This window comes from Phaseolus vulgaris, chromosome 1 (genome assembly GCF_051622355.1).
Source record: "Phaseolus vulgaris cultivar YP4 chromosome 1, ASM5162235v1, whole genome shotgun sequence".
Taxonomy (NCBI): domain Eukaryota; kingdom Viridiplantae; phylum Streptophyta; class Magnoliopsida; order Fabales; family Fabaceae; genus Phaseolus; species Phaseolus vulgaris.
Genome location: NC_143498.1, coordinates 21954894 through 22026982, shown reverse-complemented (window position 1 = coordinate 22026982; position 72089 = coordinate 21954894). Strand labels below are relative to the sequence as shown.

The 72089-nt window shown below is 34.8% G+C and overlaps 5 protein-coding genes across 6 annotated transcripts; 3 read left to right on the top strand and 2 right to left on the bottom strand.

The window, feature by feature from the left end:
• Positions 1-14925: 14925 nt before the first annotated feature.
• On the top strand, positions 14926-15515 carry LOC137813710 (calcium-binding protein CML38). Its single transcript, XM_068616098.2, has one exon. It carries the CDS (start codon positions 15019-15021, stop codon positions 15439-15441), a length of 423 nt encoding a protein of 140 aa, XP_068472199.1. The 5' UTR covers positions 14926-15018; the 3' UTR covers positions 15442-15515.
• A 15261-nt stretch (positions 15516-30776) lies between these two features.
• LYK2 (Protein kinase superfamily protein) lies at positions 30777-33326 on the bottom strand. Its single transcript, XM_068616097.2, has one exon. The coding sequence runs from the start codon at positions 33053-33055 to the stop codon at positions 30980-30982; it is 2076 nt and encodes a 691-aa protein (XP_068472198.1). The 5' UTR covers positions 33056-33326; the 3' UTR covers positions 30777-30979.
• A 6822-nt stretch (positions 33327-40148) lies between these two features.
• On the bottom strand, positions 40149-49516 carry LOC137813708 (Aldolase-type TIM barrel family protein). 2 transcript variants are annotated; one of them, XM_068616096.2, is made up of 8 exons: positions 49260-49516; positions 48883-48887; positions 47378-47440; positions 47169-47275; positions 46961-47058; positions 46680-46772; positions 46524-46565; positions 40149-40529 (listed from the first exon to the last, which is right to left on the bottom strand). In XM_068616096.2, the coding sequence occupies exons 1-8, from the start codon at positions 49374-49376 to the stop codon at positions 40365-40367; spliced, it is 690 nt and encodes a 229-aa protein (XP_068472197.1). In that variant the 5' UTR covers positions 49377-49516; the 3' UTR covers positions 40149-40364. The 2 variants fall into 2 exon arrangements, with proteins under 2 accessions (XP_068472197.1, XP_090157102.1); XM_090300976.1 differs by lacking the exons at positions 48883-48887; positions 49260-49516 and having other exon boundaries at positions 47147-47275.
• Positions 49517-51782: 2266 nt separating this feature from the next.
• On the top strand, positions 51783-54388 carry LOC150029562 (uncharacterized). Its single transcript, XM_090295923.1, has 2 exons — positions 51783-52355; positions 54158-54388. Exons 1-2 carry the CDS (start codon positions 51783-51785, stop codon positions 54386-54388), a joined length of 804 nt encoding a protein of 267 aa, XP_090152049.1.
• Positions 54389-62449: 8061 nt separating this feature from the next.
• LOC150029561 (uncharacterized) lies at positions 62450-63631 on the top strand. The gene is made up of 2 exons (XM_090295922.1): positions 62450-62701; positions 62786-63631. The coding sequence occupies exons 1-2, from the start codon at positions 62450-62452 to the stop codon at positions 63629-63631; spliced, it is 1098 nt and encodes a 365-aa protein (XP_090152048.1).
• Positions 63632-72089: the final 8458 nt, after the last annotated feature.

The following is a 72089-nucleotide window of genomic DNA, read 5'->3' as shown; positions in this document are numbered from 1 at the left end:
TATGATGACAAAAACTATAAGTACATAAAGGATATTAGACACATGGGCTATTGTTCTTTTGCAGGTATCCTTTCTTCATTAATTTGTCTCATCCTCTCTCCCACTTGAGTTTGGAACTCTTTTGTCTCTTAAGGGTTGTTTTACAAGTTTATCTATTTAGCAAAAATGATCCTACAATGAGGTCAATATGGTGTCGAATTCCTCTTAGACGTGTTAGTCCTCTAGGTACCCCATTTGAAAGCACATCCTTAAACTCTTGCAAAAGATAGTTGTGGAAAATAGGAAAAATTGTTAGAATGGATGACTTTAAACTAGAGGAGGGGTGAATTGTTTAAAGAGGATTTTCGTAAACTTTTTAAAACAAGAATGAATTTATCTCAGGAAATAATTGATTCGAAATTCAGTTTACCAAAAATAGCAAACAAAAACAGCAGAACCAGAAAAACAATCGGTTGTTTCACATAAACAATCGGTTGTTTATACCAGCAAACAACAAACAAAACTGAATTTAAAGAGTTAAGGATAAAGAGATTGCACACAGATGTTTATACTGGTTCACTCCAAATCCAGAGCTACATCCAGTCTTCTCAGAAACCCTGAGGAAATCCACTAAGCAATCATAACTTGATCACTTACACAACAACCAAGAGAATGACCTTGAACACCTCAAGACACACACTCTTCTTGGCCAACACACCAACACCAAGATTGCTGATCTTGATCCCCTCAAGAACACACAGCCAATCTCAGCAAACACAGAAATGAAACTTGTTTCACAGAGTACAAGGATTACACTTGTTATAGAAGATAATCTGAAATCAATACAAGCAGAATCCTATTCCACAAACTTTGATCAATCACAAACTTTTAGCAATCTCAGCTCTTTGAAAAACTCAAAAACTCTTTTTAAAATCAGATTCAGATTCTTACTCTATATCGTTTTTCTGAATTTATTCAAAGATATAGTTTGTTATCAAATCTTAACAAACTCTTAAATTGCATTAAAAGATTGGTCAAAGCATTTAATGACTGGAGCGTAAGCAGTTAAAAACATTTAAAGCTCAGTCAAAGATAAAACAATTTTTCTGTTATGGTCCCAAAACAAACAATCGGTTGTTTCTTCTAATCAATCGATTGTTTTGGTTCTTAACAGTTCAACCATTTTAAAAACAGTTTTCAATTTTTTTTTCTCAAAACATGTAAGTATAAACAATCGGTTGTTTTAACTTAGTTTGAAAACATTTTACTTTCACAAAGATTGAGATGCTTATGCTTTAGATTTGATCAAGGGGTGGATTACAATACTCAAAGTTCCCCAGAACTATACTAAACCAGCACAACAACACCAAGCACAGCCAAGGCTTCGACATCCTTCAAAGGGTTTGGATTCTTCAAAGCTTGAACACCACTTGGTTCAACAATCTCCCCCTATTTGATGAAGACAAATCCCTGATGCTTGTGTTGTACCTGATTGAATCTGAAGCAGTTCCTACAAGATACAGTTTTGAACAGAGCATAGAACTTCTGATATTTGGTTAGCACAGATAAACAGTAATAAACTTCAGAGCTAAATATCAGAAAATATTACTCATCCAAACTGTTTTAACAACTAAAAGCATAAACTTAAAAACAACATATATCTCCCCCTATTTGTCTTCACAAATAGACAAAGAGAAGAGATAAAACAAGATATTGTTTTGATTACATCAGAATTAAAGCAGCAACAGCAGAAAGAAAAGATTTAAAAACCAGATATAAGCACATAAAAAAATCGATTGTTTCGATACACCAATCGGTTGTTTTTCCTTCATTCTTCATCATCAGCAAACTGAATATCAAAGATTTGGTTCTGGACAACTTCAATATGTTCATCTAGAGTCATGAATCGTGCATCCATGTTGTCAAACCTGGTGTCAATCCTCTGGAAATTACTAACACAGAGATCATGAAGGCTCCTTTGATTTTCAGCGAAGCTATCAAGCCTATTCACCACGAGTCTTTCAAAATGAGACATGGTTTGCATCCTTTCTTCTTGATTTCCAGCACCAGCACTAGGTCCAGCATCTTGATAATCTTCAGGTAAATCTTCATGTTGAACATCCATATCAGCAGGTTCATCTTGTTCAAGATCAGCAGCACCACTAGAAGAGGCACCAAGGTCACCATCTTTGCTTATCCATTTTCCACCTACTTTGGTAAAACCCATTTTGTTGAGTGATCCATTGTTCAACTCTTGAGTTGACTTGACCAACTCAGATGTTTCATCTTCAAGGTTCACTTCAAAATAGAGTAGAAATTTAGATATTAAAACAGCATATGGATAATGATAGTCACTTAACCTCATAGTTTTTTGCATGTGCTCTTTGATGATGTGAATCCAATTGATTCTGATTTTCTTCATGATGCAGAAGATATATACCAGATCTTCTTCAGTAAGAACAGAATGATTACTCCCCCTTGGAGTTAGAATCCAAGTCACAATGAGAGCAAGCAATCTCTCATCAAGCTTTAGACCTCCAACCGAGCATGTTCTTACTTGAGCATGTTGATTCTTCAAGCAACTCTTGTAGTATTGGATTTTGTTAAAATCCTCCACTACTCCAAGGTTTCCCTTGTTGATTCTAAGACCAGAGAACTTGAGACCAACAACAGCAGTCCATACTTCATGAGTTATCTCCATTTCTACACCTTTCACATGAGAAACTAGATTGTTTCCCTCAAACTTTAGGTTTGTGTAGAACACCCTCACCAAATCTGGATATATGTTTCCCTTCATCTCAAGGAACTTTCTGAGAGATTGATCCTTGAGCAGCCTTCTCACATAATCAAGCTTTTGACTTTTCAGCCAATCAAAGCATACAACCTTGGGGTTGTTTATCTTTTTGATACTTGTTTCATACCTATATCTCTCAATAAGATCATTGTCTCCAGAAAAACCAGCCTTCTAGCCTTCCTCCAGACCTTACAGCCCTGGATTTGACTCTTTTTGAGGTGGGAGGAGTTGATTCCTTGATGGCAGAGAAGAAAACAGAGAAGAGCTCTCTTCACAGATTTTTGCAAGAGATGTTGCAATTGGTTGTTCTTGTGGAAGAGATCAGCTGCACTAGTTTTTATAACAAAAAATCAATTAGCATTCAATTTTATTTAGTGGGTACCAGATTTTTTAGAGAGAGAGGACTTGACTCTGGTCTGCACAGTAAACGTCAGAAAAAGCTGAAAATCACATGGTCTTCACATGTGATCTTTGACTAGTCATTAAGGATCTTGAATTCCCAAGATTTTTGGAATATTTTTCTTTATGACAGTTGTAACTCCTCTCTGAACGTGATCAGCTTTCAACACAGATTCTTTGACCAAGATTCTCTCTTTGAATTGATCTGCAATGGATATAAATTCAAAATAGCAATTAAAACAATTTCTTCATAGTGCTGTCAGACCCAAAACAATCGGTTGTTTTTCTGCAGCAGTTAAAACTGTTTTTGAATTTTAACCATGAGCAGAAAGAGTTCAAAGCAGATGATACTAAGCGTATTAAAAATATTTTTAACCATGAGAGAGGACTTTTACAACACAAATTAAGAACAAATAAAGGAAAGTCTTATCCTTATGTTAAATCTTCCATGAGCCATGTACTTTATGATCAAGAAGCCTCTTTTCACTGTTGAGGCCTTTTGCATAACATTGATTCAGCTTCAATGACTGCCTTTTTCTTCAAGAACTTGATCAGATGACTCAGTCCCTCCTTTTTCTTTAGTTTTCTTGCATAAAAAGATTTCAAGCAACAAGATTTGGTCCCCTTACAAATTTGGGTCCTTTTGGCTTTTCTTTGCAGTTAGAAACTTCACATCCCTTAGGAATCCACTTCATAAAACCTCTTGCAGCTAAATATTTTCTTATTTTGTAGAACCTAACAGAGTGGCCTTTCTTCATGCAGTAAAAGCATGTAACAACCGGTTGTTTCGTCTTAACAATCAGTTGTTTTTCTGGCTTTCTTGAAAAACTTTTTGAAAACTTATCTTGTTTGTTTTGTGGATTAAAGCCTAAACTAGCCCTTCCAAAAACACAGTTTTGAGATGCCAAGACATTCTCAAAGTTAGATTTTCCTTTCAAAAGCTTATCCACAGTACTTACAAGATAGTGCACTTTCTTTTCAAGGTTTTCACAATTTTCACAAATAAGAGTATCACACTTGCAAGAAGAGTTTTTGAAATGTATTTCTAATTTTTCAAAATCACTTTTTGCTTTTTCCAGATCTTCTTCAAGTGATTTAACTCTCTTTTCAAGCCAACTGTTAAGATCTTTCAATCGGTTGTTTGAAAGAACCAATCTATTAGCTTCATCATGTGTTTCTTGAAAAGCTTCAAGTAATTCACTGTAATTTTGTTCATTTAAGGAAGCACATGAACTTACCTCACTTGAGCTGCAAGATTCATCATCATTTTCAGCAACCAAGCAGATGTTTGCTTTCTCATCTTCACTTGATGAAGAACTTGATGATGATATCTCATTTTCATCCCAAGCTATGTAGGCCCTTTTTGTCTTGCCTTTCTTTTCCTTATAATTGGGTTTTTTCTCCTTGGTTTTGTTTGGACAATCTGCCTTTATATGACCATGCTCACCACAACCAAAATAAGTATAGTTATTGGAATTAAAATCATTGGATTTCTTGTTTCCATACCTATCTTTGTTGTTGTCTTTGTTGCGGTTTCTCTTTAGGAATTTGCTGAACTTTCTTGACAGCAAGCTAAGGTTTTCCTCATCACTGGAATCGTGTTTCCCTTTGTGCTTGGATACTTTTAAGGCTATGCTCCTTGTGTGCTTATCTTCACTCTCTTGAACATTGAGTCTTTTCATCTCTAACTCATGTTCCCTAAGCTTTCCAAACAAAGAAGCAACACTTAATGATGTTAGATCTTTAGATTCGGAAATAGCAGTTACCTTTGGTTGCCATGCTCTATCAAGACATTTCAAGATCTTGATATTCAGCTCTTCTTTATCAAAGGTCTTGTCAAGGCTCATAAGGTGATTGATGATGTGCGTGAATCTTTTTTGCACCTAAGCAATTGTTTCTCCTTTAAGCATTCTAAACATCTCATACTCTTGGATTAGAGCATGCTTTCTAGCTCTCTTCACCTCATTTGTTCCTTCATGAGTGACTTCCAAGGTGTCCCACATTTCTTTTGATGATTTGCATTGCGAGACCCTGAAAAACTCATCATAATTTAAAGCAGAGGTTATAATATTTTTGGCAATGCAATCGAATTTGGCCTTTTTGCTTTCTACATCAGTCCATTGAGACCATGGTTTCTCAATGATAGATCCATCTTTTTCAAACTTTGGGACAAAAGGACAATTTTCAATTGCATCCCAAATTCCTTTGTCAAGTGATTCCATAAATATTTTCATTCTTACTTTCCAAAATTGGTAGTTCAAACCACAAAATAGAGGTGGTCTGTTAATTGAAGCACCTTCCCCAAAAGGTAGTCTATCAGCCATTAAAAAAGTTTTTTTATTTATTTTTAGGATCAACTTGAATAACTTTCAAGAACCAAGCTCTTGATGCCAATTGTTAGAATGGATGGCTTTAAACTAGATGGGAGTGAATTGTTTAAAGATGATTTTCGTAAACTTTTAAAACAAGAATGAATTTATCTCAAGAAACAATTAATTCGAAATTAAGTTTACCAAAAACAACAAACAAAAACAGCAGAACCAGAAAAACAATCGGTTGTTTATACCAGCAAACAACAAACAAAACTGAAATTAAAGAGTTAAGGATAGAGAGATTGCACACAGATGTTTATACTGGTTCACTCCAAATCCAGAGCTACATCCAGTCTTCTCAGAAACCCTGAGGAAATCCACTAAGCAATCACAACTTGATCACAAACAACAACCAAGAGAATGACCTTGAACACCTCAAGACACACACTCTTCTTGGCCAACACACCAACACCAAGATTGCTGATCTTGATCCCCTCAAGAACACACAGCCAATCTCAGTAAACACAGAAACGAAACTTGTTTCACAGAGTACAAGGATTACACTTGCTACAAAAGATAATTTGAAATCAATACAAGCAAAATCCTATTCCACAAACTTTGATCAATCACAAACTTTTAGCAATCTCAGCTCTTTGAAAAACTCAAAAACTCTTTTTAAAATCAGATTCAGATTCTTACTCTATATCGTTTTTTTGAATTTATTCAAAGATATAGTTTGTTATCAAATCTTAACAAACTCTTAAATTGCATTAAAAGATTGGTCAAAGCATTTAATGACTGGAGCGTAAGTAGTTAAAAACATTTAAATCTCAGTCAAAGATAAAACAGTTTTTCTGTTATGGTCCCAAAACAAACAATCGGTTGTTTCTTCGAATCAATCGATTGTTTTGGTTCTTAACAGTTCAACCATTTTAAAAACAGTTTTCAATCTTTTTCTCAAAACATCTAAGTATAAACAATCGGTTGTTTCGACAAAACAATCGGTTGTTTTAACTTAGTTTGAAAACATTTTACTTTCACAAAGATTGAGATGCTTATGCTTTAGATTTGATCAAGGGGTGCATTACAATACTCAAACTACCCCAGAACTATACTAAACCAGCACAGCAACACCAAGCACAACCAAGGCTTCAACATCCTTCAAAGGGTTTGGATTCTTCAATGCTTGAACACCACTTGGTTCAACAAAAAAAAAAAAAAGAAATGGTTGATTTTTGTTTTTAATTTCTCTTTAAAAAATTGCGGAGATATTGTTAGACGATGAATACTCAGATGATGATTTTGCGTTAAAAGAGATCAATTAATGGATTTTGTGTCTGATGGAGTGCAACAAACATAGTTTTATAGCTTCACTGATTTACTTGTTGAAAGCATTTTAGATATGTATTCTCACAAGTACTCTCCTTCCAAGTTAGTGCACATAAGATAAAAGGCAATGTAACAAGGTAAGGAGGAAAAAGAATACATAAGGTACTTTTATATTGGTTCATATGACCACGCAGACTACATCTAGTTCTCAATCAACAAACTAAGTTCCAAAAAGATGATTAATGCTACAAAGTACAATATGACTATTTTTTATGCTCATAATCACTCCTAGATCCCCTTTGAGTATTGTTTGGACTCATAGCCACTCCTGACTAACCATTTGAGTGTTCTTTCAACTCTTAGCCACTACTGGTTGACCCTATTCAAGCATTCTTTCAAATAATTCACTTTTATCTCAACCAAGTGTTCTTTGCACAAGACACTCTTTGGCTTAACAAAGTATTCTTTTCCAACAATCACTCCTAGCTAAACCAAGTATAATTTCCACAAGCTACTTTTAGGTAGGATAAAAAGAATATTCGATGGTGATTCACAAATCACATAATTGTTCACTAGAGATATTTTATCATCTATTGATGTATACATGATCTATGCTCTCTCCTCTAGTTTGCTAAGTGAACATGGATAATATTTTCTATGAAGCTTTATATGGGTGATGAGCATAATTTCATTCACACTTTAAAGCTTTAATCATAGAATCTTGGATTGTAATCATGAATAACTCCATTGTTTTAATTGAGATTCATCTATATGGGTTTATTTTGGCCATAAATGTTACTTCTATTAATCTTGTGTTTTAATCGCAGTAGACAATATAATATTTCTCAGAGAAAACGATCTGACTAGGCGATCTGATAGAACTGCGAGTGGGCCGACTCACACGAAAGTCCAAGTTGCTTCTTTGAATCAAAACAAGAAACAAAATCTAAGATAAAGAATTAGAGAATTAAATCTGCAAATATCTCAGAAAAATAATTAGAAGAAAATCTTCTATAGGGATATTCTATTGAATTTTTGAAATTGAAAATTCTCTATCAAACGCACCAAAAATAGAGCAAATATCCTTAGAAGATATTGTTCAAGAAAATCTTCTTCAAATATCTCTTGCGGAAACGCTGAGTTTAATTATAATGAATGTGTAAATCTAAAGAAATTTTGGAAACAAAATATTTTGAAGAAAAGTGAGAACAAGATCTGGAACTTATCAAAAAAGAAAATATTTGCTTAATAATTTGAAATAGAGAAATGAAACATTTGATATCTGTAAAATAATGTCTCGAGGCAGATTTTGAATTCATTGTTGTGCAAAAAATGAAGATTATAAAAGAGACTTAAAGACGATGAATAGGGGTGGCATTTTTGGGCATCATGTTTTATAGTCGCACAACACACTATAACCTCAGTTTTACCTTTTTGTATATTTCTTGTTTTTTCCTCTGCATGGAAGACTAAAATCATTTGGGTTGATTCCCTTGTGATTTACCATTGAATTATGAGGTTCTATTCAATAAAGTTTTGTTCTTCAATTTTCTGTAGTTGATTATGCTTTACTTTTTATCATTTTGAAATCGAGTGGAATTGTTTTTGAACACTTGTTGAGAATTTAGTTATTTTCTTTAATTATATTTCTTGGTTAGTTCGCTTAGTTTGAGAGGTTGAAGATAAACATATCATGAGTATACACTTGGAACTAGTGAGATACTACTAAATACATCAATAGACACGTGTTTGGCTGATAAGATTCTAGTGAATTTGATGGATGTTTGCTTGATTAAGTTTGACATCTGTGTGAGAATTAAAGGATGATAATCTTAGAAAAACCAATGAGGAATTTGTGGTGAAATAAACTTGGGATTCAACTCGTGTTCTCTACTATTTTTAATCATCTTTTATATTTCCTATTGAACAATCACAAATCCTCTTTACTTTATTGTTATTGCTAATTTTTATTGCAAGCAGATAGGTTCTTAACATCGTTTCACTGAATTCGTTATTGGATTTGTTGGGAGATGACTTAGGTCATCTGACCACAATTATACTATCATCTCTTTGCATTAGACGGTTTATTACTTTGTTAGATGATCTACAATGGGATCATTTTAATTTGACTACTAAACGACAACTTTCAATCAACGTAGAAAATTGAGCAGAGTTCCAACATTATAAAAGGTGTTCTCTCTCTTTCTTCTTCTTCTTGAAAGACTTTATATAGATTTCGAAGAAAGTAACCGTTGTATAACCGTTTTTGGCAATTTGAGAAGCTTTAGCTCTTATAAATATATTTCTTGCGTATAATGAGCTTGATGCATTAAATGCACTCTATGCAACATTAAATGTTCTTTTCTTCCTTTACATAACATCCAATAGTTGGATGCACTTATCTCTTCTTTGGTAAGCTTTCCTTTAGTTGATTTTATCTAAAGTGCAAAGTCATACGAAGCAGATAGTCTTTCCACAGTTGACAATGCTAACATCAAGGAGTTGTTGAAGAAAAACACTTTTAGGTCTTCATCCAAGAGATCATTTTATGTGACTTGTGTTTGTAAATGAATCTCTTTGGTAGATGGAAGTAACAAATATTATATGCGACATAAAATTTGCAAATATATACGTTTTTATGTAGTATGATGTTAGCTTAAATCTATGTTTGATCATGTTCATGCTTTATCAGACATAAGTTAAGACTGTACAATATTGGATTGTCTGTCAAACAAAACATTTGTGTCTTACATGATCTGTTGTTAACTTAAATTATCGTGTTACAAACAAAACATGTCATTTTTAGCACTTCACCAAAATATAGGGTGTTAGACTTTTGATCTAACAATAATCAATATTAGAATTAATTTGATTAGAATGGTTAACATTCAAACTGCATTTTGTGAAAAAGATGCAGTTAGGGTTTGAGAATTATCTTCTAGGAGATAAGGGTTTGAGAATTATCTTCTTGTTATTGTGAAAAAAATGTGATTTTGTTAGTGAACCATCATGGATGGCTTTGGTGTCAAACTGTCATGAACTCCCTAAAAGATTGTGAGTTGCTTCCATTGGAACCACACCACACAAGACTTTGTCATTATATTATTTTATGGATAGGTTCACATTTACTAAGCCATTGAGGTTTGTATGGCCATCGGTGGGGATTTGTCTCCAAATTGAGTTTGGCAAATAGTCTTGAGTTAACTACATTGGTTCAACTTCCACCATCAACTATGAGTGAACATATTTGCCCTTGAATGGAACATCAAAATATGGAAAATATTTTCTCCTTGTGTTTGATCCAAATCTTCCATTTTACTTCATAAGCCTTTTAATCACCAAAAATTCACCCTCCAATGCATCCAACTTCTATTGGATAAGAAGTCTACCTCTTCCTCTTCATTTTATTCTTCACTTGAAGGTTCATTGTCTATTTCTCCATTTTTTAACACAACCATTTTCATCTGAAATTTTGAACCATAATGTCCACTTCTTGATGGATTTCCTTGTAGGAGACACGTGCTTCAATTGCTGGAATTGATGGAATTAGGAGAAATAATGAAGAAGATGAAGTATTTTAGAGAAAAAAGTGGAGGAGAGGTGTTTCTTGAAAGAGGCTCGACAACCTACGAAAGAATCTAGGAAGGAGCCCAAATTTAAAAGGCTATATCCTAGGGAGAACTTCAAGAACAAATGGGGAAATTTTTTAGCATAATAGCTTTGTTGGATTAAGTGCTTACCACTAGGTAAAAAATTATAGTTAATAGTCATGACACAACTCTTTCTACTTAAGAGTGTAGGAGCCCAAGTGTCACTATTCGATTGTGACTTGACCTACATGACCTACACCCTATGAGATAATTAATGTACCCTACAACAATCTCCCCTTTAACAATTGTCCCACTAAGAATCAAACTCTTTGATTGTAACTTAGCCCACCTGGCCTACACGCTACGAGATAATTGGAAACCTCTACAAAAATCTTCCCCTAACAACTGCCCAATTGGGAATCAAACTTGTGACCTTAGCTTTGATACCAATTATTAGATCGAGAGCTTACCACTAAGACAAAAGCTATAGTTGATAGTCATGGCTTAACTCTTTCTACTTAAGAGTTAGCAACCTAAGCGCCACAATTCAAATGTGACTTGGCCCACCTAGCCTACGCGTCATAGGACAATTGATGCACCCTACAAAAAACCACGTGTTCCAAAGTTAAAATTACGAAAGGTAAATACCTCCCTTTATAGGAGGGAATGTTTGACCCTTTGAGAAAAAAATGATGGAGAATTCAAATTTATGAATCCCTCATATGATCCTAAAAGAGTAGCAGAATGAGTGGGTCAAGCGACACTTATCCAGTCATGCTTTCAACACTTGCACACATGTGCAAAATGTGGAAAGTATGTGTGCCCTCCCTAACATAATTGGCCTAGGGTTTCTTTTGGGCTTGAATGAGCCCAATTGAAACCCTAGCAAGACTCCTCTAATCTTAATCTACCACAAGACCCAAATACAAGATCAAATATCCTAAACTACTTGGCCAAATTACAAGCCTTTTATTCCTTATGTGTACATTTTATTACACACTTAACATGTTGATAATAGCTTGGGCGTACTAAGGTTAATGGAGGATTATAACTCTAAACCCTAAACCCTAAATCAGAAACCCTAAATCCTAAATCCTAAATCATAAACCCTAAACCCTAAACTACTACCTTAAACAAAAAAAATTGCATAAAAACCAAACTTTTGTATATTTCTTGTTATGAAAATCTGGTAATCCCAAAAGGTGTAACCTTCTGAAGCCCTTGCAGAGAAGATAAAAGAGGATGAACGTGTAGAAATATATGGGATTGGTTCTTAACCTCTAGCCTCCTTCGGATGCCTCCGGAAATGGTTTCCTGCCTTGAAAGAGCCACCCTAGAACGTGCTCTCACCTGATATAAATCTCCTCCGAACAGGTTCCACCTTCTTCTCCGCAACAACATTGATTGCGGGAAGAGGTTCTGCTCACGAAGTGGGGGTGCTATTTTTTCCTTCTATAAATATGCGTTTTCTCCTTTGCTCCAAGCATAAACATAACTCACTCACTATCTTTTCCTCTTCTCACCTTTTATTTTTCTTTCTCTATCGTTTTCCAAGAAGTTCTTGTTGTATCTTGAAGGACTTGCGTGATAAACCGCGAATAAGTCTTTACGGACCATGATCATCCATACCTTAAAAAACACAATATTGTTCGTGTTTTTAAAATTTATTTACTACATTGCCATCACACCACACCTTTTCTTTTATATATATATATATATATATATATATATATATATCCCCCTTTTTCTATTTTTTTAATTGAACAATCTAATATGAATAATACCGCATGAACCATACCGCGTAAACAGTGCAGATAATATCAACTACTTGAACCTTGATTTGAATACCGTATGATAGATTCTAGGAGAATGAAAACTAAAAAGAATTGGGAATTTATTGGATACAAATTGTAATCAATTAACAATTAGAAATTGGAAATAACATAAAACAAAGAAGTCTAGATAATGAAAGTGCCACAAAGAAAGTTTTATAAGTATAAAGATGATCGACACAATAATTTATAAATTCTTTATAAGATTACAAGATACAAGAATCCTAACAAAGATATTCTCAATGTTATTTTAGCAAAATAATTACCTCTTACTCTGAATTCCAAAAATAACTATATACAAATTTAATTATAAATCTTACATCCTTTTTGTAAATAATAAAACAAAAAATACAATTATTAAATTTTTAACAAAACTTAATTTATCATAATAATTAAGTTAACACATTCTAACTAGTTTTAGGTTCCAATTTTAATTTTAAGCAAAATATTAATAACTTTCGACCACTACAAGAAAAAAAGGTTTTAATAGAGGTTATTTAGTGGAGGTTAATATAACCTTAGGAATTGATTTAATTAATGGAGGTTTTTTCTAAAACCTCAACAAAATAACGGAGGTTTTTTAACCTTAGCTAAATTCCAAAGGTTTATTCTAAAACCTCAGTAAAATAACAGAGGTTTTTTTAACCTTTATTAATTTCCAAAGGTTTATTTTAAAACCTCCGCAAAATAATGAAGGTTTTCTTAACCTTCGTTAATTTTCAAAGGTTTATTTTAAAACCTCCACAAAATAACGAAGGTTTTTTTAACCTTTGTTAATTTACAAAGGTTTATTTTAAAACCTCCATAAAATAACAAAGATTTTTTTAACCTTCGTTAATTTCCAAAGGTTTATTTTAAAACCTTCGTTAAATTCTAAATATTTATTCTAAAATCTCATCAAAATAATAGAGTTTTTTAATTTTTTTTAAGTGTCAAAAATTTATTGTAAAACATCAATAAAATATATTTTCTCAATTCTTAATAAATAGATATAATTAAATTTTTTAGTGAGTTTAGCCTAAACTGGTATACATATTTAAATATGCTTTGAACTTAGGTCTTAGAGGTTGATTCATTAATTGAAGTTAGAAGGCACTTCATTAATTGAAATTATTATTCAATTCTTAAAGATTGTTTTTATGAATTTCAATAAGTAAAAATAAGTTGTGTGTGAAGTGACATTAACTTATCACATATATACATCATCATAATTTATTTTTTGGTTACATTTGCAGTATCAAATTTTGAAGAATCATACACTGGAAACTATTCATTATATATTAATAATAATATTAATAATAATATTAATAATAATATTAATAATAATATTAATAATAATATTAATAATAATATTAATAATAATATTAATAATAATATTAATAATAATATTAATAATAATATTAATAATAATATTAATAATAATATTAATAATAATATTAATAATAATATTAATAATAATATTAATAATAATATTAATAATAATATTAATAATAATATTAATAATAATATTAATAATAATATTAATAATAATATTAATAATAATATTAATAATAATATTAATAATAATATTAATAATAATATTAATAATAATATTAATAATAATATTAATAATAATATTAATAATAATATTAATAATAATAAGTAAAATAAAATTGATAATATGACCAAAGAACTTCTCTGGTCTAGTGGTTAACCCTTCCTTGGTTATTGGAAGGACTTGGGTTCAAATCTTGGTTGATGTGCTTTATTTGCAATATTAATTGTGGGTGCTTGGTTCTTATTTTACGGAGGTTGTGAAACCTATGGTATTTAATGGAGCTTATGAAAGCCTTTTCCTGGTTTTTAAAAAAACCTGGGCCAGGGATGGTTTGTCGTGCCTCCTAGCTAAGTTTGTTCTAAATCAACAATTCTAACACTTTCGAAACAATTATTTAATCTATTATACTCTAAACACTTCATCCTACCATATATGAAACAATGAAACGCAACTTTTTCTTAAATCTTGTTTCCATTTTTATCTAAATTGCATCATTTTCTAAGAAATGTAATATCGTCTTTCTTTTTCATGAATAGTTCAAATCGCATTAAATTCCTGGAGCCTGGAAAGTTCCACTAAAGTGGGAGAACTTAGACCTCAACCCGGATACGAAAAATATAAATATTTTTCTTCCACTAATTTTCGCGTTTTTCTTTTCTCGTCAAAATAGCACTAAGATTGATTATTAATTAATACTGTTAAAAATGACTACAATAATCAATCAAATGCGAATTTTTTTTCTCCTACCACGCACATCTCTAGCCAGAAATAAATTGTATAAAAATTGAAAGAAAAATACTTTTTAATAAATAAAAATAAACGTATATATAGATAAAATAAGTTAAAGTTAATTTTTTGAAACATAAATATAATTTTACATGATGTAAGTTGTAAGTAAATTGATTTTTATTTTGTGAGACCGAAGCTTCCTATAGAGTGGGGTATGTGTGGTGGAGCAATCTTAGGCGGCTCCCAATGTCTGACGCTACGAGAAAATATTGTGTTGGGAATATGTACATATTTAAATCGCCCACAATCTTCCAACGTTGTTTGGTCGCACAAGTTACATAACGTGGTCAATTCACGCCACGCGGCATTAGGCACTATAATATAACCTCTCTCATTTCATCATTCTTAAGCAACTTCGTTTTAATTCGTTGCATGCTTCTTTTCTTGGTTCACAATCTTATGACATCTATTTTGGTTGCTACGTTACATGTTATTGCACCTATATACATAATTCTAAATGGACAAGCTAAGGCAATATGAACGTGTATTCAAGCAGTTTGACGAGAATGGTGACGGCAAGATATCGGCGTGGGAGCTGCAACAATGCGTGGAGGCCATGGGTGAGGAGTTGTCTGCTGCGGATGCGGCGGCGACTGTGACTGCGATGGACGCTGACGGGGATGGGATGGTGGGGTTTGATGATTTTGTGAGGTTTGTGGAGGGAGGGAAAGAGGAAGAGAAAGAGAATGACCTAAAAGAGGCTTTTAAGATGTATGAGATGGAAGAGAGTGGTTGCATCACACCCAGAAGTCTTAAAATGATGCTTAGTAGGTTGGGTGAATCTACGAGTATAGATGAGTGTGAAGTTATGATAGCTAGATTTGATCTTGATGGAGATGGGGTGCTCACTTTCGATGAATTTAAGGTCATGATGTTGTAACCTGTATGCTTGTTACACTATATTCTTTTATTTACTATAGCTATTGATTGCTTTATTATTTTAAACATTCTTCATTTATGTGTTATTTTAAATATCTACGATGATTAGAAGAAGTTACTTTTGATATGTAGGATTAAACACAACGCGAATTTGTGTCATTATGATTATATCCTATCGTTTTTTTGAATTACAATAGCTTGTATCATTTTCTATCATGCAAAATACGGATACTAAACAACGCATTATATTATTCGTAAAGTACATATTATTACTATAAAAAATGTCTTGTGATTTTTACAAATCCTTATACAATAATTTTAGAGTCGTAGTCTATGCGAACATCGTCTATGGTTTTGAATTTTAAACGATGATCAACAACTGTAGTCTATTTATACTATTTCTTAAACCATCACCTATAGTGTACATGAAATACAAAAACAAAAAGAGGTTCAAACAAGGGTATAAACGATGATTCTAGTCAAAACCATCACCCCTTAGTTTGACCCTTTTGAGTTTCCATAAAGCCTCCAAAGATTACGGTTATAGCCAAAATTGTAATCTATGAACCACTATAGCCACTATAGAGTCACGTTTCCTTTTATCTGCATATCATTTGAGATTCTTAGCATCATTTGGGTTCGCAAACAAAATGCTTAATTCTTCGAATGATCAAAAGATGCCACACAACCTTCATTAGAGGGGTCCATCCTTTGTCATCTCTTCAATATTATCTTCATCTTTTTGTTTCAAGTTGTAACGTGATAACCCACACCTCAGACAATTTTTCAACAATTAAAACTCCTTCTTGTATATGTAATCATGAGGATATTCATGTGTCCTTTTATACTCCATACCCATCGGAAAAAGAATCTTTTTGGCCTCATAATTATGATTAGGTAAAGTATTTTCCTCTAGAAGCATTTCCTTCAACAACAGAAGTAATTCTATGAAGCTTTTATCAGTTCATCCATTTATTGTCTTCAAATTCATAAATCTTAACATTGTCGACAACCATGTGAAGTTAGTTGATCCAGATACAATTGAGTGTCTAAATTGCTTGACATCCTTCCATATCCATGCACTTCTTCAAAAGATTCAGCTCCAACATCACGAATCATGTTCTCTAATCGATCATCAATCCACTGCATCATTCATGGTAGACTCAACATATTCTTGGGATAAAAACACATTTGGTTAATGTAATAATTGACCATGTCATATCCAAGTTGTTAAGATCCTAGAAACACATTACGTTGCACAAATTGTATCCAAGGTGGTCCTTGATAAATTTTACTTCATCGCCACTACTCGCATTACGTTGCCCAAATTGTATAAATTCTTCTAGTCCTCTTTCGTACTCAACACTTATGCAGATTGAATTAATCCAATAATGATCCATATATGTTTTGTAATGGTGATTGAAGTGTTGACTAATGCATGTCTTATCCAATTCGAGAAGATTCACTTTTCTTATAATTCAATAGTACACACACTTTAATGAACATTCTATATATTTCATGAAATTTCGACAACATTTCACATTGGTTTTGAGGTAGAACAATATGAAAGTGGTGACACAAAATCTGCACAATCAAATATACACCCGAAGAACAACACAAAATGCAATTAACCAAAATTATGTAAAATATGACATATAAATTACAAGTTATGTACTACTAAACTAATAAAAAGTGATTGTTCTTCCCAAACTGTCCACCTAGACAATTCAAGACTTAATACAACTACTGTTGTTTTTTCCGATTGACTTTCTCGCCGATTGACTCTGATGATAAGCTCTAGCTCTGTCTATCTCTTCACGAACCCATCCTATCTCTTGCTGCTCTAGAACGCAGCTCCGTTGAAACAGAGGGGATCCTACCTATTGATTGCACTTCGATGATCAAGTCAGTATAGGGCTTATAAGAGTTTAAGAAGTAGTAAGTTTCAGTCTTAGAAACAACGTACCTTTACCTGGGGTCTCAAGCCCCTTTTATAGTTTACCTCTTGTAACAACTTTCCATCACGAGAATCTAATCTCAACTGAAAGCATACTCAACAGGAAAATATTTTGTTCAGGGGCACACTCTCTTGGTACTGCAACAGAACGAAATCTTTCCTCTAGGGAGTGCATAAATAAAAATAGAATAACCACCAGGGCACCAACTCATGTACCAACATCAGGGGTCCATTCTGCTTTCGTAGGAACCCTCTCCATGGGGCTACGCTACTTTTCATTATACATGCAACCTTACCTCTACGTGCCCTAAAACACATGTGCTTAGGTTTTAAAAGAAAAACACTTACTTGGCCTATACCTCATACGCACTGAGCGCACCCTAGGTCCACAATTACCCTTCTCTAGTCGCTTAGGTCTTACGTGCGAAGGATTACCTTAATTATACAAAAAAATGGACTTACTCATACAATTGGGGTCCAATTACATGGCCTGCTATTCTGGCCTAAGAGCCGAGCTGACTTGCCTGCGCCATGCACCGAGATCTGACCACCAAGAACTGAACTCTGAGCGTTCTGGTCGAGTACACAAGCCCCCCAGGCTCGAACTGAGCTTGCTTCAGCAAAGAGACTACTCACGTGCACTGGTGGCTTACGTGTCAGTCTCACAATGGGTAGAGTGGCACAATGCACGAAGCATTTCTGAGGTGACATTTCACCATACTTAACTTGGAGCGTACACGTGGCCTCTTCATCAACGGTGGAAAGGCACTGTCACTTTCTTTTCCCTCATTTGCTTAAGTTATCGTTCGAAAACCCTTGCCTCTTATTGTTTCATTTCTTTTACTCTCATAAAGTTTTCGCGCCTCTCTCAAACTCCTTGCACCTCCTCCCCAACTTGGGAAACCTCCTCGCCTTCAATCGCTTCGTCAACCAAGGTATTTTCTTTTACCCGAACCATTACCCTGTTGCTCGTATGATAGCCTGTTTGGAATATCTATTGCGATCATACTGTCTGAACTGATTCTGCTTGATTTGATCTTTTCTGCTTGTGCTCGTCTTGTTTTTGCTTTGAATCTGAAATACAACTTTGAGTGTGGTTTTCTTGCCTGAATGTGTGCCTGAATGTGTGTATGAATTTGCTTGTTGTTTGCATTTCTAGATACTCTGTATGATGGATTACCACGCTATGTACCCTTGGGCACCAGAGAACCTCTTAGAAGAAGTCTCGATATACACTTCTCACGAACAAATAGTGACTTATGTGAAAAGCGAACGCCCAAAAAAGTGTATTTTTGGTAGGGAGCATGATAGAGCCCTTAGGTGATTTCCATGTAGAGAGGACAAGCCAGTTTATTGTGATGAGTCCTCAGACCCTTATGGTCTATTTTGTTATTTTTATGCCACTGTATTTAAAAGGTTCTCCTTTGCTTACCCTTGTTTAACTTTCAAAAAGAGCTTATCACCGAAATCAATGTCGCCCCAGCCTAGCTACATCCAAATAGTTGGCATTCGTTCGGGGTTTCTCCATTCTTTTTGCACAGTTTGACTTTTTGCTATCTATGGAAGTTTTCTTGTATTTCTTTGAGGCCAAGCGTTTAGGCCGCCAGCTATGGGTTTCATTCAACGAAGTGGCTGGGAGGGCATTGTTATCACTTTTCCAGCAATCTTATAAAGGTTTCAAGGGTAAATTTCTGAAGATACACTGCAACAAGAGGGACCCAACTCTTCTAGATGGGTTTCTCTTATACTGGACCAAGAAACCAACCTTCCAAGGTGCTCGGTGCCTGGACAGCATGCCACAGCGGGACCAGGAAGTGTGCTATTTCTTTTCCAGCCTAAAGGTGGGTTTTGATATGGCCACCCTTATAAGCCTAGAGTTCTCCCCAGGGGGACTAAAAACGTACATTGCTATCTTTCGTTCTCTTGCTCTTATTGATGCTTACTTGATTGTTGTTGCTGAATTTTTTCCATGTCTTTGTTACTGACAACATGATGGCCCTGATCAACAAGAAGGATTTGGCAGAAAGGGCTAAGAAGATGAGAGCAGCCGCTTAGGCGCCGTCAGCTCAGGATCTCAATCTCAAGGTCGTTGTCAACGTAGCCCCAACCCCTACTGATGACACCTACTCCGGGTGGTTTTCAAAACGGAGGCGAAAGACCACAACTGAACCTTTTGAGCTATCTGTCTCAGACGAACGTTCTCCCTCTCAGCAGGCTCCTCCACCAAGCCCATATCGGCCTCGTGACATGGTAGTGGTGCGGGAAGGCGAAGGCACAAGTGTCCAGGAAGAGGGGTTGTGGGACCCTTGCTTGGACGCTCCTTCCTTCCTCGAGAAGGTCCTTCTTCCCAACAAAGCCAAGGAAAACCTGATTGACATAAAGGAGGATCGCTTGGTGGAGGAGGCCGTGAGGCAGCTGGGGCAAGCACTTGCTACGAGTTGCTTAGCCATTTCCAAACTGAGAGGGTGGAAGGGGTCAGCTGAGAATAAGTCCCTCGAGGTCATTGAGCTCCTTCAGCAAGTTGGAGACCTCTAGCAAAAGACGACGAAGCTTCAGGAGGAACTCAAACAATCACAACTTGAAGTTAAGGCTCTCCTGACTAAAAAGTCCAAGGAGGCCTTAGACTTATGTGATAAGAATGCGATGCTTCTGGCTGAGGTGGATAAGCTTAAGAAGGAACTGGCTTGAAAGGATGAAGAGCTGGTTAAGGAAAGAGAAGCCCTCACCAACGATGCTACCAACTCATACTTGGCGGGCTTTGAAGACGTTGTCGCCTAGGCCTCAAGAATCTATCCTGGGATGGACTTTTCCCAACTTGGCCCAGGCAAGACAATGGTGGATGGGCAACTCGTAGAAGAGTAGTGTCCCTTATGTAACCTGTCTTAATGTTTTTAAGGACACATATGTATTATGCTAGCATTTTGTTTTGCTTATTTAACTCTTTTAGGAAAACTTCGACTAGTATGTTAACAATGCATATCTCATTACTTGTCTTGATGAAACTCGACTATTATAGACCTACCACCTAACAATAATGTAACCAACTGCAAAAATAACAATAAACGCAATGCACCAACTTAGTATGGGAAATCACAATGCTCTGGTACAACTAACCTGTGGATGACTCATACCTCCCGACCGCAAAGGACGTTTTAGCTCATTTGAGTGTTAACTGATCACTTGAGCAAGGATTAGGTCTCTCGATCTTGTTGAACAGGACCTGCATGCTTAGAAGAGCCACCCGCTTTCTGAGCACAATCTTCCCCAGCATTAAGGATGACTTGAGTATCTGACTTGGGTGTTAATCTCCACATCAAGTCTACTCTTTATTGATTTTCTTTTTCTTAGAGTATCTGACTTGGGTGTCGGCTTACACACCTGGTCAACTCTTAAACAATTACCTTCGCAGTGTGTTACTACTCCACTGAGTTAATCTCATTTTTCATCTATAGAGCGCCCGATCTTGGGTGGTTTCACCAACGCCGAGGTGGGTCGTATTACCTGCCCATAGATGAACAATTTTTCCGCAGAACGCCTACTCAAACATCTTGAGGTCGTTTTATCTATCATTAGCCAAACAATCTTAGTTACAGCTAAACGTGGTTCAGGGCACCCGAACTCAGAATCTTACTAAGATAGAGTCGTCCCCTCTGAATCATCGTGAACTTTAGAACACCTAGACTTCGAATCTTACCAAGAAAAGGTCGTCCTATCTAAAAACAATCTGCACAGAACGCTTGCTCGGGTATTCCACCAAGACAGGTCGCTTTACCTGACCTCAAACAATCACAACTTCAGAGCGTCTGGACTCGGGATCTTACCAAGTCAACTCTTTCACTTAGAGTATCTGATTTGGGTGTTGGCTTACGCACCAAGTCAACTCTTCGATGCTGAGGAAGGTCGACTTACCTGCCATCAGCCGCCAAACAGTCTCAAGCCAATTCTGGGTGCTTGGACTCAGAATCTTACTGAGAAGAGGTTGCCCCATCTGAATTATACAGGCTTCGAGACGCCTAAACTTGGAATCTTACCAAGGAAATAATTTCTTTCACCTTAGAGTATCTGACTTGGGTGTTGGCTTACACACCGAGCCAACTCTTTCCAATGGCTTAATAAGAAGGGTTGATGGAGATCAAGCTCAAGAGGACATGGAGGCCAATCAACAAGGTCAAGAAGAGGTAGAGGCTCAAATGGAGGACGCCCATGGAGGTCAAAGCCCACCTCAAAGGCTTACAAGAAGCATGTTCAAAGCTTTAGGAGCTAGGGAACGTTTATTTACTCTTTTTGTAATTTCTTTGGTTGAAGGTGCTTAGAGGGAAACATTAGAAACCTCTATTGTTAAAGCATCTTTTAGTCTTTAGTTAAAGTCTTAGGAAGGGGGGTGCGTTAGTAGATAGGTGTAGGAGTAAATAAGGAGGTGCCAAAGTGAAGGAAGAGGTCACACCTTCCTCATGCTTGGTTTAGGCGCCGGTTCTAGTAGCTTTTAGGAGGGAATTTTGAATTCTTTTAGTTTGATTTTCAGCACCTCTAGGCTATAAATATAGGTGCTGCCCTTGTACATTTCAGATTTGAATTTTAATTAGAGAAACTATACTCAAATTTTGAGAGAGCATTGGAGAGCTTTGTGCCTTCTTCTCTAGTTTTATCTTGATGGTTCCATGGTTACCTCAAGTGGCGGCTTGCACACTCATCTAGGAGTCTCCATCCTTCTAGTGGCGTGATCATCCAACCATACATCCATCTTCATGAGCTTTCTCCTCTCCTTCCTTCCTTCTCTTTTGTTATTCATGTTTGAAGCTTGTGTTCTTGTGTTTTGGTTCGGCTATTTTCTTTTTCCAGTAGCTGTTCTTCTTCTTCTTTGTTTTTGGTTCGGTGCCCTTTAATTTCCCGCACTTCTATTCAGTTTTCTTGTCTTTTAATTCATTTTGTTCGGTTCATTGTTGTTCCTATTCAATTCTATTCGGTGCTTTTGCTCTTTCTCTCTTTTTGTTGGTTCAATTTGACAATATGTGGAACTTCCATATAAGTTTGGATTTGGTGCTAGTTTTGGTGAGTTCTTGACTTAGAACATTGATCCAATTCTAAGAAAAAGTGCCTAACTATTGTCCAACTCAAGTTGATTCCTAAGAATGTCAAGAATCATTCTCTTCTTTGCTATTGGAATCACATCATGGGTGAAATCATGGTTAATAAACATGTCCTCATAACTTTTGCTATTGGAAAGTATAAAGATGAGGTTTTATGTGATGTTGTGTCAATGAAAGCAACACATATTCTATTGGGAAGGCCTTGGCATTATGATAGACAAGTTCTACATGATGGCCTCACCAACAAAATGACTTTTAGCTTCCAAGGGCACAAGGTTATCTTAAAACCCCCCTCTCCCAAAGAGGTTCATGAGGACCAATTAAAAAATGAAAACAAAAAAAGAAAATGAAAAAGAGAAAGAAAGAAAAGATAAACAGAGTCACAAAATATCATCTTCCACAACTAAATCAATCTTGTTGACTCGTGCCATGCTACCAACTGCACTTCCAAGGTGTCCTTCTTCTTTGTCTTTTTCATTACCAAAGGTTTCTACCTACTCACCATCTTTGTTAAAGAATTTTAGAAATGATTTTCAAACACCAACTAAAGGTTTCATCTTCTAAGAGGATTTTTTTCAAAAAAATTGTCATTCCCAAACATTCTTTCCAAATATGGTTTGTATTTAGAACCCCATCTTTTGTACTCCCCAAGCTTCAAGAACATAAGTCAAGTTCACATCCCACTCCTTGCACTATCTTATATGTGAGCAAACCGACTATGTTATCTGCAGGAGTTCTAAATTCGAGGTCGAATTCTCTCGAACTTGGGGGGCATGATACAAACCAAGTAGCTATGAACATGAACAAGGAAACAGAAGACAAAGCACATGGTGAGCAGTCATCTCAACAAACAATTCAAGACCCCACCTAGGATCTCATGGACCCAACCAGAGGAGATGGGCATAAACCAGAGCACCAATTGTTCTTTCTTTTGGTCTTCTTAAAAGATAGAATATGTTGTAAATAATTTGGGCTCACTTTAGGGGTCCAAATAGAAAAGATAGGCTAGAATAAGGTACCTTTAGCATAATAGAGGGTGTAGTTAGCCTTTTAGCTTGTTCCTAGCCCTTTAGGAACGGATTTTGACATAGTTTCTAGAAGGACAAGCCTAGGGTGCAGGTTTGACCTAGTCAAACCCTAAGGCTTTCCTTTTTTAGTGTTTCTCATCCTACCCTTCATGCTTGTTTTCCAAGGCTCTTTCACCTATAAATAGGAGGCCTACCTCATTGTATTTTACATGTTGAATTTGAATGAAGTAAAGAAACTCTGCACAAATTGTGTGAGCTCTTAGTGAGGCTTATGTCCTCTTAGGTTTGAGGTCTTATCTTGAGTGATTTGGGAAGCTCTCAAGTGGCGGCCAACACACTCATCTTGGAGCACATCACACTCCAAGTGACGTGACATTTCTCACCCACCATCATAAGTTTTCTCATTCCATTTTCCTTCCATTTTATGTGTTTGTCTCTTTAGTTTCTATTCTTTGTTGCTCTTGGGTTTCGCTCATAATCATGAGTATGGTGCATCATTTGGGAGGCCATGACCACCATTGATGTTAACCTAGTGCCCATTTTCAATTCCGCAATTGCATCTCATCCTCACCATATCTTGTTTTTCATCTTTGCCTTTGTGAAGTGAACATTCACATTTACTTAACAACTTGGTTAAGTTCGTGTCTAGTGGGAATATTCCTTAGGTCCTCACCATTAATTGTTAAAATCCTAATCTTAAGTAAACGTGTCATCATAAATGAAAACATCTAAAATCAACTCACATCAGGTTTTCAGGTTTTTCTAGTTTTCTGGTTATGCAGAAACTTGCTCCTTGGTGTGCTATGTGATTCAGTTTTTTATCCATTCTCTAATTCTATTTGTGAAGACAAATAGGGGGAGAATTGGTGGTTTGTGTGTTGTAATTCTGAACATTTATGGTGTGTTTAAAACTACTCTGGAGTGTTGCTGCTATAGCTTTGATTCACCATAGTTCTGCTACCACACACACTGGTTTACACAGTATTTTTTTTTCTTCCTATGAAGTGTCGATATGTGTGTGTCTTGATAAATCTGGTTTATTCTGCTGCTACTAGTAATGAACTTGCTAGTGCCCATGAAGCTGGTCCAAGTGATGTGAACATGGAAGAATGAATCACATCCATGTCTCTGTTTGAAAGGCTTGTGGTGAAGAGGTTGGACAACTTTGCACATGATCAAAGAACACATCATGATTTTTATGTGACAAGGTTTCAAAGCCTGGATGAGTATATTGAAGTTGTGCAGAATAAGTTATTTGAGCTGCAATATGGCCAAGAAGATTGAAGAAAATTTTAAGCTTTCTTCTATTTATGGTTTATCATCTGAACAATTTTTTTTCTCTCTTTTTAATGTTGTTTGTATCCCTTCTTTGAGTCTATTTGTGAAGACAAATAGGGGGAGAAGTTTATGGTTTGTAATGTGGTTTGTATTGTGCTAATATCTGCTATATATCCTGCTTTAAAACTGGTTTATATGGATTAGGTAGCTGTTGCTTTACTTTGATTAAAACTATTGCATAAACTCTAATTTGCACATTGCTTTCACTAGTTTTCACACTGATTTTGTTGATTTTCCTTATGGGAATCACTAAGCAAAAAATGGTTATGTGGTGCTAATGATATCTGGAAATGATTACCTCTAGTACATGCACATTTTGTGTTTTGCAGGTAATTGTCAAATTCAAACGGAACATCCCAAGCAAACCAGGGATTTGTCTTCATCAAATATGGGGAGATTATTGAACTTAAAGCTTTGATGTCTCCAAATCCATGAAGATTTCTTGAAGACAAGGTTTCTGCTTGTGGGAATGGGTTTTGGGTAGATTAGAATTTTTCAATTCACTCTTAGCTTAATCCAAAACTGAATCAATCAAGTTCTTTCAAAAAGAAAAGTGTTTTTCATAGTGAAAAACAACCTGATGATTTATCGTTTCTATCGGTTGTTTTACACTTGGTGGTTTTGAAAAGGATTTGAAAAGGCTAAAATTGGCCAACCACACAGTCCAGGCCAACTCAATCAGTTGAATCGAGCTTTCAATCGATTGTTTTTTAAAAATCTTAACAAAATTGGTTAAGTCTGGTAAATTTGTTTTCCATGATTCTAAATTATTTTAGCCCCTGATTAAAACTCTTAAACGACTATTTTTTAGACTATACAACTGGTGTTTACATCTATGATAATAAGATAGATTAGATTACCAAAAAGATTAAAAGTTTTTCAAGATTGCAAGATTGCTTTAGGCTTTACTTTGGTTAAGAGTGGAATAGGAACTGTTGTAATCCTTTTGTATCAGGTGTGATCATTCCTGTTCTTACTTGTACTTCATTTATATTTGTTAAACTTTGTAAGATAATGGTGTCTACATTCAGAGGGTGTTCTAACTTGTAGTGTTTGTGTTTCAAAGAGGGTGAGTTTTCTTGAAGGGTTCAAGATCACCTCTTGTTTCAAAGAGGGTGAGTTTTCTTGAAGGGTTCAAGATCACCTCTTTGGTATTTGTGTTGTGTATTATGTGATTGATTACCTAGCGGAATACCCAGGGGTTTCTGGGGACTGGATGTAGCTCAGGTTAAGAGTGAACCAGTATAAACATTGTGTGTGAATTTCTCTATCCCTCACTGCTTTAAAACTGTTTGATATGTGTTTTTGTAAATTGCTGATAAAAACAATCGGTTGATTCGCATAAACAACTAATTGATTTTTTGGAATCAATTTAAAACAGTTTTGTTTCTTGGCTGATCTGATTGCTTCTTCTGTGATTTTGTATTAATCTTCATTTTTGTCCAGTATTTTCGAAAATCTTTCATTAAACAATTCACACCCCCCCCCCCCCCCTCTTGTTTAAAGCTTTTAATTCAAACAAAATAGAGGGCTAGAGGCACAACCCCAGTGTGCAAGATTGAGAGGAAAACACCATTGAGTGAATTGTAATCCAATTGGGAGAATAAGAGGTGTTAAAAACCCTAGAGGAGGCAACCGTCAAGGAGAAACATCTGAAATCTTCTTTTCTCGCTCTCCCTGTTTGTAACAGCCATCATGTGTGGTTAATTCTACCCTTTGGGATTGAGAGTAATATGTTCAAACTCTTATGTATTGAGGTGATATCTAAACATAATATTTTTTTCTTGATTGATGATTGGTATTATTGTTTTGTTTGTAATGCTTGGTTTTCCATTATCTCAAAACTTAGATTTGAATGGAAAGTACTTCTAAGATTCTGACCCAAACTATAATGCTTAACATATTTGAATGTTAGGAATAGATTTGAAATGTTAATTGCTATCAACGTCTTATCTTAATGATAAGTTGTTTTTGTAAATATGCGAGGAATCAATATTCAACAAGCATTTTAATAATTTTATATGCGAGGAATCGATATAAATGATTTTTATACGGGCATCAATATCAATCAAAGGACAAAATATTGTCATGCTAATCAAAATACAAAAAAGTGAGAAAGATGAACCCCAATCCCTATTTTTCCAAGTGAAACAACAAAATCTTTGACTTGTTTTCTTATTAATAATTACCATCATAACAACTTTCAACAAAATTTTATTATTTTGTTTTATATTTAGTTAAATTTACTTGATTATTCAATTGTTCCTTGTGGGTTCGATATTCGTCCTTAGGGACAAATTATTACTTTTGACAACGCGGTGCACTTGTCGTAGAAAAGACATCAGCTTTCCATGCTTGTAATGGCCACTATGAATGGCTAGGTCTTTCCTTTAGGATTGGGAGTAATATGTTCAAACTCTTATGTATTGAGGTGATATTTATTTATAATATTTTGTTCTTGAATGAGATTGATATTATCATTTTATTCTTAAAGTTTAAATTTTATTCATGATTTTGATCCTTAGATTTGACTGGCAAGTACTTCTAAGTATCTGACCTAAATGATAATGATTAACATATTTGAATGCTAGGAATATATTTGAAATGTTAATTGTTTTATAATATTTGTTCGTAATGATAAGAACGTTTTTATAAGTATGTGAGAAATCGATATTTAGAAGACAATCTTAATAATTTTATATGCAAGGAATTGATATGAATGATTTTTATATGTGCATCAATGTCAATCAAGTTGGAATGTTATGTTTTTATTCATTGAAAATACAGAAGAGTGAGAAGGATTAACCTCAATTCCAATTTTCTCAATTGAATTATTTTAATCATTTATTTTGTTTCATTTAAATTTCTTATTTAAATTCATGATACAAACAACCTTTCAAACAAACTTTTGAACATCCTTTAATATTTAGTGAATATTATACTTGAGAGTTTGGAATTGTTCCTTGTGGATTCGATATCGTCCTTAGGAACAATTTATTACTTCAAACTCAGTACATTTTCCGAAATAAAGAGTCATCAGAACTCCTCATTAAACTCTTTAAATAGAGAGGTCATGGTCCTTCATTTGGAGGTTGAAACATGAGTGTACTCAAGGCAGAAGAGACCAGCCTCAGCTAGCAAGCAACATTCAAGATTCCATGTCCTTTGTTGAAGTTGTTCATGCAAGAGTTTGTGTGTAAGCTTTATCATGAGTAGCTAAATTTATCTTATTGGGATTGAAAAACTATTTTGTGAAAATTTTGAAAATATGTCAATGAAATTTTGAAAATTTTAAACTTGAAGATTGTAAAAAAATGAGCACTCCAATGAATCAAAAGGAAAAGCTTGGTAAGGAAGAGGGAGCAAGGAAAATACATGAGACATAGTTTAGTAACATAATTGATTGTTTGACGTATCTTAACCACTCGGCCTACCATTAAGTTTTGTAAGAATTTTGCCTTAATTTACCCATTGTGCAAGTGAAATTCACCCCAATGCTATTCGCTCCAAAAAGGTTGTGTTTAGATATGTCAAAGGAACATGCAATTTTGGTCTTATATACAAGAAGATTGAAATTTTCAAGTTAATTCACTTCTCAGGCAATGATATGTGAAGTACTTCAAGGTACTATTTGTTGAAACAAGTGGAGTTCAATGTTTTGAAGAATCCAAATCCTTTGAAGGATGATGAAGCCTCTGCTTTGCTTGATGCTGTTGTGCTGGTTTCAGCCTTGTTCTGGGGTAGTTCAATGTTGTAATCAACACTTAGATTAAATCTCAAAGCAATTAGCATCTCAATTTTAACAAAGCAAAATGATTTTCAAACTAAGTTGAAACAACCGATTGTTTTGTCGAAACAACCGATTGTTTACACTTAGGTGTTTTGAGAAAGTTTGAAAACTGTTTTTGAATGGTGTATTTTGTTAAGTAACAAAACAACCGATTGATTCGATGAAACAATCGATTGATTGTTTTAAAACCATAACAGAAAAACTGTTTTCTTTGACTGAGCTTTAAATGCTTTAACTGAATACGCTCCAGTCATTAAATGCTTTGACCAATCTATTTTAAATGCAATTAAGAGTTTGTTAAGATTTGATAACAAACTATATTCTTAGATATATTCCAAAAAAAAAAACAGTTTTGATATATTAAGAATCTTGAAACAAAGTTTTACGAAGAAGAGTTTTTTCAAAGTATTCTGAGACTGCTAAATAGTTGAGAGATTGATCACGGTGCTGAATAGGGATTCTACTTGTATTGATTTCAGATTTCCATCTGTAACAAGTGTAATCTTTGTAAACTGCTGAACAATTCGTTTGTGTGTGTTGCTGAGATTGGCTGTGTGTTCTTGAGGTGTTCAAGATCAGCAATCTTAGTGTTGGCCAAGGAGAGTGTGTTTCTTGAGGTGTTCAAGGTCATTCTCTTGGTTGTGGTGTAAGTGATCAAGTGGTGATTGCTTAGTGGATTTCCTCAGGGTTTCTGAGAAGACTGGATGTAGCTCTGGATTGGAGTGAACCAGTATAAACAACTGTGTACAATTTCTCTATCCCTATCTCTTTAATTCAGTTTGATATTTTGGAACTGGTATAAACAACCGTTTGTTTCGTTAAAACAACCGATTTTTTTTCCAGCTTTGTGCTTTTTGCTGTTTGTTTTGGAAAAACTGAATTCTCAATCAAGGTTCTTCTGAAGTATTTCCATTCTAAGCTTAAAAATTTTCAAAAATCCTTCTTAAACAATTCACCCCCCTCTCGTTTAAGGCCATAAATTCTAACACTATTTTGACTTTGGATCGATCTTTTTCTTATGCGGCTTACAAAAATAAGAAATTGTTGTCAATCTACAACAAAAGATGAATTTGTTGTTGCTAACATTGTTATGAACTAAGTTCTGTAGTTAAGGGAAGATTCAATTCACCTTAACAAGGAGTAGGAACCAAGCTAGAATAACAATATCCCATAATCCCATCTTTTATGGAAAAACTAAAAGCATTTCAATATTAACTTATATTTTTTAAGAGAAGTGTAGAAAAGTGGATTCGTTATTTGCTATACGAAAACCAAGTTGGAAATGTCTTGACCAAGCCAATACCCATCAATAAGTTCAAGTTCCTAAGACAGAAGAATGAAGTTTCCAATCCTTAAAGCAAGGAGGAGTGTAAATATTTATTTATGTATTGCATGTAAATTTATAGTTTTGTTTCAATTTGATGAACAAATAAATTAATAATAGTCCAACACTTATTCGAGGAATTTGAAAAGCAAGTCAATCGGTTACTACTTTTATTTGAGGAGCAAGTCTTTTAGTTATTCATAAGTATATCTCTTTAATTTGTTAGTTTGCTTTTAGTCTTTAATGATTGTAAATAATTGTAAGTGTAAACATTGTTTTGATCAATAAAATATCATAGTCTTTGCTTTCAGCTCAGAATATTTAAGTTATTTTGTTTCCCTTCTTCTCCTTTCCTGATTTTTTTGTTTGCCATAATTCCAAAACAGCATTTTTTGAGTGTGCTTCTATAGCATTCATGCTATAAGTTCTCCACATATAGAGAGGTCTGACAGATTGCTTGCTAGGGTCATCAGGCTTCTGGCCAGCATCATGTTCCAAATTCCATTCATATAAGAACACTTACTTCTGTAATATGCTATTAAAATGAATCTTCCTCTGGGAGCAAATGCAGGATATCAATGGCACCAAGGTCATAAGTAGATTTGGTCCACATGATCAAGTAAGCTATGATATTAACCAGTTTATCTCCTCTTTCTACGTCTACAATTGCTATTCTTTGGCTGAATCAGTTAACATAGCCGTATTTGATGAAGCATAGAAACATTCAGATAAAATAGATGGAAGATGCTTCTCTGACTGTTTTTGTAGCTAGTACGTGATAAGTTATTTTGTATTGTAACATGCTCCTGGAATAGAAAAAGGAAACAGCTTTGTATCTTATTCTGATTTGTTATAGTAATTACATACATAAAAAAGGAGCAGGTACATGAGAAGAGCCAAGAGATAGAGAAATTTTAGGTAAGCATTGCCTGTAGGCAGTAAAATGAACAAGATTTTATATAATGTCCAAAAACTAGGATCACTAGAACTACTTTGATTCCTTCCTTCAGTAGATTCACTCAAGATTGTTGTTTTCCACTGCCTTCACCAGAGGTTTGCTAGAGCTTTCACTCATTGACATGTGTTGTTCCCCTTCTGGTAATTCCTCCACCAATCTCGAAAGCTTCTCAACAATTTCCCTTGCACTTGGTCTCAAAGAAGAATCTTCCTCCACACAAGCTCTTGCAATGTTGACAATGGTCACTGCTGCATCGAATGAATAGTTCTCCCCTAATGCACTGTCTATCCAACCCCTTAGTTCATTCACATTTTCAGACACCAAGATGGACTTGATTTTATCCGTGAGCCAAATGCTTCCTTCTCCCTTCTCATTAGGCCTGCTTATAGGAGTTTGACCAGATAAAACCTCTAGCAAAACCACCCCATAGGCAAAGATATCAATGCTTGGGGAAATTATACCTTGGTGCACATATTCAGGTGCCAAATAACCAAGGCTCCAAGAGGCGGGGTTGGTGGAATAGAAGTGTGGATCCTCAGTGTCATGCTCAACACAACCTGCCATACCAAAATTCCCTATCTTGGCACCAAATTCTTCATCCAAAAAGATGTTCCTGCTCTTTACATTTCTATGCACATAGCAGGGATTCATAACATGGTGCATATACTGCAAGGCACTGGCCACATCAAGGCAGATCCTGAGCCTTTGGCTCCATGTCAGGAAACAGTAGCAAGAAGCAATGAATTGGTTCTTGATGGCTAATCCACCATGAAGCCAATCTTTCAATGAACCATTTTTGGCATACTCAGAAACTAAAAATGACTCTTCTTGCTCCTTCCCATCTGACATGCTTGTTCCAAGAAGCCTAAGTATGTTGGGGTGGTTGTGAAGTGCATCATGGAAAAGGCCAAGATCTATCTTTGAGACTGTTGCTGCCTTTGTTCTCTTGATTGCCATGTTCTTCCCATTCAGACGGCCGTGATATACTGATCCTTCAATGTGATTGCTTGAGCTGAAATCTTCAGTTGCTTTTCTCATATTCTCAATGGTGTATGTCTCCAGCAACATCTTGCGCGATGTGGCATCAACAATTTTCACATCAAGAGTATCCTGAGACCCCTCAAATGAAACTTTCTTGTCACTAGTGGAGGTGGTTCTCACACTTTGATTCAGATGTTGCAGCTCCATATCTCCACCTTCTTTGCATGAATTCTCTTCCCCCTTCTTGTGCTTCAATCTGATGAAGAAAAAGGCTGCAGCAAGAGCAATGCAGACTCCAAGTGCAACCCCAGCTAGCCCAATGAACAATTCAGTCTTCCACATTGGTGACTTGTTGTGTGGACTTAATACAGGGATGCTGTTTGTTTGAAAGCTAGAATTAGGTTCCTTGGGTTTAACCAAAGGACCAATGATTGGCTTACCATTAAGTGGAATGAGAATAGAGGTAAAGGGTGGAAGAGCAGTTCTAGCCCTGAGACCTTGTAATGATATGTTATTAGCAGAGACAATAGCTTGTTCAGTAATATTGAACTTGGAGGCCAAATTGGAAATTGTATCACCTTCACTTACAGGATAAGAAACCAGAAGCTTTGGCTGCGGTCTAACTTGGGATGAAAACGGGCAAGAACAACTCAATGGGATAATCAAGCTGAGTTGGTCATCAAGATTCCAAGGTGACACACCAGGGTTGTTATCCCTAATAGCCTTGCAGGTTGTCAAGCCCTCTAGTGATTGAGCAATGTCATAGAAGCTCTCTCCTTTGATAGTAGTTTTGGTTAGCTGAGCATGAGAGAAGCCATCTTTGCAAATGCAATGAATTGGTATGAGAAGGGGTTGATGAAGGGAGAGGAACTCAGTGTGTGGAGAGAATCCATTTGCTTGTGCTAGCACAAACTTATTGAGTCCCAAGTAAGAGGTGAGGTTGGAGAGAGAGGAGTAGTAGGAGTTAGTGAGAAAGAGTGCAAATGTTGCACATTGGTTGTGTGAGACATTTTGAATGCAATGGTAGCCAGAAGAATCAGGTGAAGGTGTCTCACAGCTTAGCAAGTGTTTGCCCAATGAGGGGACAAAGAGCCAAAGGAAAAAGACCAAAGGCTTCATGTGAAATGCAATGATCATTTCTACTGTGCCCATCACCACTCAGCTACCTCTAACATGGAGTGGCCTATTAAAATAGAACACTCTTTTCTTTTCTCTCTTGGGAGTGAATATTTGGGATCTATACAAAATAAGTGAGTGAAAGATAACAGAAAATTTCAAAGGTGCTCGGAGACACAAGTCTTGGGAATCACCAAGTTTATTTTGTATATTTTTCACACTGCCTCCAGCTGTTGAGGTGACTATAACAACACTTGCTTTAGACACTTCTCGATCTTCAAACCTCCCTTTATATGCATCTACTTCTGCATCTCACCAACCTCACTCTTCTAACATTTCACTCTCATGCTTATTCTCAGGATCAAATATCTCTACTTCATAATATACTATGGATTTTTTACCAAATACAACATATTAATTACCAAAATAATTAAATTTTAAAAAACTACTAACATGAAAGATGAAACAATTTCGATGTATTTAACTTAAGTCATAATCAAATTTTAACTTAAATGTATTACTTTTCATCATTATAATTTTTAAAAATTTTATCCTTTATAATATGAAATTGATTGACACAAAATCTGGAAATTATTCGTTACTTTTGATTTCTATGGTTTCTCCTTGTCACTTCACACAATCCACTAACAACATCTATATACAATCTCCTTCCACCACTTTTTCATAACTATTTTTAAATCTACAAAAAAAAAAAACAATTGAATAATATTTTTACAAATTAAAATTAGTTTCAACATGCCTAATTTGAAAAGCTTTTCTCATTTTCTAAATTCATATTTTTTAAGATGTAAAAAAAAAATCATTTCCGTTTATTTTTTTTGACTTGGAAAGAAATGTTTTTTAAGTACTTAAACAACCTTGGTTGTAGTTGTTTGTACAGACAAATCCTATAAGAATTCATTTACTTCAATGATATTTCCAAGTTTTTAACTAAAAAAGTCATAAGTAGTTCTTTAAAGAATGTTATAGTGACTCAATTTATCTCCATTTAATTTTAATGAGCTTTGATTTGAGCGAAATGAAATGAATCGATCCAAATAAAATAGGTTTAAGAAATATAATCCATCTCACTTAAGAAGACGCCTTCTGCATTAAATTAATAAAATTTTAAAAATACAAGTTATAAAATAGCATATTAACTCATAAAGCAGTTTGGGGAAAATATATTCAACCAATCTAATACTAAGGTGGAAAAAATCTATTAAAATAGAAAGATATAAATCAAAGTTTAATATAGGGTGACAAAACAGGTGATTTAGGCTTGTTTGGACCCGAAGTGTCACTGACTAGTTAAAAGTGGAATGGGAAAGGCTGGTCCGTCAAAATTATACAGGCTAAAACTGGTAATTAATTTCGTTCTAGTGACAAGCTGCCTTGTCACTTTTTTAAAAAACAAGAATTTTTTATAATTTTTTTATTTTTGATATATTTATTAAGTTGTAGTTATTAATATCACTTTTTGAACAATAAAATTGAATCAAAATTTAATATTTTAATAAAAAAATTAATGACTAATAAAATAAAATAAATAACAACAATACTTCAATCAATTAACTGTATACAGAAATTAATATAAATAAAGTTTTAGAAAACATTAATCATCACCAATTTGAATTCCAAAATATGAGATTCATCTTTAAAATTGTAGAAAAAAAAAAGGGCGGATTGGGGGACTAGCCCGCTCCACCCTGCCTATGGCCCACCAAGTTGGCAGAATAGGCCAAAACAGATTGATGAGTTCAAAAGGTTGTCTCGTCCCACTTAAATTATTGTAGGTTGGTGGGCTAGTATGTCCCTTCCCACTTGTAAGTGACTGGGTTGACGAATTAGACGTGTCAAACCAAAATAGATTGACAGATTTAAAAATGTTAACCTATCTCGTCTAGTCCGATAAACTTTACCATCCCTACAACTAACATTTAATATTTTAAAAAAAAATAACTAATTCCACTGGACCGTTCTTTAACTCTAAACAGGTTAGGTAAATTAGTGGATTAAGATTACACAATCCATCTCACCAATTTTACGTTGGATTATTACATTCTAACTTGTTTATTCAAAAAATGTTTGAGGAAATCATTCTTCTAGATAATATTTTTTTAAATATACATAAAAGACAGATATGACTAGACGAAGGAATGTTTATATAGAAAGAGGATAAACATAAAAAGAAAAATGCAGATAGATTATTGGATTGACTAATTTATGTATTAAGTCCATGGACCATCATTAATTTTAAAATAATGCATAGCCTTTTAAACAAATCTAAGTGCAACAATGTTATTTAGGTTGAAAACCTTTATAGGATTAAAGACTTAATTGGCCAAGTTGATGACTTCTTATGACTATTTTTGCAGAAATTAATATTTATTAATCCTCTGATTGGGAGAAGAGAAAAATGGTCCCCATGGTTTCAAAAGCTATTTGACATGAACCACATGGTTCCTATGACACCCTATATGCTTCACTCATTTTGGCTTCTACAACTACTCTCAAATAGCTCTCTTTTGAACTTTATGTTAGCAAAATAAGAAAACAAACATATCTTCCTACACTTTTAAGATATGATGTAAATATGGTGATGGAAATAGGATCCTTAGGCTCCTACGTTTTCTTAAGATATATTTCTAAAAAATATATTAAATGATACATTTTATCATATTATTTATAATAATTCTTTAGCAATATTATATAATTTAAAAATACTTATGTGCATAGAGACGTTTAAAAATATTTTAGAAGTTTATTATTCATTTAAAAGTTATAAACATTGGATTTATTGATGAAAAGTCACACATTCGTATAGACATTCGATTTATTGATAAAATTATTAAATAAATCATATATTATTTTATAGACTATAAAATTATTGGTCTCTAAAGTGATTTCTATTATTAATAAAATTTATAAAATAATTTATAAATTAGCTACCAATGTTTTAGTTACTAATTATTTTATATTATAAATTAGTCTGGAGACTAATTTAGAGACTAATTTAGAAAACTTTGGTAGTTGATGGTTAGATATCAATTTAGAAACTGCTTTGTAGATCTTTATTAATAATAGAAATCACTTTAAATATCAATTTATAAAATGATGTCTAATTTAATTTTTATAATAACCAATTATTTTGGTTCCTAAAATTAGTTTATATGTAGAGATTTCTATTAGAATTATTAAACTATATTATAAATTTGAGTATTGTGTAAATGCTTGTAGAATTAATAGTTATGATTGTATTTGTTGCCAAGAAATTAATTCAAAATGATGTGTTTTATTGAATTTGATGAAATAAACTATATTACAAGATAATAGTTGAATGACTACAATATTGAATGGGATGCTAAAATTTCTTTATTTTTAAATTTTAATTTAAAATAGTTACCAATTAAAATGTTAGAAGAGTTAAAAGAAAGTTGATAAATTATATTAGAAAATAACTAAAATGAAACACCTTAAAATATGACAACTTGATATCAGTTCTGTTCACTTACACTTAAAAGATTTATTATGTTATTATAATATTTTATTCTGAAAAACGGTTTAAAAGTTATTGTTTTTTTATTGCTACATTGTGAAGTAAACTTTATTCTAAACCTTATTGGCATCACCAAGGAGAAGCAACTAAAAGTTTAAAATGTTAAACACTTTTCACTTTCTTGACATGGTGATGAAGAAAAAGGACTAAAAGATTAAAATGTTACCTAATCTAAAAGTGCCCTAAACACACCTATTTTCTTAGTACTTGAATGAAGGAATAAAAAGTGGAAACCTTGAAATTTGAAGTTGTTATATTTTGAAACCTAAATTCCAATGAAAGGCAAAAAAACATGAAGAAAAAAACAGGCAAGACATAAACAAAGGGTCTCCCATCAATGCAAAAGAAGCTTACATGGATAGCACTATGTCTCCTAAGTACATGCAACTTTTACACATAAAAGCAAAGACATAGCTGGAGTTTCCAAGAATGAAAGATGAGAAGGAAGTATAGAGATTACAGAGAATATAATCTGTGAAACAGTGAGGATAGAAATGATGGAAGCAGTGGAAAGTGTATGGCTAATGAAGAGCAGACAAAAGAAGATTAACTATAATGCATGGTAAAGTTAAGGCATGAAAGAAGGGCTATAGATATATAGGTCCAAGAGATAATGTATATCCTAAGTTGACCATTGCCACTACCATGGAAAAAAATATTACCCACCGTCCATTCTTAGGAATCAACCCTTATCTCATTCTTTTCTCTTCTTTTATCCTTCAACACCAATATCTTAGGAAACCATTTTTATTTTTCACTTCTTCAGACACTGTCACTCATGTTTGTTTCAGAAAGGACTATGCTTGTTAGTGACACTCTTTCTCACACTTGCCAAAATGGATGATTTCTAAAAATCAAATTGTAAAGAGTGTTAGAAAGAAAATGTCTACGTTGGAGTGGTGTGTTTGCAAACATGTTTGATTTCTTGAAAGTGGTGAACCAAATGTTAAATGTTAGTGATCATATGTCATGTACGCAATTTTCATCATTCCATGGCCCATATAACAAAGCAGCAGTTTTTTAAAGACTAATCTCAGTTGCAGTTGGCTAGAATGATTTAAAGCTGTGATTTCAAAGTTAGCGTGGTTGGTTCTTAAAAAGCATGATGCATTTCAAGTGAAGTAGGGAAACTGCACCAGGATACAAAATACAACATAACTACAGATACTATGATACATTAGTTGGAGTGTTTCGCTGTGACTTAGATTGTGGTGTTGTGCTGTGTTTGGTCCAAGCATTTGATACGTGTGTCATTCTGGGATCAAAAAACATAATGTAAATTTGTGGTGTTGAACAGGTTAAGGAGGTGATGAGAGGTTGGCATCTGGTCCATTCTGAAGCAGAAAACTCGATCGATTGGTACTTTATCTGAAACAAGGAATAACGTAAACGAAAATCTGGTGGGTCAGATTCTGAGACCCATTATTTTTGTACCAACTTTTTAGCCTAAGTTGGATTCAGTGAAGTCAAAAAGTAGTGGAGTGGTGAAGATTAGAAAAACAAGGATTCACGGGTATTCTTAAAATATTTTCCTTGTATTCCCCTACACACTTTTTGATTACACAATTTAGGAACAAGCTTTTAAACATTTGCCTAGTGCTTGTGATCATATTCATATCCATTTACCCTGGCCCAAGACTTGACAACACAACATAAGTCATTGTGTTTTTCGCAACGCTAGTACCTTCTTCACTGCTCTCTCTCTCTCTCTCTCAATACACTTTTTTTTTTAACAACATTTTCAAAATATTACCTTCATGGCTTGTTAGTATCATGAGTGATCATATATTAATAACACTGTACCATTTTTCTACTGGAGTAAGTTCTTTTTTCTTTTCTAAAACACAATTTTAAAATTATACTGTGACACATTACAATTGTAAACTGGTGTTTTCGTCCTACTTTTGTCAAATAACATTTTTCTAAGATATTTTAGTTAAAAAAAGTAAATAATAGTGTCTTGTCAAAAAAAAACTACTCCTTCCCTCCCTCTCTTCATGCATATTAGATGTTCACAAAGAATTAGCAGCTTAAGATAGTTTTTATGAAATAACATCTATCTATTTATAATATATAAAAACAATAACTCTTGCTAGAATATCGACCTCTTAAAAATCGAACGAGCTTGAGTTTCAATTTCATTTAGTCATGTAAGCTTTTTTCTATGAATTATCTTCATATATAGATCAATCTCTCTCCCGTGTTTTCTGCCTTTTAATTAATTAACATAAATGTTGATGAGGAGTTGCATTTATAGAATATATTAGTTTTCATTAGTGAAGGAGTTTTTTTTCTTATCAAATAGTTAAGGACTTTTAATAATTAAAAACCATACCGTTTATTTAATTTAATATTCTGAAGCAACATTAATGAAACATGTCAAAACTATTTCATAAGAGAAGTATCAAGTTTAAATAAAACAATGCTATTATAGACGTCAACATATGCATTGTATGTTTAAATATCACTTTAAGCAAATCGAATTGCTTAATAAAATGTTGATAAAAAAGAAATTTAGTTTCATTTAATTGGAAAGTTAAAACAAAATTCAATTTGCTCTCATTGAAGCTATTTTCTCTGTTTTGCTTTCGGTAAGGTTTTGATTTAACATCAATAGCAATTTAGTTGAAGTTTGCCAAATCCAATACAAAAGTAAGGCATGGGAGTGAAAAAAGGCATGAAATAAGGTGACGTAAAATAATGTGGTATTACCCCAAGATGAATATTTGTTTTACCCTCAGCTGATGTTGAGAATGAGTTAAACTCACTTTTTAAAGCATGTTTTTCTATATGATCAAAGCATGGGGTGTGAATGAATGGCATAATAATGCGTGCACATGCACGTGAGAGTACACATGCTGCCCACTGTTCTTGGTAGACAGAAATTTATGCTGATTTTGGGAGTAGAAGGAGACAAATCCAATCCTGAATACACTTCTAATGTGCTATGTCCAGAATAAAGACGATTACAAAAAAGATATTGTTGATAAAAATACAACACTATAAAAATAGGGAGAACTTAAAATATCTGAATTTTATGGAGGAAGATTTGGTCAAGAACTAAAACATTTGGCCACGAACAATTCATCCATGGATCGTCCAATAAGTCAAGATACACTTTCCATCTTTTCAAGATTCAAAGACATTGTAGATGGACAAATTGGGAACTGTAGTGAAGTGTGATCAGCATCCATCTAATCAAGATATGTTTGTGCTACAGTGCACGTGCCATTGTGCACTGAAAAAACAAATCTAATTGGTGTAGCAATCTCAAACAAGAACAAGCACTTTGATGGAATGTTAGTTCATTAAACGTATATTAACGTATATGTAATAACTAAGGCAAGAGTCCTCCCCTTTACCCCCTCAATGAGTCTAATAAATGAATTTCATTCAAGAAAATAGAGTATCAGATACTTAAAACACAGATTTCACACTATCAGTAAGTATCATATTAATAAGAAATTATTGAAATAAGTGTTTTGAAATAAGTGTGTGCAAGTGTAAATGCTTAGTTACAACCATGGGTGGCGCTATCTTATCTATACATAATGTAAAAATACAATCAGGTGGTCAAAACTTTAATTTTAAACATAATTCTACATGTGACAGTAGCATTTGTCATTCCCTGTTTTGTCTATATATTTATGAAATCCACACATGATATAGAAATGTGAAGAAACATTATCAAGTCATTTGATCTTTTATTCCACATAGGAAAATGTTGACATTCAGCATATTGATTGGTAAGTTATGAAGTGTACAACAACTTAAAGCAACTTTTTTTTACTGTATCAAGGTTTGTTGTTGGGCTTTCTCGACAGAATTCCTCAGCAAGGATATTACTTGAGCTGGGTCAGGGGCACCAAACACTGAACTTCCAGCAACAATGCAATTTGCCCCTGCCGATGCAGCCACCTCTATAGTTGAAGGCCCCAAACCACCATCAACCTGCAATCGAAATTTACCATAATTCAATAGTTGAAAAACTAATATTAATATTATTACTAGTGTTCATGAGCATGCTAACACAACAAGAATTTAAAGTTCGTTTGGATAAACAGATCATTTAAGGACTTGTTTAATAACACTTTTTTCTGGATAAACTTTTGAGAAACCCTTATACAAGGACAAAAATAAATGATCATGTATCTCTTAACTTAGACGTAAATTAATTTAGAGAATACTCTCATTGAGCTTCAAAAATTTGGTTTTAATTGGTATATAAACTAATTTTAAGTTATAAAAAATAATAATTCATTTTACTTTTAATTTTCTACTACAAATTTTTTATTGAGACTAGTATAAAGAGCTTTGTTAAAGTTTTATTTTATTTATAATCGAAGAGGAAGCTAAAATAACTTGTGAACATATCCTGACAAGTTAATTGTATATGCTTTCCGAGATACTTAGACATGTGTATATCATAAGTCCAAATAAAATGTAAATGAGCTCTTCCAAGTGAGATCCTAGTCATCTCTAATCTCCATGGAAGTAACAATAGCACTAAAGGGACGTTTTTTCAAGATATAATAAAAATTCCGGGGAAAGTGAGCTGAGGAATATCACATTTTTCTTGTTTCGTACATGTTTTGGAAATACTCTTCCAAGAATTATTGATTCCAATGAATACAAAATCTTCATGTTTACTTTGCCTCTTATTCTCATGGTGAAAGGTGGGCAATTTTACATTAGGAGGGGAATGGAAGTTACTTTCTTGTAACTACCTCTCCCCAGTCAGTTATTCCGCATTCCACTTTTTTTTATTTTCAATTAAATTATACTTTTTCTGAAATTACTAAATGTCAACCAAACATGTTGATGGGGATATTATTCCTAGGCATAATAATATCCTTGGAAAAATTATTCTTTTGAATGGATTATTACCACGAAACAAACACAGCCTTAGAAATAATGTTAAATGGATAGTTTTGGTAAGAAACCAATATATAAAATAAGTTGAAAATGCAAAGGCAACTATGACAAGTGTAGAAGATACAAGAGAGGAAAAAGAGACCTTAGACAACTCAACAGCAGAGGGACACGTGGATACTGATCTAAACGAGGAAAGGAAAGTGCAAGGCCCAAAGTAACTAATTCTAGGCTGAAGCATTTTGAAAGGTTTAGACACTAGTATATAGAATTCGGTTAGAGGACAGCGAGGGGATGCGCATGACTGAATTGTGATCTTCTAATTCTATTCTCATCTAGTATTTTCTATGTCTGTACTGCTACCGTGAGGTAGCATTCCTCATTTTAATTCATATCCATCTTACGTAATAATACTTTCAGAGATCCCTGTTCCATATACATTCTTTTGCAGGTTCATTGGTACTGTTACATTTGGTGCTTTCCTTGAACTTTTTCCATGGCAAAAAAGACACTGTTGAAGGAATTATATCCAGATGTGAAACATATCTTGAAAGTTTTGGATGCTCATGAGAAGGAATATTCTACGCATTTTGAAACGGTTGAATCTGTTGTTGATATTCTGCTAAAGCAGATTTCAGATTTGCAATCTTCAATGCTCTTCACATCCATTTCGGTTTTGCAATGTTAAGCTTGATTGTCTGCGTTTCGACAATGCTGATGTTCACCAGTGGATTTTTAAGGTTGAATGATTTTTCAATTGCTATTACACATATGTTGATCAATGCTTAACAATTGTTGTGATTCACTACGACAAGGATTGAGTTCCTTGGTATCAGATGATGACTACCACTGATCCATTTCATTCTCGGATTGCTTTTACTTGAGTACTTGAGCTGGAATTTGGAAACTCTCCATATGAGTGTCCTCAATCTCACTTGTTTAAGTTGACTTAAGTCGGGTCAGTTCATGAATATTATGTCCAATTCACAACTCTAGCAAATAGGATTACCTCCGAAGCATTATTGGACTGTTTGTTTGTGTTCTCAAACTGGATATTAGGCAGATATAATTTCCCAGGCCCCAACTACTATGATTCGATCTGTGTCATAGGCCAAACTATATGAAGAGAAGTATGTGCCCAGAAACACATTATTCCTCCAGCTATTTTCCCAAAACACAAGCCTCAATACCATCAACCTACCGGTTTCTCAAACCATTAAGTCCACTAATCTACCACCCCTTCTTCCAAGCCCCCACTGTAATTAGTCCAAAATCTTCAAATGTTAAACAAATTACACTTGTCATGAAAAATTCTCTCCTAGTCATAGATACACAAATAAACAGTATTTGCTTCTGCACTTAGAAGATGGTGCAAGCGGAGAGCTACAACCACATCCCCCTGACATGATCCTACTTTGGAAATTGACATTCAATAGGAGCATCACTCTTACAATGCTTTGTGTTAGATACTATTAGATATTATTAAATATTATTAGATATTGTTACATATTTCTATCAATGTAAAGGGCTTAACCCATATTTTTTGTATGTTTTTTCTCTATATAAACATAACCCTATGTGTTCAATATACACAAAGGGATTTATCCTATTTTTCCTTTTCCTTTATTTTAATACTTTGGAATGGTCCTCTAGTCTCGACACAATGAAATTCCAGGGCTCTATCAATGGTATGTTGGTTTTACTCAACAGTAATAGTTCACATAATTTCATGCAGCCAAGACTAGTCCACTGCTTCATATTGCCAATAGAACCTATTCCTAGTTTTCAAGTTTTGGTTGGGAATGACAACTCATTGGTAGCTGAGGGTTTGTGGAAGATTTGGAAGTGAAAATTCAAGGGCATTCCTTGAAGCTCCCTATATACCTTCTGCCAGTAGCTGGGGCAGACTTGGTGTTAGGTGTTGCTAGGTTAGCAACAATCGGACTCCAGATCTCAGATTAAAGCAATGTATCTCTGAAGTCTGTTTGGGTAATCAATTCATTACCTTACATGGTGAGAAACCTAAACTCCCTAGTCAAGCACATTTCAATAATCTCCAAAGGATGCATCACATTCATGCTGTTGCTGAGTTATTTACTTTGCAGTATACTCTACCTGATGTTACTCAGGTTCATAGGCTACACTTTCCTATCGATATGGAGTCTGAATTAGCAATCTTGCTACACACATACAGAGAGGTATTTTCCACGCTGTGTGGATTACCTCCCAGTAGATCTTAAAATCATACTATTCCTCTTATGTCAAGTATGGGTCGTGTTAAGGTAAGACCTTATAGGTATCTACATAGCAAAAATCAACAAATAGAAGCCATGATCCAAGACATGTTGCAAGAAGGAATCATTGTGTTAAACACTTGGGAGATTTTGCACTAATTATAGGGCCTTGAATGCTATCACAATTAAGGATAGTTTCCCAATACTTAATGAATTGATTGGAGCTTAGTATTTTTCCAAGTTGGATCTTCGATCAAAAAATCATCAAATATTGGTGAGAGGGCAAGACAACACAAAATTGTTATCGGACCCACCAAGGCCATTATGAATGGTTGGTCATGCCTTTTGGGTTTACCAATACATTTCAATTTATGATGAATGATATCTATAGGAGATTGCTAAGAAATTTTTTCTTGGTGTTTTTTTATGACATTTTGGTGTAAAAGCCCTTCATGGACTTCTCTCCTTCAGCCTTTAGTTAGTCTTGCAACTCTTAAACAAACACCAGCTTTTTTCCAAGTTGTCTAAATGCTCCTTTTGCCTCCAAGAACTAAATTATTTGGGACAATGTTTCTGGCAGAGGAATGGCAAAGGATAAAGATAAGGTTCAGGCAATTGGCGCCTATCTCAATAAATATTCAACAACTGAGGTTTTCTTGGTCTCACGAGTTACTGCAGATGATTTATCAAAGGCTATGCAGTTTTGGATGCTGCACTTACTAATTTGCTTAAGGATAGTTTTATGTGGGATAGTGGCACAACGACAACTTTTGCAGAACTAAAATCTTCCATCACTCTGCTCTATTCTTACTCTCCCCAACTTCTCTAGGCCATTTATTTAGGAAACAAATGCCTCTAGATTGGGTGTTGGTGCAATGTTGAGTCAAAACCATCATCGAAGAGCATTCTTTTCTGAGAAATGAAATTCTAGCATGCAAAAACAGTTCGCCTATACTGGAGAACTTTATGCTATCATTGAAGTTATTGCCAAGTTTATTCTTGGCCATAGTTTGTGATTAGAACAAATCACAAAAGCCTCAAAAGTTTGACAGATTAGGCAGTTCAAGCACCTGAGCAGCAGAAATGGCTACAGAAGCTGTTAGGCTATGACTTCACAATTGGATGCAAACCAGGGAGAGAAATATAGCTGTCAATTCCTTGTCTAGATCCTTTTTCATGGCCTGGTGCCAAACTAGATTTCAGTTTGTATCAGTTTTAAAAGAGGCCATTGTTGTAGACCCTAAAATAAAATCTATTATGGCCTTGTGATGGGAAAACAGACCCCCTCATCCCAATTATTCAGTCCATGATCAATTGTTGAACTGGAAAGATCAATTGGTTGTTCCCTCGGATCACATTCTCATTAAAAAGATTTTGAATGAGTGTCACAGTTCATTGATAGGTGGACATGACAGGTTCACTAGGACCCTGTTTTGAATAAATGCTCAATTTTACTGGCGCAAACATGAGGACATCAAGCACTATATTCAGACTTGTCTAGTTTGCCGGCAAGCCAGGACGAACACAACACTGCCTTCGGGACTACTACAACCTCCCCCAAATTCCCAAGCAAATATGGGAAGATTTAGCCATGGATTTCATCACAGGACTTCCACCATCCAATGACTACAGAGTGATCATGGTTGTTATTGATAGGTTATCAAAATATGTTCATTTCTCTACACTGAAATCTGAGTATTCCAGTAAACAAGTAGCAAAAACAAACAATATCAAGGTCTATGGGTTTCCTAAGACAATTGTATCAAACAGTTATAAGGTTTCTACTAGCGAATTTTGGCAGCAATTGTTCAAGTTGAGTGGCACAAAGTTGAATATGACTACAATTATGCCATCCACAATCAGATGGGCAGTCTAAAACATTGATAAATGCTTGGAAATGTATCTCTGATGCTTTACTTATGACTCATCTAGGGATTGGGCTATGTTGCTACCTTGGGCTGAATATTGGTATAATATTGCCTATCATCATTGCGGTGGTTTGACACCTTTCGAGGTGTTGGTGTATGGAAGAGATCCTCAGTCGGTGAAATATGTCCCTGATTCAAAAGATCCTATTCTGGTTCTAGACCAGCTCATTACAAAAGGATGTTGTCCTTGGTAAGTTATAGAGGAACTTGAACAAAGCCCAAGACCATATGAAAACATATGCTGATGAAAGGAGGAAATACTTTGATATGCAAGTAGGGAATACTGTGCTGGTGAACTTGCAACCTTATCGGCAACATTCACTGGCTCTTAGGAAGAACCAAAAATTAGTTTTAAGGTATTTTGGGCCCTTTTCACTTGCAGAGAGAATAGGACAAGTTGCTTTTAGATTATTATTGCCCCCTGTAGCAAATATGCACTATGATTTTAACTGTTCGCAGTTGAAAATGTGCAAAAGGGATCACTCTACTCCTGATATAGAATTCGGTTAGAGGAGAGAAAGCAGATATGCATGACTGAGTTCTGATTTATCTCTGGGGACCATTATATTCTCATAATAGTTTTTCCTATCTCTGTACTGCTAATATGAGGTCGCCTTCCTCATTGTAATTCATATCCATCTTGAGTAATAATACTTACAGAGATTCCTATTCCATATTAATTCTTTTGTGGGTTCATTGGTACTGTTGCAGCAACAAGAAATAAATAAAAGATCATGTTTGTTTGTCCTAATAAGTGACAAGAATATAAAAAATTAAAATTCAAAAGATTTAACATGTTCAAGAATCAAGCAAGCAAAAAATCTCAATTATCTAATATGTATAAAACCATTACGAAAATATGAATCTAACTTAGAACGAAAGAAGTCAGTCAAAAAAATAGGCTGAGATACCTCAATGTCAAGCGATGGATACTTCTTCCTAAGCATACGTACCTGGTTTGACAATTCAAATGAAAGAAAAAGAATTAATGAAAAAATAAATAAAACTAGTATAATTGACAAGAGTTGTCAGCCATATGAGCATAGCATAAGAAAGAGTGGTGATACTTTATCCATCATCTCTGGCATAAACTTTTGTCCTCCAAATCCAGGTTCTACAGTCATCACAAGGACCATTTCCACAGGATTTTCAGCTTCCACCTGTGAAAAGAACAAAGATTACACAAGAAGAAAACACCCCCTCTAGAGACTAAGAACTTCAGGTCAGAGATATTATCTAATCTCTATTTTATGCACACAGACACAATATTCACAGAAGATAAAAGATGATAACAAAATCCAGCTATACAGGTATGACCGTGTGAGAACCGAAGGAGAAAAATATTTACCAGAGGAAAGACCTCTTCAATGGGGGTCCCAGGCTTTAACGATACCCCGGGCCTCATGCCATGTGACTTAATTCTTTGGATAAGTTCTTTCCAGTCATCTATCCACAAGAACCACTTTTAAGAAGGTAGACAACAAAATATTATATAAAGGTAGGCGGAACAAAACTGCATATGAGGAAGACAAACCAAAGGAAGTATAAGGACAAACTTTTCGATGCCTCTACATGAAATGTAAAACCAGAAGCACCAGCTTTTGCGAAGGGTTCAACATAATCAAGAGGATTTGTAACCATAAGGTGGCAATCCAAATATGCCCTGCAGGATTAATGGTTAGTGACTAAAATGCACCCTATATCATGTAAAGAAGCAAAAAATAAAATAAAATTGTCTAGATCAGTGAAAAAGGAAGACTGTTACTTTGTGTGCTTTCTCAAACTTTCAATAACTGGAGCGCCAATAGTTAAATTGGGGACAAAATGCCTGAACGAAATAGAAGAAAATGGGGAAAAGAAAGGAAATATGTTCAGTAATTTCATGACCAATCGCTCACACATAAAGATAGTAAAGTTCAATAATAAACAAAATTAAGCACACATGAGGGGACTCTAGATCATCCATAAGACCAAGTCAAGTTGAACAAAATTCACTTCACACACCCTTGCAAGCAGAACCTTGAAAGATAGTTGTTTATTGCCAAGCTCTACAGAGTTTGCCTAAATTTCATTCAATTAGATGATCATCCAACTCAATATAACCATAGTTAAATACCCATATTGTCCCATAACATGTCACTTTCGTAATGAAAGCAATTAGCCGTTCTGCCTAATGTCAATAATAGAGTACAAAAGAATTTATTTGTTTGAAAAACAAAAAATTGGACAACAGGAAGAAAATTATGATTCAATACGAAATCCATCCTCAGAAAAAGGCCTTGAAAATTGAAGATTCTCAGCATCTGCAACATGTTTTATATGATTATTGGGCAAAAACAAAAACTGAGTTACAAACAAATATGCAACAGAGGTATGTAGCATAGATCAAAGTACTTAGCTGGATGCATAAAAAATACTATATAGCCAACAGAATAGGTGAAGATAAAAACTGGGGTAACTAAAGGAAATAATAGCAGACTACAATGCTATACAGGTAGTTGATATTGGGGAAATTTATAGAAGAAAATGCAGCACTGATGATCACAGATGAATACAGCAGCAGAACCTATACTAACGGCACGAGGTTGCTTTGATCCAGTTAGTTATTATGGAACATGAAAGAGTATTGGTATCCACTGTAGCTTATAGGTCAGTCTTATTGACAAGCACATTTTAAAATGCAATATTTTAAATTAATTATACCTCTACACATACAATGAGATCATTCACCATTCAACAAAAATTCTTATCGCTGGTGCTATAGTAAATGTGTGATTGTGTTCCCATTTCAGTCTCCCTTCCTCACATTCAGAGAAACTAACATGCCTGGGAAAATTTGATAGATCCATGTTCAACGGAGGTTGAATGGTTTTACAGACACACCTTAAGACTGTTGTTACCTTAGAGAACTCTTAACTGAATAAATTAAAGTGTATATGGTATATACTATTCAAAGAGCTACAAACAAACTAATAAACTAACACCTTACTCAAATTCATTGTTATAAATATAGAAGAAAATTAACACAAAAATGTGACAGGAAGTCCCACAGATTATTAACAGGCCACAAAACTTGAAATGTTATCAGGTAAAAGAACTAACAAGTACTACCCCTTTATCTTTCCACACGGATAAATTAACTGGACAAAACAACAAAAGGGAATGAACTGAAATGCAACTTAAAATCCCATTTAATTTGAGGCAATGACAATCTGAGTAGTGAGGGGCAAAGTCAGCAGCATAAGCAAAGCAAGAGAGTAATTTCCTTACCCATCCTGCAAATAAACCAAAAATGAAAAACATCAGGAGCCATGGCAGCTGACAAAATAAAATATTCGCAATCAGATAAACGACTAGATTCAGAACTCAGTAACAATGACACATTCTTTCAAACTTGGTTAACAAATAACAAAATAAGACATAATTGCAAAAGATAAAGATTGCATGCAATAGAAGAAAACAAATGTCTAGAGATCCTTTCCCAGCATTTTTCTTGGGCATAATTACGGGATCATGAACACATTTTGAGTTCTGTAAACTTGAAGTTCGACATTTCCCGAAGGATGTTAGATATTCTACACCGTATAGTGATATGATCGAACTAGGGTATATAATAGAACAAAATTGTACGAAAATAAGAAGAATACCATGATGTCCATGTGAAGCCAATCGGCGCCAAAGTCGAGCATGCGGTGAGCCTCGGAAGCCAAATTGGCGAAGTCGGAAGAGAGCATGGAAGGAGCAATTTTGGGAGTCACAGCCATTCTATGCTTCTCTCTCAGGTACGGACGGAGCAAACGGGAAGATGAAAAGAAAACGACTTTCTCTTATTCGCGATTGGGGGTTAGGTAGGTGCTGCTTAACAGTAACGCTATGCTTTGACTTTTACTTCTTGGAACCAAATTTTGACGCTCCCATTCACTTGGATTTGGATTATAGGTGGTTCAAAACTTATAAAAAAAGTAACACAAAATTTATTAAATAAAGTTCAAATTTAGTGTTAATTAACCACCATCAAATATGATTTTTTCCTACAATTACTTTCCTATCCTCCTCTATTTTCACTAATTTTTATTATAAAATATTTAACAACTTTTATTATAAAGTATTTAACAAGTTTTTAAAAGAAAATGTTTTACAATTTTATAATAACAAAAACTAAAAAAATCGATGCAAATCTAATAGTAAAATAGTAGTATAGGTTAGATTTTATATTAAGTTTAAACTAAATCATATTGAAAACTTTTATATCTAGTTTGAGAAATATTTGATATGAAATAAGTTTACACATACGGTATGATTGGAGTTATTTGTGAGGATAATTCTCTTAATAAAAGTTATATATAAATAGTAAATAGTTATCGGACATTTTGTTTTTTTATAGTTCTAATTTAATTTTGTAATTCTTGATCAATATTTAATATATTTCTCAGAATTTTTTTATTTTTTTATCCTTTCTTTCTATTTTTAGTTCTTTTGAGTGCAATAGATTCCACAACTACGATTATCACATCAATTAGTATCAGTTAGTACAATTTTGCAATTCCAATGACGAACGTCACTCGCAATGTAATAATGATAAAAATTTGGAAGAATGGGTTACAACTAGATTAGAAGCTCATATGGGGGGATTTAGTAGGATCTTTATAAAAGACTTTGGGAATGAAAGAAACTTTAGAAAAAAAGTTCAAACATCCTATAATTTTAATTAACTGCTAAAAAAAACAAGTATAAAATATGATCAAGCTTGTTTGAAAAACAATAATTTAAATTTCACAACATATCAGATTACTTAGTATCAACCAGTACGATTTTGGAACATTTTAGTGGCGGATGTAATTCATAACACAACAATAATAAAAGATTTGGCACAATGGGTCACAGCTGGATTAGAAGCTCGTCTGGCAGAATTATAGGGGTCTTTACAAAAAACTTGGGGGAGTCTTTGAAAGAAACTATTATAACAAAAGTCTAACACCTATGATTTAATTAAGTTCTAAAACTAGTCAAGTATAAAACTTGATCATGCTTTGTATGAAAGACGATAAATTAAACTCAATAATAGATAATGTAATATGCAAGTGTTTTGTTTGACGGATGATGTGACATTGTGGAGTCCTAACTTCTATATGATGAAAGCATGAACATGATTAGTCAAAAAGAACATAGATTTAAGTTAACATCGTACTACACAAAAACATATAAATATTTATTCTATGTTGTAGTGAATTGTATATTACTTTCGTCTGCCCAAGAGATTCATTAGCAAAAGACAAATTCACATTATAATATCTCTTAAATAAAGAGCTTGTTAGAAATTATGTTTTTTAACTGCAAATAAATGCACATAAGTGCAAGTGATATTTTATTATTCTGTTTTAATTGTTGATTTAATATTTCTAGGTAACTGCTCATAAAATTAGTTAAAGAGTTTGTTACTGCAAATACTATAAATGTAATTGTCAGCAAAGATAATAAAATATCTTCTTCTGATTTATTCAAAAAACCAACAATTGGTATCAGAGCTATCTTCTTGAGGGATCTATGAGGTTAGTAGAGTGCATCAATGGAAGGAGGTTTCAATTTTTCAACAATGGTACCACCTGTTTTTGATGGAGACAATTATCAAATGTGGGTTGTTCGTATGGAGACCTATCTACAAGCATTGGATTTATGGGAAGCTGTAGAAGAGGAAATTCAGTCCCTTCCAGAAAACCCTACTGTGGCACAAATAAAATCACAGAAGGAAAAGAAGATGAAAAGATCAAAGGCAAAAGCATGTCTATTTGCAGCTGTATCTCCTATGGTATTCACAAGGATAATGTCCTTGAAGTCAGCAAAAGAAATTTGGGATTACCTCAAGGCAGAATATGAAAGTGATGAGAGGATTTGTGGAATGCAAGTGCTGAATCTAATCAGGGAGTTTGAACTGCAAAGAATGGAGAGTCAAAATCGTAAAAGAGTACTCTGACAGACTTCTAAGCATTGCCAACAAAGTGAGGTTGCTTGGATCTGTGTTAAAAGATTCAAGAATTGTGGAAAAACTACTTGTAACGGTTCTAGAGAGGTTTGAAGCCACCATAACAACCCTAGAGAACACAAAGGACCTATAAAAAATTTCTCTTGCAGAGCTCTTAAATGCTTTACAAGCACAGGAATAAAGAAGAGCCATGAGACAAGATGGAGCAATAGAAGGAGCCTTAACAACCAAACATGAAGGTGGCTGGAGAAACAAAGGTAGCAAGATCAAGCAGAACCAGCAAGAAAATGGAGAAGTTGTTGCACACAATAACAACAAAAGGAGAAATTACCCTCCTTGTAAGCATTGCAACAAATTAGGCCATCCACCATTTAAGTGTTGGAGAAGACCTGATGCTAAGTGCAACAAGTGCAATCAACTTGGGCATGAAGCAGTCATTTGTAGAAACCAAAGTGAGCAACAAGAGGTAAACCAAAGTGAGCAACAAGATGTAAATGCTCAATTTGCAAATGAGGAGGAGGATGTACTTTTTGTTGCAACTGGTTTCTCCAACAATATTTCAAGTGCATCTTGGCTAATTGATAGTGGATGCACAAATCACATGACTTATGACAAAAAACTTTTCAAGGAGTTGAAGCCTTCAAAAATCACAAAGGTCAAGATAGGCCATGGGGGTCACATTTCAGTAAAAGGAATAGGAACCATTGTTGTAACAACACATTCAGGTACTAAAACTATTATTGATGTGTTATATGTGTTGAAGATGGTTGCTGCCCTCTTCAAGACTGTGTTTGATGAAGACTTATATGTAGAGTTTGATGAAGACTTGTATGTACTTTTCATGTATTTTTGCCTTGCTTTAAGTATGTCTTAGTTAGTGCTTAGAGGTTGTCTAAGAGTGGGCTTTTTGCTGAGTAACTCACCTCATAACCACTGGCCATGTGATAAGAACAAGCATAAGTTTTCTTAAACTGTTTTTCACATGTTTTACAAAAAACACGTTTACTGCATAAAAATAAATCTGTTCTTTTCTAAATAAACAGATTCATTTTTTCTCACTGATGCCTTGGCTCAGTCTTGTAAAAATTAGATTTTGTGCATCAGGTATTTTGACTAAGTCTTCTTCTTTTCAAAACGACTGAGTTTTAAATTGTTAAACTTTCTCTGTTTTCGTTTTGAAAAATAAATCTGTTCATCTGTAAATGAATAGATTCTTTTTGCCTCTGGTGCCATGTCAAGCTTAAACGTTTTTCAGTTTTATCTCAGCACCAGAATGGTTGACTAAGTCTCCTCACTTAACAAATTCTCTAACTGCTTTTGAAAATAAATCAGTTCATTTTATAACAGCTTTAACTGTTTTTCAAAATTCTGTTATAAGCTGGCTTTCTATAAAATGCAAACTTGTTTTCTGAGTTAAATAACAATTCAAACAATTCATACATTTGCAAAAACAAGTTTTGACAGCAGAGAGTTAAGTGTTTACAAAGGATTAGCATTTGTTCTTCAAAGATTTCAAAAATCACAAAGTGCTTGTTCTTGGTTTGGTTCCAAAAGCTTGGTGTGAGGTGCAGCTACTGTTCTAGCAATCTTGCCTACTGGTTTAAGGCAGATCTGTGTATCCTCAATCAGGTGTAGTCGTTTCACATCTCTTTCCTGTAATAGTTTGGTTGAACACTCTTCTTGATAGGTGTTCTTGAAGAGTGGGTGTGTGTATGCTGAAATAGGTTTTTTCAGCAAGAGTACCTAAGTTCTTGTAGGTTTCAAGAACAGTGGGAATTGTACTTGGTTGTACTGTGTGTTAGTGATTTCCACCTGTTGTTGGTGAAGACTGAATGTAGCTCAGGTTGAGTGAACCAGTATAATTGCTTGTGTTCATTCTCTCTCTCTCTCTGCAATTTCGTTTCTGCATAATTGATAAAACAGCAAAGAAATAAATCTGTTCAATTGAAAATAAATCTGTTCTTTCTGGGCACTGCGCATACTATTCTTGATTTCTGAAAAAGGTGTTTGAATCTGATAAGAACATATGTAATCTGCTAAAAACCATTGAAACAGATTGACTGTGAAAGGCTGTTCAAGAAACTGCAAATGCTATTAATTGAATCTTAAACAAATTGCTTAAAGTTGAAACTTGCTGTTCTATGATTCATTGTTCTTAATTTCTGGAAAATTGCTTGACATCAAGAAGAACACTCATAGTCTGTTAAAAGCCACTGGAACAGCTTGTTTGCAAAGGTCACTCAATTAATTAGCATGCTATCAATTGAACCTTAATCACTTGCTTGAAATTGAAGCTTGCTGTTTTGTGTTTCACTGTTTTTTCAAATCTGATATTTGTGTGTGTGCTGCTGGAAATTCTCACTACATAATCTTGTGATTAACCTTGCTGAATTAAAAGCTTTTCAAACAAAAATAGTGCTGAAATAAATCTGTTCATTTTCACATAAATCGATTTATTTTCTGTAAAACTGTGTTAAACACTGTTTCTGCGAGAAAGTTTTAAAAGGTCAATTCACCCCCCCTCTTGAACTTTGGCACTATTAAACCCAACAATATGTACCTAACATAGACCAAAACTTATTGAGTGTTGGTCAGTTGCTACAAAAAGGCTTCAAGGTGTTGTTTGAAGATAACCACTGTTTGATCAAGGATGTTACAGGACAAGATTTGTTCAAGGTACAAATGAGAGGCAAAAGTTTTTCATTAGATCTATTTCAGGAGGAGCTGACTGGTCAAGGACTTCTCAAGATGCAAAAATCTGAAATGGAAGATGATCCACCAATTAAAGGCAATTGATTACTCTCTGACATATATCATAGATGTAACGTTGCAATATGTGAACCTGTGGATCACAAAGAACTTGTTGATCACAAAGAAGTTATCAATAACCCAAAGGCGGAAAAGACAATGGAGGAAGAGGTGTATATGATTGCGAAGAACAAAACTCGGGAGCTTGTTGACATACCTCGAAATAGAAAGGTACATCAAATGGATGTCAAGTCAACATTCATAAATGGATTTCTTGAAGAGGAAATTTCTGTTGAGCAACTTAAAGGTCTCATTGTGGAAGGAAAAGAAGACAAAGGCTATCTTATCAACTTAGGCTTTGACAAAAGTCTTTTAGAATCTGCACCTTATGTCAAATCAAAAGGTGTTGAATGGAGATTAAGCAAAGCGAGGATGAAAAAAAATAAAAATTGTAGATTTATTTACCAAGTCACTTCCAACCAACAAGTTTGAGTTCTCAAGACAGAAGATTGGAATTTGCAGTTCAAAAATCAAGGAGGAGTGTTGGAAATTCTGTTTTTTAACAGCAAATAAATGCACATAAGTGCAAGTGATATTTTATTATTCTGTTTTAATTGTTGATTTAATATTTCTAGGTAACTGCTCATAAAATTAGTTAAAGAGTTTGTTACTGCAAGTACTATAAATGTAATTGTCAGCAAAGATAATACAATATCTTCCTCTGATTTATTCAAAAAACCAACAGAGCTAAAGCTTCTTTTTCTTCAACAATTCCCTAAGCAATACATTGTCAACTCTGAAAGGATTATCTACTTCGTATGACACTTAACTTTAGTCAAATTCAAGTAAAAGCATACTACCAGAGAAAAAAATAAGTTGATGCAATCCTTGCTTGCATCTTCTTGCTTCTTTTGCTTTGATGTTTTTTTGCGGTTTGATGTAGGAGTTTTATGGATGAAGATTTACGTGAGAAGTGAATGAATTCGATGCATGAAAGTTGAGGCTTAGAAGAGGTGACGCCAACTTCTAAGAAGATCCAAGCTAAACATTCACAAAGGTGCTAACTAGGAGAGAGTTAGGAGACAAGTGAAGCTGAATTTTGGCAGCATTTCATTAGTCTAATCCAAGCTATTTTACAAGGTGATTAACAACTTTATTTATAGTGTTGATTGGTGCTAAATTTCATAAATATTCCTCCACTCATAGCTTAACAGATGGCACTATATAATTGGAGCAAATTCTTTCCATTTCTGGCTTGACAAGTGGTGTGTTGGCATTGGTTTAGAAAACTCTCTATTGAGGTGGAGCCATGTGTCACTCACGCCTTCCATGCCTAGTCCAGCTAGCTTCACACATCCCACATGCCTCCATATGTGACATTCCATCTCACTAGATGCCTTCCATGTCATGCTCCAAGTGTATGGTTTTACCCTAAACGGTCTACGGTTGCATTGGGCCTAAGAGGCCCAATTGTGAATACATGGCCCTTGAAATGACCATAGACGGTCTAGACTTTATAATTTTATTTCATCCTACTCTATTAGGTCTAATGTAAGAATTAATGGCCTTAACAAGAGGGGGTGAATTGTTTAAGGCAAGTTTATCGCAAATACTGGCTAAGAATGAAGATTAATGATGATTTACAGATCAAAGAATCAGATCAACCAGGAAAACAAATTTATTAAAACTGTTATCAGAAAAACAACTGGTTGAAAATATGATTTAATCGATTGTTTATGGCAGCAGAGATAAAATCACAAGTCAAACAGATTTTAAATGAGTGATAGAGAGAAGACCACACAAAAAATTATACTGGTTCACTCCTTACCAGAGCTACATCCAATCCCCAGAAAACCACTGGGTATTTCACTAGGTAACCAACAACAAATTACAACACATCACAACCTCAAAGAGGTGATCTTGCCCACTCAAAAACACACTCTCTCTTTGATTTCAAACACACACAGTTAGAACAACCCTCTGACTTTACAGATACACAATTTACAATAATTCAAACTAAAAAACAATTACAAAAGAGTATGGAATAGATTACACTTTATTACAAGAAATCACAGTTGCTCCTAATCCACTCTTTAACCAAAGCACAATTGAAGGAAATCTTGCTTTCCTGAATCCAAACTTTCACTCAAAATATTTTATGAATATCTTTCTCTCTCTTTCAAATAGGAAGGGTAATCAGCTTTGTAGCTCATCAAACTAGCTGTTTTAATCAGTTAAACATGAGCCAAAACAGTTTGTAACTATCTGAAAACAGATTTAACAGTTTTATGAAAAGCTATTAAGAAATTCAAAAATCAACTGGTTGAAATGTCGATTTAACCAGTTGAATTGGTTTTGATAGTTCAGTCAATCAAAACCAAAACAATTCAAAAGACCCTTCACACAGGCTGAGGAAAAACAACCGATTAAAACGAGAAATCAACAGGTTGTTTTTCACTTAGCTTTGAAAAACATTTTTCTTTTTAAAACCAGATTGATTCAGTTGTGAATTGATTAGGAGTGGATCTAGCAAATTCTAAACAACCTAAAACTAAACCCCAAACACAACTACAAGGTCTTCAAGCTGTCTTCAAGAATTTGGAGGCATCAAAGCTTCATTTTCAGCATTCTCCCCCTATTTGATGAAGATAAATCCATGGGTTGCTTTGGGGAGTTCTGTTTAGAATTTGGCACAACTTGCAATCACAAAAAGATGTGGGTACAAGAGATAATCTATTCCATATATATCAAGTATCACTGAACCAGTTTCCACTAGGTGATTTCCAAAGAGGAACATCAACCAAATTAGTGTGAAAACCAGTTACACACACATACATGCAGTAGTAGAAAAACAACCTGTTAAAAAACAAGATTAACCGGTTAAAATCATCAGAGTTCAGCAGTTTATCATCTACCTAAGCAGTTATCAAACAAAATAAGTGCAGGAATTAGATGATTACAACCCTAAAGTCATTTCTCCCCCTATTTTGTCTTCACAAATAGGATGTAAGAAGGGATAAAAACAACATAAAAAAAAAGAATTTGTTATAAAAGATGTAAATGTGCTTCAATTATCTTTGCCATTCTGCAGTTCAAAAAGTTGGTTTTGCACAACCTTGATTTGTTCATCCAAGGTTTGAAACCTTGTATCCATACTCTGAAACCTTGTGTCACACAACTCATAAAGGCTCCTTTGGATGTTAGCAAAGCTATCCATTCTACTCGCCATAAGTCTTGCAAATGGAGTCATGTATGTAATCCTCTCATCTTCAGTGCAACACTTGGTCCAGCTTCAAAAGCTTCAGCAACAGGTTCATCTCCTATGGCAGCAACTTCATTTTCTTCCTCAGCTTGTGCTCCACTTGATAAGCCATCTTGGTCTCCTCCTTTGCTAATCCATTTACCATTAACTTTGGTAAACCCCATCTTACTTAGGGAACCATTGTTGATTTCACTTGAGGACTTCACAATTTCAGACAACTCATCTTCCAAGTCCACTTTAAAATAATTCAGAAACTTAGAAATCAAAACAACACAAGGGTTGTGGTAATCACTTAACCTTGTAGATTTCTGCATATGATCCTTGAAGATATGGATTCAATTGATCTTTACTTTGTGCATGATACAATATATGAGGACCAGATCTTCTTCTGAAAGTGTGGAGTGATTGTTTCCCCTAGGTGTGAGCATCCAGGAGATGATGAAGGCAGTGAGGCTCTTGTAAAATCGCATTTTGTTAAATTCTTCAACCACTCCTATATTACCTTTGTTGATCCTTAGTCTAGTATACTTCAGCCCAGTTATAGCAGTCCAAACATCATGAAAAATTTCTATGTCTACTCCTTTCACATGAGAGCAAACATTATCACCAACGAATTGAAGATTTGTGTAAAATACTCTTACCAAATTTGGATATATGTTTCCAGACATTTCCAGAAATTTCCATAAATCTTTTCAGCATTTGCTCCTTCAACAAGTTCCTTACTTCCATGAGCTTTTCCTGCTTCATCCAGGAGAAGGAAATCAACTTTGGATTATTACCTTCCTACTTGTCTCATGAAGGTATTTCTCTATTTGCTTTCCTTCTCCAGAGAACCAACTCTCCAAACGTCCTCCCTTTCTTATAACCCTGATTTTCATCCTTTTTGCAGTGAGTGGTGTAAAGTCCATGGAGAAGAGATTGACTTCCAACAAAAAGTGAAGATAGACAATAGTCTTTGATGTGAATGCAGAGGAAAAATAATGGGTTGAATCTATGAAGAAAAACAATTGCACAAACCATGGTTATATAGGTAATAAAGCAGTTTCATGATTTGGCATTTAGTGGGTTATTTTCCTTGAGAAAAAGAATTTGTTAAGATGCTATAAAGCTAGTTGTCAGGCCCCTAACAAAATGCACAAATAAAGATCACGTGTTGATTTGACCAAGCCTGAAATGTTTTTAATTTCCAAGATATGTAGGAATATATTCCATAAATAACAGTAAGTGCACAATGAGAACATGTTCAAAGCAGTAATTAATGCAACATTGACCACCAATGACTCTGAGAGTGATCAGAAATACAAATCAAGGCACAGAGCAATAAAGCATAATTAACCACAATGTTGTCAGGGCTGAAACAATCGGTTGTTTCGTGAAAACAATCGATTGATTTTTTGTGACAACAATCTGATATAAGTCATATAGACTAAAATATCAAGTGGTGAGAAGTTGAGGGGGAGAGTTCTAGCACACTTACATATGTAGATGTGTGATTTTGATTGTAATGAACTTACCCTAATCCATTACTCTTGGATTCCCATGTTAATCTAAGTCTTGGATTAGAATGGTGTCATTTTAATATTGTTAAATATATTTTGATGTATAAATTCATGTGTGGTCTATATGATTTCATATATTGGTATTTTATTGAAATTTAATTGTGGTGAATTGTTAATTAAAATGTCTCTTCTTATATACATTTTCTCATGTTGGAAATGTATTTCAATACTTTACCCAATAAACAAAAGAAAATTAAATAATTAACCTTGTCACTATTTTTTGAAAACTAAATTCTTCATTTTTTTATATAAATTTTAGATTACAAATAAGAAAAAGATGAGCTACCTCAAACAAATTGTACAACAAATCTCATTTTAAAAATAAGTTAGATGATGTGTTGAGATTTAATGTTCAACTGAAATAAGAGAATTAGTGTGGAAAAGAAATGAAGAAAAAAACGTAAGATTGTAATGGCATTGATTTTTGGCATTTGATGAATACTTTATGGCAAGTGTACTGTATCAAAAGTAATAATTTGTCTCTAAGAACAGGTATCAAACTCACAAGGAATAGTTAAATTATCAAGTATAAGATTCACTAAATAGAAAACAAAATAATAAAGTTTGTTGTGTATGATTGCAAGAATTGTAAATAAATAAAAGTAAAGAGTTTTTGATTCAATTGGGATTGGGGTTCATCCTTCTTACTCATTTTTATTTTGAAAAGCATAATACTATTCTATCCTTTGATTGATGTTGGTTCCCATATAAAATCATTTATATCAATTTCTCGCATATAAAATTATTAAGAAAGTCCCAAATATCAATTCCTCTTATATTTATAAAAACTATTTATCCTTACGATTAGATGTTGATAGTAGTTAACATTTCAAATTTATTCCTAACATTCAAATAAGTTAAGCATTATCATTTAGGTCAGAAACTTAGAAGTACTTTGCAGTCAAATCTAAGGATCAAAATCATGATAAGCAAGCCTTACGAATAAAATAACAATACCAATCATCAATCAAGAAAAAAATATTATATTTAAATAGCCTCAATACATAAGAGATTGGACATATTACTCCCAATACCAAAGGGTAAAATAGGTCACTCATGTTGGCCATTACAAGCATGGAAAGAAAGAAAATAAGATTCATGATGTTTCTCCTTGATGGCTGCCTCCTCTAGGGTTTTCTATCACCTTATATTTTCCCAATGATGTATAAGGTTATGCTTCATGCCTCATATTTAACATAGTTGGACTTGGGCTAAGTGACTTCTCGCCTGGGCGTGATTGGGCTCGCTTGGGCGAGTTAGACGAAAACAAGTCCAATGTCTCTAGAGTGATCTTGCCTGGGCATGAGTGAGCTCGCTTGGGCGAGAACTTCGGAAGGCTTCTGGCTTAGACATGTTTGGGCGAGTGTTGGAACATTCTAACTTTCCCTTTTTATCTTATATATTCTCCTTTTTCCCTTTCATCTCCATTTTTCCCTAGAATCCTGAAATTAACACAAATTTGGAAATATATCGTTCTTATTCATATTATAATCACAAAATATGTAAAAAGATTTAAATTCATAAATTAAGGGTTATATTACAATTATTTTATTAATAAATATCTATAAGTGTCTGTATTTCAATATGAATATTACTGAAATATGACTCTTATCAACATTCACACTTATTGTTGTCATCTTCATTTTGCCAAAGGCGGTGATCATTTATCTTATGCTATAAATAATTGTTTATTTTGCTATGATTATTGTTGATTTTCCCCGGCAAGTACATCAAATCAACTGTAAAGTACTATTTAAAGTACGAATGTCAAATCCATAAGGAACAATTTTAATTAAGATGTTCTGTTATAAAACTCATTAAGTATAGAAAATAATTGTGAGAACTTGTTCATAACCAAATTAATGATTTCACCATAAATAACTCAAAGTTTAAGATTTAATTCTACAAGTAACAAAGCTAACTTACCGAATATAGATAAAAATGCTTGGGATTGAATTGTTTCTATCTCAATCATTTGTATTTTGGAATAATATAATATATAATACTCAAAGCTACTTATTCTTGATGTTGTAATTTAAAGTTATTCACCTTGATTCCTCACAGATGAAATTAATAAGATAATTTCTCAAATACTAATTCCTCAGATATCTAACAAATCATCCAGCTTTACGAACATAATTATTATGCAATTAACAACCTGAAATCTATTTCTAGCATTACAAGTTATCAAATATTTTCATCTATTTCAGATCCATAAAGATACTTTCTAGTTAAATTTAAGGATCAAAATCAAGACTCCATTGATTAGATAGAATCAAGAAATAATCATGAAACGAAAATACCAAGAACAAGTAAAAAAAGATATATATATATATATATCACCAAGAATACATTTGATCAATTAGCCAATTTGAAAGCAATTAGTCACTCATGATAGCTTCTCAAATCTTCATTCCTGATGTGAAATTGCATAAAAAGAGTTCATCTGAGCAAATTCTTCTACTAAGAACAAAGTTTTCTTATTTTGTCCAAGTAAACTCAGTAATCTCCCTAATCTCCCTTTTTATCTTGCACCATTAACTTAATCTGGAAAAAATTTGCATGAGCGGAATCTTCTAGCTTGAGCGAGATGCTTCTTTTAAATTTCTCTTCTTTACTTCTTCTTGTGATCCAATCTATAAGTTTTTGCTTAAATTTTTCTAATACTTCACATTCCTCTGAAATTTACACAAAAAATTGGATTAAATTTCTTCATTTGTTTCCTAGCTCAAAATATATAATCAAATTTAATAATTCTCAGATTAGGGTAAATTTCTAACATTAAGCAACAATTAAGTTCCAAAGTGTTCAATTTTCTCAATTATAAATACTACACATTGGCACTATCAATATCCCCCCAACCTAGAATCTTGCTTGTCCTCAAGCAAAGTAATTAAATCCCAAAAAATAAGAGTTCTTTCCGCCCCAAAAATGCTTAGAAATCAAATCTATAGTTCAATATCAAAACAACTTATGAAAAGAGCACATGATAAAAGAGAAAAAAATGATGGTGTATCCAATCAATTCAAACCAAGACAAGATAAGAATATATTCAATTTCCAGGTAAATAATTGTTACTCTTTACTGAGAATCAAGCTAAGGAATTTCTCTCTTAATTCCTCATTGGTGAGTGTTTGCCCTCTCTTTTCACTGTTTTCCAAGCTAATTTAAGGTTGTCCTTCATTTCCATTTGATTGCAAACACTTTTACAAATATAAATCCTGAGGTCTTTTTCAGGTTGCAATGAGGTTAGGTTTGATTAATTATTATTTACACTTCCCTTTAGACATGAGAGACCGGAGTAGGTGGGAGAGGGAAGATCATCGGAGAAGAGAGGCAAATTATAAGGCAGGTAAGTATTCATCAACTAGAAACTCAACTACGTTCTTCTTCTCTAATTTGCCAACTAGTCATGGGGAGCAAGACATGTTTAGAATTTTTCAAAAATGGGCTAGAGTGAAAGAGGTGTTCATATCTAAGCGTCCAAATAAATGGGGTAGAAGATTTGGGTTTGTGAGATTCTTCCCAGTGTCAAACGAGGTGAGGTTGGAGAAGCAGCTGGATCAAATCTATATTGGCAACCTCAAACTATATGTTAATCTCCCAAAATACAAGAGAACATAGGTTGTATATAAGAAGGAAAAGCCAAAGGTGCATGAAAGAGATAAAAGTCATGTCAATGGCTTAGGGGGTAGGTTAAAGGAGAAGGAGGTTTGGCGTGAAAAAACATTTTCAACAGGGCAAGCAGTTCGAAGAGGCCTTTCCCTAAAACAGTCTTATGCTGATGCTGTCCGCATATCTTCGCGAGGTGACTGGAAAGACCCTGCTTTTGAAACAAAATCAAACACCCCACCATGGTTGGTTCGTAGTGCGGTTGGTTGGATGTCCCCTGATCTTACTTTCGACTCCCTGAAGGAAGAGTTCGTTAAAGGGGGTATGAACAGGGTTAAACTGAGGTTTTTGGGTGATAATCTAGTTCTCCTAACTCCTAGAGAAGGAGAACGGATGGAAGAAATCTTTAAGCTTAACAAGGAATGGTTTCTATCTTTATTTGTTAATATCGAACCCTGGTCCGCAAAATATGAAGTTGACCATAAAATTGCCTGGGTGAGGTGTTATGGTGTACCGGTAACTTTGTGGAATAAAGATTGTTTCTCTAAGGTGGTTGGTGAAGTAGCGTCGTTGGTAAATATTGATGAAAATTCCCTATCTTGGGAGAATCTAGAGTACGCCCGTTTGCTGGTTCGGCTACCTAGATCCCGAAAAGCAGAAATGTCGAAGGGGTTTAGGATTAATGGTCAAGTTTACAACATTTCCCTGGTTGAGAAGGTCTTGAGTCAAGGGAGAGGAGAGTGTTCTTGTCTTGAATATCATCTTGGCTCATCGGATAGCATTTCGTCATCAGAAACTGTTGTGGAGGAAACTTTTACTGAAGAAAGCTCCGGCGAAGAAGGTGCTGATCCGAACTAGGGCAATATGCGGTGGGGTGCGGTACCCGATGAGGTAGGGCAATCCCAATTGAAGCTAGAGACAAAGTGGAAGCAGTTTGAGAATAAGGTACAGAGTGATATGGGGTGTCAGAATAAAAGTGGTTTTTCGTTTCTAAATGAAGGAAAACGTGTGTGAGGGGAGTCCGAGGGAGGGGCAGCTTTATCAGCTACTAGCCTAGTCAACGCAGCTTGCACAGAAATTCAACATTGCTTGGTTAACCTAATTGAAGGGGTTCAAGCATACAGTGCACTCCCTCATGGGCCTAAGCAAGGTGAGGCCCATATAGAGAACATGGGTGTGTTTAGTAAAGTAGAAGGTGAGGGAGGCCCAGTGACTAATTGCAAAGAGGAAGCGGAAGGAAAAGATGGTAACGTGGAAGGGGTTGGAGTATCGACTATGTCTCCACCTCCACATCATTGCTCTTCGTCGAAAGCGAGTGGGAGAGTTGTCCTCTCAGCGGCGGAGCAAGTGCAGGAAAAGGACTCGGGTCTCTCCCCCTGCCATGCAACTCATCAATTCAGCGAGGGACAAGACTCATTGTCAGGAAGTTCTGACCCCCAGCCCAGTGTAAGCACAAACCGACGACGGGAGGGGTGCGTAGGGGGGACAATTAATGGGAGTAAGGCGTTAACCCACACAGAAGCGGCAAGCAAAACCTCGCCGGAATTTTGTAGATTGATGGTGAGCAAAATCTCGCGGGATCATGGTGAGCGAATCGCCCAGCCAAAATGGAGAACCAATGGCGGTATCGGGTCCCTCCATGGGGTAAGTTCTTCATCCAGGTTAAGTCGCTGCTCCTTTGCAGAATCGACTAATGATATCAATCAGTGTAATAGTCGGATTAAGTTAGAAGAGCAAGCTGTTGAATCTGTTAGAATCTGGGATTTAGGCCAAAACTTGGGGATGCAATGCTCAGGGGATGAGGAGGGCGTGGTCGGAGAACTGGACGGTTTGGAGGTAAGGGACAACGAAGTTAACAACAAAGTCCAAGGCGGGTAAAAAAAAAGTGGGACCATGATTATAGTCAATCTCAAATTAAGAGGGTTGGGAGGGGGGACGAAAGCATGGTACTTGAGACACATTGTGGGAAAGGAGGGTGTTGAGTTCTTATGTTTGCAGGAGTCTAAAACTTCATCTTTTTCAGATTCTAAGTGTTTTTCATTATGGGGTGATAGTAATATCGGTTGGGTCCATTACGAAAGGGTAAATGGGGCAGGGAGTATGGTAACAATGTGGCATAAAAAAGTTTTCTCGTACGACAGTCATGTGGTTGGAAAAGGTTTCATTGCAATTGTGGGCCAACATCTGAAAGCTAAATGTCAGTGTGTAGTGGTAAATGTCTATGCAGCGTGTAACCTAAAGGATAAGGTTGCTTTGTGGGAAACCTTGACGACTCTTAAGCAATCATATGTGAACTTGGCTTGGTGTGTCTGTGGTGATTTCAATGCTGTTAGGAGTGAAGACGAAAGGAAAGGGATCAGAGGTAGCTCAAGCCAAAAGAAGGAGATTGATGGTTTTAATTGCTTTATTGAAAGTAATGGTTTGGTGGACCTACCCTTTGTTGGTAAAAAGTACACTTGGTTCAAATCCAATGGCACAGCTAAGAGTAGACTAGATAGAATCTTGGTGTCTGAAGAGTGGCTCAATCAATGGCCTGCATCCAAGCAGTACGTACAACCGAGAATGGTTTCAGACCACTGTGCTCTTGTGTTGAAGTCGTGTATTAAAGACTGGGGGCCTAAACCGTTCAGGTCTTTAGATGTATGGCTTGCAGAACCGGGTTTTAAGGCACTGGTAAAGGAAAAATGGGGATCATATCTTGTTCATGGAAATAGTATGTCCATACTTAAAGATAAATTGAAGCTCCTGAAGGCTGATATAAGAGTGTGGAATAAAGAAGTGTTCGGCTGTATGGAATTTAATAAGAAAACTATTGCGGCAGAAATAGAGGACCTATATGACAAAGATGACAATGATGTTCTTAAGGAGAATGGTAAGATGAGAAGAATGGAACTGTTCAGCCAGTTGGAGTTGGTTGAGAAAAAGCTAGACTCTATTTACAGACAAAAGGCGAGGGGGAATTGGATCAAGCATGGGGACATTAATTCAAAATTCTTCCACAATGCAATTAGATGGAGAAGACTTAAGAATGAGGTTAAAGGGGTTGAGATTGGCGGTCTGTGGTGTGAGGAACCGGAAGTTGTTCGTAGGGAAGCAAAATCTTTGTTTGAAAAGCGTTTCACAACTACACAGGACTATGGCGTTAACCTGGGTTCGGTGGACTTTAAATCCCTGTCTCCTGAGGTGAGCAAGAATATGATAACTAGCTTTTCCGAGGATGAAGTGAGGGATGCTGTGTGGCAGTGTGGAGGGTCAAAGAGCCCGGGTCCGGACGGGTTTAACTTCAACTTTATTAAGTCTTGTTGGGATGTGATCAAGTCTGATGTTATGGCAGCGGTGCACTTTTTTCACGCTACGGGAACCTTTCCGAAAGGTTGCAATGCCTCATTCATTGCTCTTGTCCCCAAGGTTAGGGATCCTTCCTCGCTTGACCAATTTCGTCCGATATCTCTTGTAGGTGTTATTTACAAGATTATCACTAAGATTTTGTCCCGACGCATGAAGAAAGTTATGTTGATGATCATTGATGATTGTCAGTCTGCCTTCCTAAGCGGAAGAGGTCTAACGGATAGTGTTGTTATGGCTAATGAAATTTTAGAAGAGATAAAGTTAAATAGGAGGAGTGGGCTCTGTTTTAAGGTGGATTTTGAAAAGGCGTACGATTCTGTGAGGTGGTCTTTCTTGTTTGATATGCTTCGGAGGTTGGGTTTTCACGATAAATGGATCTTGTGGGTTAAAGGGTGTATGGTGTCGTCGTCTGTATCTGTCTTGATCAATGGGAGCCCTACGGAGGAATTCAAACCATCTAGGGGGTTGAGACAGGGGGACCCCCTAGCTCCCTTCCTGTTCTTAGTGGTAGCTGAAGGTCTAGCAGGGTTGGTGAGACAAGCGTTAGGTATGAACGTTCTCAGGGGTATAAAGGTGGGATGGAACAGTATTGAGTGTTGCTTACTTCAGTTTGCAGATGATACACTTTTTATGTGTGAAGATTCCTTCTCAAATATTTTTGCTATCAAGGCCATCCTTCGTTGTTATGAAATCCTATTTGGTTTGAAAGTTAACTTTCATAAATCGAAGTTGGTAGGCATTAGTGTCGATAGCTACGCCCTGGACACCTATGCGAAGACCCTAAACTGCAACACCATGCGGCTTCCCTTTAAATATCTGGGCGTCGAAGTGGGGGGAAATCCGAGGAAGAAACAATTTTGGGAGCCGTCAATTAAGAAAATTGAGTCCAGACTTAGTTCTTGGAAAGGAAGATTCTTATCTATGGCGGGTCGGATTTGTTTGCTCAAGTCGGTCTTCACTGCCATACCTTTGTTTTACCTTTCTGTTTTTAAAGCCCCTGCAGCAGTACATGATAACATCTGTAGTTTACAAAGGAAGTTCCTTTGGGCATGGGGTAGTGAAAATAGAACAATCTCTTGGGTAAGTTGGAAAAATGTTTGTAGGCCTCAGGAGGAAGGAGGGTTGGGCATTAAAGAGACTAGGTGTTTTAATGCGGCTCTTTTGGCAAAATGGAAATGGAGGATTATGAGTGATGAGGGAGGGAAATGGAAGGATATTCTTGTATCTAAATATGGTACAGAAACAGATAGAGGAGAGACAAGGCAGAGATACCAATCACGGTGGTGGAAGGACCTAGCTAAGGTATGCGATGAAGGGGATGAGGAAGATTGGTTCCACAAGGCTATCTTGTGGAGAGTAGGTGAGAGGCCTAGTCCGATTTTGGGAGGACACGTGGTTACAAAATAACAGCCTTAAAGCTCTCTGTATCTAGTAGCAGGATCTGAGAAGAAAATAAACCCAAAAGGGTACTGGTTGAAGGCTCTTTGTATCTAGTAATAGCTAACAACTTTCACCAAGGTCACTGGAGCCTAGGGGTTGTCTATGTAATCGAGGGGTTTTGTTAGTATGGAGAATTGGAACGAGAACAGATTTACTCCGGGTTGTAATTATAAGTTGTTGCTACAAAGTCTGGATGTCCGATCTCATTTATCAAGTCTTTAAGGTCTGCTAGGTTTGTTGGAGAGGAGCATGGGCCTTAGGTGGTTTTATTGACTGCTGCTGTTAGTTGGAGTGGAGGAAGCATAGTTTTTAAGAAGGCCGAAACGGTGGGTGAGTGTGAAGGGAGACTTTGATGATTCTGCAATGTTTTTGAACCCAAGGGGTGCTTCATGGTGCAGGGAATCTGTTCCCATGTTTTCAGGTGGTGTTCGGTGCTTTATCCATGTTAAGGCCACGTAAGTAGGGTGCAGGGGTGTGAATGTTGTGGCCAAGTACATAAGGTAGGCAATCCATGGACACCTAAAAGGTTACAGGGGTTACAAGCAGGTGCTGGCAGGTGGCATGCAAAAGATGGAAGATTAGAAGTGCAACGTGTCAAATTATATGGATTACCTAAGATTTTGTTCTAAACAAATAGTTGGGTCACAATTCCGATGCCTGGATCCTGGTTCTCGAGATACAGGTTGAGTATTTGGGCCAAGGTATTTGGTACATGCTCTTGCATGTTTATGGGTGGCTAGAATTGAGCTATAAAAGGTGTTCTTTATAGCCATGTGGAGTACCTTGCTGGGACGTTTCTTCCTGCTTCTGCTGCGTATCTCCATATTCCTTTGCACTTTTTTTCGGTTTCCCTGTTGTGCTGTCTGATGTACCCATGTTGACCTATAACTTTGTTCCACATGTGGTTTTAACAATATGTGTTGTTTGAGGTTTGTATAAGGGTTGGGACATCCCTGAAATGTCCCGTTTAATTTAATTTTAATTCTTTGCTGACCAAAAAAAATGAGGTTAGGTTTCAAAGAAGATTTGGTTTTTCTCGGATAACAAAAGGCACACTTAACAAAAGATTAGCATATTTGAAATTCAATTTCTAATTGTGTTATCCATTATCTCTTCCATAAGATTGATCCACACTGCTTCCCTTTTTGTTTTTGTAATCCCCATTTCTTATTTATTTTGTTTTTTTTTGTTTTTTTTAGAAAAGAGAATGAGAATGTGGATTATTTTTTTGTCATTCTCAAGATCCAAATCCAATTCTTCTAATTATAGAATTTTGAATTGCACCTATGCTCTCCTTTGTTAGCATACCACAAGGTAGGACAATATATGTATATAAAAAACTAGGATGCAATAAAACAAATTTCAGCTAAAAAAGGATTATTTTTCTACACATTTCATTATATACTGCAAATGTCAGTTGTTTGGCCCTGAGTTTTCTCACATCCAACTCTATCAAACATGCCTCAATCATCTCCATGATTGGTTTTGTGATGAAAATTGACTAAAAAATTAGGCAACCTCAATTAACTCTTCACTAGTGAAAGTCTCCTCAAACTGTTTTAAGGTTTCACACCTTCACTTGGTTGGCTAATTTTAATTCCTCCTTTGTTCTCAATCATTCCTTTCAACTGTTTACCTTGTTCCAACTTGTATACATTACCATCCTTCCTCAATCTAAGTGATGGTTTCAGCCACATATTTTTTCAAATTTAGTCCGTGATCAATCCATTTGGTTGTTCTAATTTAGAACTAGGGTTTGATTTCTTTTTCTAGAAAATTTGACTATGACTATTCATTTCCAAAAAAATAAGTTATCATCATCAATCTATGTACAAAATTTCACAAAATATGCAAACATCAGCCAATATTACTAAATTAAGTTTACAATAAACAAAAGTTCAAGTAAGAAATATTAAACTAAACTACTAAAGTCTACTTACTAAATTAAAATACTTAAACTAAATTAATACTGAAATTAAAGTTAAAGAAAATGATAAAACTAGTTTTTTTTTGTTCACTCATGAGAAGTATCAATCTCCTTTTGTGATTTTGTCAAACTCTGTGAAAAAATCATCATTCTAGAACTGGTTTGAATATTCATTTGCTGTTGCTGGTCCAAGACCCATTTCTTATGCATATTCTACATAGAAGTCAGTAAAATCTTTCTCTCCAGCTTCCATTTTAGTGCATCTCCAACTCTATTCCCACTCCAGATGCTCCTGCCTCCCCTGAAAAATTGTGTCTGTCCCCAGGCCAAGATAGATAATCATTAAATTCAATGGGTGCCAACCACTGATTATTTAATACCAACTGTGGATTTGGTGTGACCCATTTGAACATGTAAACATAACCATCTTTTAGTCTATTCCAATATTCAAAACCAAAGTGTTCTATATCATTGGCATTTTAACAAACACTTGTTATGCATGATGTAGAATGACATTGAATGAGTAACTTTTGGTATTCTAATCCATGGAAAACAATGCTTAACTTCGAATAAACCAAAACAACAATCATATTCATTATCAAAACATTAAAATATAAAACAGATTGAATCTTTGAGTTTGTGGCAATTTGGGATGAATCCCTAAAATGAAGAGATAGAGAATGGCAATGAAATCATAGGGAATGACATATTTAAACCATAAAGTACTTCCTGGATAGTGGAAGTTTATATGAAATGCTTGAATGAAAGAAATCTATGGAAGAAAAGTTATAAAACTGGAGATAAATAGGGTGCACTGGGTTTGAATGAAGTTTTAAAATAGTAAAGTTTTGAGTTTTTCTTTTTTTACCCCGCATCTCCACCATCAGCAACGTAACTTTTTCTAGCCCATGCTAGGTCTGTCTCGCTCAAGCTAGATTTAGGCTGAGAGCAGCAACAAAATTTTTTTATTTTCTTTTCACTTTCGCTCAAGCTAAGAGTGACTTGCTTAGGCGAAAATTTGGCCAAGAGCAACACATTCTTTCTAGCTCAGGCGAGGTCATTTTAGCTCAGGCTAGAATTGTGTAACAAAATTTCTTTATTTTTCTTCTTATCTCGCTTAGGCTATAAGAACCTAGCTTAAGCCAAAATTACCCTACAATGAAATTTTCTTGAAAATTTTCATTTTGTCAATAGTTTCAAACCTTTTTAAACTTTCTTTCATCCTTTCATTTCACCTAACATTTCAAATCTACATGACCATTACTCAATTCCCAAATATAAATTGGTTTTAAGGACATAAAACATACTACTAAATCAAAAGAAAAATTAAAGACACACTTCAAAATAAAAAATTGGGTTGCCTCCCAGCAAACACTCGTTTAACATCATATAGCTTGACGTCTGATTCAATTAAGGGTCATTCAGGTGGATCATAGTGGTGTGCCTTTTAACTTCACCACCAAAATAATATTTCAATCGTTGTCCATTGACCACCCAACTTCTTTTTAGGGCAGGGTCTTCCAATTCCACTGCTCCGTATGGCTTTACTTGCTTGACTTGGAATGGTTCTGACCACTTTGATTTGAGTTTTCTAGGGACAAACCTCAACCTAGAATTGAATAACAACACCAATTGACTTGGTTCAAAAGTTATTTTCAAAATTTTTCTATCATGATAAAATTTGATTTGATCCTTATAAAGTTTTGAAGATTAGTAATCATTGAATCTCATTTCTTCAAGTTCATGAAGTTGTACTTTTCTCTTCTCTCCAGCAACTTTAGGATCAAAGTTTAAGAACTTAATTGCCTAGTATGCTTTGTGTTCCAATTCCACCGAAAGATGGCATGCCTTGTTATATATCAATTGGAATGAGACAAAGTTGTAGGTGTCTTAAATGTTGTTCTATAAGCCTGGAGAGCTTCATCAAACTTGTTTGATCAATCCTTTATGGAAGAGGATACTATTTTTTCCAAAATCTTCTTATTTATCCCCTTTTGAACTCGATGCTTTTATTCTAACAATTGACATCAAGAGCTGGTTCATGAAAAATATTCAAGATTTGATCTTCTTTTTTTTGAAAATGGATGATAACAAAGTTCTATTTTCTAAAGGTGCATTTATTAATAGACTATCCTGTATAAAGATGTCAATTATCAGTTTTGGAAGGTCATAATGAAAATATTTATTGATTGTATTGATAAAGAGATTTGAGATAACATAGTAAATGTTTTTCTCTTACTCTTTCGACTAGCAAATACCTCTTTTTTCAAGGCATGAGTTTTTTTTTTATACTTAAGACTAAGAGACAAAAGAAGTTTGTAATATCATAATATGATTCGTTCATTAATAAAGAATAAAAATATATTCAAAAGTATATTATTTTAAAAAGGATTACTAAAAATATAATTAAACAAAAATATTTGTAACTAAATATTTTTTTTTTAATTTTTTAAAAATATTTCTTATAGTTATAATTAGGAAATATTATTTTTTGTATATCAATAGTAGAAGCCTTATGTGGTTTAAATAGGAAAAATCTAGATAAATCTTTACAAAGAAAATATAAAAGGGTGTCCAAGTCAAAACAAGAGTGTAAGTAGA

Coding starts and splice junctions, on each gene's coding strand:
- LOC137813710 (XM_068616098.2), top strand. CDS start 15,019: ATGGACAAGCTAAGGCAATATGAACGTGTATTCAAGCAGTTTGACGAG.
- LYK2 (XM_068616097.2), bottom strand. CDS start 33,055: ATGGGCACAGTAGAAATGATCATTGCATTTCACATGAAGCCTTTGGTC.
- LOC137813708 (XM_068616096.2), bottom strand. CDS start 49,376: ATGGCTGTGACTCCCAAAATTGCTCCTTCCATGCTCTCTTCCGACTTC. Junction 46,773..46,960: donor TTGAAGAGGTCTTTCCTCTG/GTAAATATTTTT, acceptor TTCTTTTCACAG/GTGGAAGCTGAAAATCCTGT. Junction 46,566..46,679: donor TGCCAGAGATGATGGATAAA/GTATCACCACTC, acceptor TTGTCAAACCAG/GTACGTATGCTTAGGAAGAA.
- LOC150029562 (XM_090295923.1), top strand. CDS start 51,783: ATGAGACAAGATGGAGCAATAGAAGGAGCCTTAACAACCAAACATGAA. Junction 52,356..54,157: donor ATGTGTTATATGTGTTGAAG/ATGGTTGCTGCC, acceptor TATGTACCTAAC/ATAGACCAAAACTTATTGAG.
- LOC150029561 (XM_090295922.1), top strand. CDS start 62,450: ATGAGAGACCGGAGTAGGTGGGAGAGGGAAGATCATCGGAGAAGAGAG. Junction 62,702..62,785: donor TCTTCCCAGTGTCAAACGAG/GTGAGGTTGGAG, acceptor AAGAGAACATAG/GTTGTATATAAGAAGGAAAA.